At 41.5% G+C, this 72,089-nt stretch overlaps 6 protein-coding genes across 6 annotated transcripts; 2 read left to right on the top strand and 4 right to left on the bottom strand.

The window, feature by feature from the left end:
• Positions 1-8,310: 8,310 nt before the first annotated feature.
• On the top strand, positions 8,311-9,285 carry OR51D1 (olfactory receptor family 51 subfamily D member 1; the record flags this gene model as incomplete). The annotated part of the gene is made up of 1 exon (XM_080701982.1): positions 8,311-9,285. One exon carries the CDS (start codon positions 8,311-8,313, stop codon positions 9,283-9,285), a length of 975 nt encoding a protein of 324 aa, XP_080558108.1.
• Positions 9,286-26,835: 17,550 nt separating this feature from the next.
• Positions 26,836-27,865, top strand: LOC308258890 (olfactory receptor 51E1; the record flags this gene model as incomplete). Its single annotated transcript, XM_080689507.1, has 1 exon — positions 26,836-27,865. Exon 1 carries the CDS (start codon positions 26,912-26,914, stop codon positions 27,863-27,865), a length of 954 nt encoding a protein of 317 aa, XP_080545633.1. The 5' UTR covers positions 26,836-26,911.
• Positions 27,866-34,782: 6,917 nt separating this feature from the next.
• Positions 34,783-35,748, bottom strand: LOC308258900 (olfactory receptor 51I2-like; the record flags this gene model as incomplete). Its single annotated transcript, XM_080689518.1, has 1 exon — positions 34,783-35,748. One exon carries the CDS (start codon positions 35,746-35,748, stop codon positions 34,783-34,785), a length of 966 nt encoding a protein of 321 aa, XP_080545644.1.
• A 5,918-nt stretch (positions 35,749-41,666) lies between these two features.
• LOC308267371 (olfactory receptor 51I2-like) lies at positions 41,667-42,629 on the bottom strand (the record flags this gene model as incomplete). The annotated part of the gene is made up of 1 exon (XM_080702037.1): positions 41,667-42,629. The coding sequence occupies one exon, from the start codon at positions 42,627-42,629 to the stop codon at positions 41,667-41,669; it is 963 nt and encodes a 320-aa protein (XP_080558163.1).
• An 11,980-nt stretch (positions 42,630-54,609) lies between these two features.
• LOC308267364 (olfactory receptor 51E2) lies at positions 54,610-55,572 on the bottom strand (the record flags this gene model as incomplete). The annotated part of the gene is made up of 1 exon (XM_080702024.1): positions 54,610-55,572. One exon carries the CDS (start codon positions 55,570-55,572, stop codon positions 54,610-54,612), a length of 963 nt encoding a protein of 320 aa, XP_080558150.1.
• An 8,024-nt stretch (positions 55,573-63,596) lies between these two features.
• LOC308267653 (olfactory receptor OR51C1-like) lies at positions 63,597-64,541 on the bottom strand (the record flags this gene model as incomplete). The annotated part of the gene is made up of 1 exon (XM_080702502.1): positions 63,597-64,541. One exon carries the CDS (start codon positions 64,539-64,541, stop codon positions 63,597-63,599), a length of 945 nt encoding a protein of 314 aa, XP_080558628.1.
• Positions 64,542-72,089: the final 7,548 nt, after the last annotated feature.

Below are 72,089 nucleotides of genomic sequence, written 5' to 3' on the forward strand. Positions count from 1 at the left end.
GAGAGAAGGCAGAATGCATCTGAGGGCACGTGGCTCGGGCGACTCTCGAGTAGTGACCTGAAGGCCTCTGCTGGACATCATAGCTGGCCAGGCCCCTAGGGGTGACCTTTACCTCTTTTCTGGCAGATTGCGTGGACTCTGGGAGAAAGTAGTTTGCAACTGATGGCACTTCGCTTGGGCGACACTTGGGTAGTGACCCTGAAGGCAGCTACTGGACCCTGGAGTTCCGACCGCCCCTATGGGGTGTTCTGCCACTTCTCTATTCCCTTGTGGCAGATCGCATGGACTCCGGAAGAAAGCAGCCTGTATCTGAAGGCAATTCGGCTTGGGCTACTCTTAAGTATTGTCCTGAAGGCAGCTGCTGGACCCAGAGTTCCAGCCCCTTTGCGGGTGTTCAGCCCCATTCCCTGCTGCTTCCAATAAACCTTTGACTCCCCTTCCTGAGGTCTGCGGGTGTCATTCTTCACTCACCATAGACAAGAACTCACAGGGTTTTCTCATAAGAAACCCCCGTTTCATAACCACTTTGGAAAACAGTATAGAAGATCCACAGAATGGGAATGAACTTACTATATGATCCAGCAATACCACTTCTGGGTATCTATTCAAAAGAATGGAAACAAAACTACCAAACTAATGCATGCGTATTTATGTTCATAGCTGCACAATTCACAATTGCCAAACTATGGAACCAACCAAGATGTCTATCAACAGATGAATGGATTACAAAACTGTGGGACATGTACACAATGGAATTTTACTCAGGCATAATTAGACTATAGAGCACCAATCAAAGCACACACACAAAAAAAAGAAAAAAGAAAAAAAAAAGAGTAGCTATTTGTACTCGGCACCTTCTGCGTCCTTCCTTTGGTTCTGCCTTTCTATGCATTCTGGGCTGCTTTTTGCCACTCCAGGAGAGACCCACCTCTGTAGGGAGGTCTATGATGCTGCAACTCAAGACAGTGATTAGTTGGGTGGATTTAACCTGGGAATAAAAAATATGAAACAACGGGTCACATATTTATATCCCACCCATCAAACCAGCATCTTTTCTAGTAATAACAACTGCAGTTTGTTCTTTATTCAGCTGACTTCTGTCTTGGTTGGTTCTGAGCCAAGATAAGAAAGAGCTGGAATATTATCTTGAATTTTTAGAAATTTCAATGTGTAAAGTTCAAAAAGAAACTAAGTAGAAGCTGGTTAGAAGCAGAGTAGGTATTGTCTATCTGCATAATATTCTGGGAGAATTCTTCGAGGCGAGCCTCCATAGTTCTTTGTTTTTCAGCAAATATATAGACTTAGCAAAGAACAGATTAAAGACAAGGAGTATAAATATATGCATATGAGAAGGGAGGAAAGGAGACAAAGGGGCCACATGGAGTAAAGTTGACAGTCAACTGGGGGGAGGCACTAAAGACACCCATAAGCTAAAGACCCAAGTCAAAAGGTATAATGTATAACATGCTCACTTATTCACAGTCCCTCTACCTGGCATGCATCTAGAGAGACTATACCTATGGAAGAAACCTTACTCATGCCAGCATGTAAAGCTCCACAAAGCAGGGAACACTGTCTGTTCTGTTCACTGCTGTATTTCCATCACTTAGAGGAGTGTCTGTCACAGAGTAGGCACGCACTCAGGATTCATGGATGAATTCACTACGTTGAGAAGTGAATTTCTACCTCTAATCTGAGGTCACAAAAATATTCTTTTATATGACTGCAGAAATTTTACTTGCTTTTGCCATATATATATATATATATATATATATATATATACACACACATACATACTCATGCTTGGGACTGAACTGTCTCATATGTATATATCTCATACCACATACATGCTACAAAAATTGATACTTGGGCATGATAGGCGATTAGGCTTCAAATTCCATTTCTCTATGTGGATTTTCAGTTGTTCCAGTGCCATTTAATAGAAGCCTCCTTCTGTCTGCACTGCTTCACAGCCTTATTTTTGTCATATGACAGTTAATGTGAGTGTGCTTCCAGAATTCTAATTTCTATTATTGTCCCAGTTGTCTACTTCTGAAAAAATACTATAGCTTTAAAATAATTTTTTTTTTTTGGTAATGGGGATGGACCCAGGGACATTCTACCTACCAGCTATACCCCGCGTCTTATTATTTATTTTTTATTCTTTATTTGGAAACAGGGTCTCACTAAGTTGCAGAGGGCCTCACTAAGTAGCTGAAGCTGGCCAGGAACCTGCAATACTCCTGTCTTAGCCTCCCAATTACTGGGATTGTAAGTGTTCACCATCACAAAGGCTTAAAATAACTTTTGATGTTTGTTATATCAAGTCTGATCCCCTGAGTCCTAGTCTTTTTTGGTACTGAAGATTGAAGTCAGCGACATTCTACATCCAAGCTGCATCTCCAGCCCTTTTTATTTTTATTTTGAAATAATGTCTCACTAAATTGCTGAGGGTCTCTGTAAGTTGACAAATTTGGCCTCTAATCTATAATCCTGTCTCAGCCTCCCAATATACTGAGATTGCCATCATGCACCACTCCACCCAGCTTGTCCTAATACTTAATGTTGTGGCTATTTTTGGCATAGCTTTATAATCAACTTCTACAAAGTCAAGTATTGAAATATTAGAATTGAATCAAATTTGTAGAAAAATTGGAAGAAAATCTGTTGAATTTTCTGATGAAAATATATAGTTTTTTCTTCTATTTATTAAAAAAATTTGATATATAATGATTGTAGATACTTAGGGTATAGGATGGTGTTTCTTTTCTTCTTCTGTTTTATGTGTGTGTGTGGTACTGGAGATTGAACACAGGGGCATTCTACCTCTGAGCTACACCTCTGTCGCTGACTAATCTCAGTTGGGTCGTTATTGTCAGCTCCCGGTCAAATCCTCAGAAAGATGGGGCAAAAGGCAGGTGGAGTTCTGCAGAAACTTATCTGCAGCAATTCTTTCCCCTCTATGAATTCCCTAAGTTTTTAGGTACGGCACTTGGGAAAGAATCTGAGGTGGACAAAGGCTTCTTGAGCCAATGACACTTTATTACAAAAACTCCAAGAAATTTATACCTTTCACTTAAGGTATACTATTTATACCTTAATAGTAAGAGGAGAGGGAGGTGGGTGTAATCATTGTGAAATAATAATGAATGACATGTAAACAAAGGTAATAAAACTAGTCCTTCAGCTGGCTGTTGGCCTTCGAGAGATTGACTCCTGACTCCTGATTCTTTTCCAAGGTCTTTGCAGATAAGCAGTCCCAGGGGGCCACTTCCCAAAATAAACAAGCATGGCCAAGGCTTGGGGGTTTCTCGGGGAATCTTCTTTGGCTTTCTTGGAACTTTCCATCTTTTGGGCTCAGTCCATATAGCAAGTGTGGGGAGACGTGGTGATTCAAGTGGATGTGATAAAGTTTCTCCAGGTGTTGGCATTTTTATCTCCTAAATCTGAAAGCTTAAGCAAACTCACAACACAGTTTTGCAGACAAAATACCACAAACAACACCACAAAGTTCTTGGTTTTAATTGTCAGATGTATTTCCTTAACTGCTGAGCACTCTTCTTTAGACAATAAGCCTATTAAAAGTCTAACCATCTTTAATAATCCATTTCTCTGTCACAAACCCTCTGCAACCTGCTTCTAACTTTCTAATTCCTTTCTCTCCCAGTTGGGACTTTCTTATGATAAGCTCTTCTTCATGCAAAAATGCTTTTCTTACTCTTACACGGTATTTCCTTTCCTTCATATATATATATTTAGAACGTCTGTCCTTTATTTTGTCATATTCATTAACCATGCGGTCAGCCTCTCTGTCTTCAGGAATATTTACACTGGGCGTAAAAGTCACCAATCTTTCTCTTTGAGTCTATTGTATTTGGGCAACTAAGTTGTTTATCAACTAAATTGCTTTAAGGTCACACACAAGGTTTTTATCTTCTCTGTCTCTAGGCAGGATCTCAAGGGTAAACAAAGTTTCCTTAAACTGAACTACCTTACCGGAGTTAATAGCTTAACCTAAGTTAGGGATAGTGAGGGTCAGAGACCCTTTGTAATTGCTGCAGCTGGAATGCTTATCACAGCATCTGAATTCTGGCCAGTTTTTATTGTTATTGAGCAGAGCCAAGGACGTTTAGGCAAATTATTAGAGAGTTTATTTCCACGGACTCAGTTTCTATTTATAGTCCTAATTTCACATCACTGGAGCAATTCGTGTAGAAAGTTAAAAGGAATAATAGTGAAGGGTATCTAAAAGTGGGGGGTACTTTGGCCAGAGATGATACCTCTTTCTCGGGGCTTTTTGCCGATTAACTATGTGGAGTGGGGGGTCTCAACACATAGATGCCAAGGCAGCAGGATGTCTTGGCACACCTCCAGCTCTATTTTTTTTTTTATTTTGAAGCGGAGTCTAACTAATTTGCACATGGCCTCATTAAGTTTCTGAGGCTGGCCACAAACCCCTAATCTTCCTGTCCTAGCCTTCCAAGTAGTGGGATTACAATTGTGCATCACTACACCTGGCTTAGTGTGGTGTTTCAGTACATAAAAATAATGTGTAATGATCAAAACAGCGTAATTAGCATATCTATTACTTTTAACATTTAATTTCTTTGGTTTAGGAACATCCAAAGTCCTATCTTCTTGCTATTTTGAAAAATGCAACAAATTATTGTTAGCTATAGTCACCCTATTATGCTACAGAACACTAGCATCTATTTTTTCCATCTAAACATAATTCCCCCTCTCTCCTCCCTTTCTTAACCTCTGGTAATTAGACTCTCTAGCGCTATGAGACCAACTTTTTAGCTTCTGCATAGGAGTAAGGTAACCAGTGACCTTTTAAGACATTTTTATTTATTTAGGGATTGAACCCAATCCAAGTTACAGCTCCAGCCCTTCTCCTTTCTTTTCTTTTCTTCTGATTTAAATCTTCAACTTCATATCTCCCCATTTGCAATACAGACCAGGCACAGGGCCTGGGCTGAGGTGTATATGGGGTAGGCTCACTCTGCCTCCTCTTTCTGTATAGTCAGTGGAAGACCACAGCCTGTGGTAAACACCAGCAGCCAGCCTTCCTTCCTTCCTTCCTTCCTTCCTTCCTTCCTTCCTTCTTTCCTTTCCTTTCCTTCCTTCCTTGTATCCTTTCTTCCTTCCTTCCATTTTGAAATAGGGTCTCCTTGAACCTGGGATCCTCCAGTCTCAGCCTCCCAAGTACTGGGATTACAGGCCTGCACCACCACACCCAGTTAACCAGCAACCTTCCCTTCTCAGTTCTCCTTAACCTCTGCTCTGTGACACTCTCTCCTCTTCACTGGCTCTTCCAGCTGTTTCAACAAATAATGAGCACACGCAGTTTCTGCAGAATTCCTAGTATCTTAGGGCCATCCAGCCCAAGACTGTTTCCTGACAGGCACATAGATCATCACCGCTCTCTCCTTTCTGGAGGCACTGGAGAACTATGAAAGAAAAAGTTGGCTCCAGAGGAGGAAGCTCAGATTCCAGAGACTGTTAGGTCCTAGCTTCTCGGGCTTCCTCCTCAGGGCCCTTCATTGCCCCAGTCGGACACGAGGCTGCAACTCCCCACGGAGACCAGGAGAGGGCAGCATCAAGAAGCCAGAGACCTCCCCAGGAGCTCGGGTTGACCCTGCTAGATAGTGCCTGGTAAGCGCCCCAGCCCTCCATTCCAGTAGCGCCTCTTTTCCAGCCCGGTGATTCCTCTTACCCCTCCACTCCACAGCACCCCTCCCCTTAGTCTCCTAAACTAGCCTCAGAAGAATTGAGTAGGAGTCAGAACTCCGCATCCCTTGGGGGCCTGTGGGTCCCAGGTCTCTCCTCACACCCCCAGGACCCCCAGAGGAGCTGTATATGTGCGGGGCTGCGGGCAGGGGCATTGGTGTGCCAGGCTCAGACCACGGAGGGGAGGCGAGGACAGGTTTGTCTCGGCTTTGGGAAATGGGGGGAGTCTGGGCACAGCACGGGAGTGCCCTGCAGCACACACTCATTCTGTGGACTCCTTAAGGGAGCCTGGACCTTTGCTCAGACAGCACGGCTGCTTGATGGGGTTTGCTAGCGAGCAGCCTTTCATGATCACAGTAGCCGGGATGCCAGGCTGTTCAGGAAACACCCAAAGAGAAATTTCTTCAAAGCTCTGCGAAGCCTGTTCCAAGCTTTGGCTATCCTTCAGATAGGACTCCCCTGCTCCAGCCTCTTATCCTTCACTTAAGAAGCAGGGCCAAGAGAATATGTAAAGGTGTGTGTGTGTGTGTGTGTGTGTGTGTGTGTGTGTGTGTGTACGTGTGTGTGCACACACTGGTTAATACTGAGGAATGACACTGAGAAGCTGAAGCTGGGCTGACAAGCTAAGTTGGAGCCACCCTGTGAAGAGCTGTGTAGCTGTGAAGTTCTGACTTGGTCTTGAGGTTTACACATCCAGCTCTGCTATTAAGAGACAGTGGTACTTATTTATGCAAGGTGGGTTGTGAGGCTTCAACTTGAGTTGGAGGCAGAGGGGTGATTTGGGAGGCTCTTTTCAAAATAAAGCTAGAGAGATTGATAGAATGAGAATGGGAAGAGAAGGATATTTAAATGAGAGGAAAGATCCTAAAAGATTAATTACAAAGCAAAGTCCAGGTGAGAGGGCAGATAGTCAGGTGGGGCTAGCGGCCCCGGCTTTGGTGACCTGGGCGCTGGGTGGTACCAATCACTGAGTTCAGAAGCAGAGCTAAGGCACAGGTTCGGAAGGGCCTTATCTGGGTCAAGAGAAGCCTGAAGCCCACAGGCTCTCCGGGTAGAAGCATCAAGCAGGTGGCAGGTTATTGGCTGAATCTCTGGACAGAGGCTCAGAGCATAGTGGTCTGTGTTGAAAACGGAGTTGAGCCTGGAGTGATGGGAGATGACCAGGGGGAGCAGGGAGGAAGGGGCATTCCGGGGGCCACCAGGTAGCCCTGGCAGCAGCACTGACTCCTCCATTTCTCACTCCTTCTCATTTCAACATCACACCACAGCCTGTAATCCCAGTACTCGGGAGGCTGAGACAGGAGGATTGCAGGTTCAAGGACAGCCTCAGCAAGTAGTGAGACTCTTAGCAAGACCCTGTTTCAAAATAAAAAGTAAAAGAGGGGTGTGGTTGGGAGGTAGAATGCCCCTGTGTTCAATACCCAGTACCAGACACACAACACAGAAGTACCAGACACAGAACGCAGCGCATTCTGGGACTAAGTCTGACTCTTGAGAGATCCTGATGGTAGATTCTGTCCTCTTCTTTGTGTGTGTGTGGGGGGGTGGGGTGGGGTCTGGGAATGTAGTTTCTCTTCACTCTTTCTTCCCCATTCTCCAGAACATCAAAATCACTTTTCCTAATTTTCTCTGATTAAAAAATAATAACCTAGGGAAAAGGCACTTACTGTTTTATTTTTCTATCAGATTTCTGGTCACTTGACCTGGAAATTCTCTTTCTTTGGGCTTAAAACAGGTCCTGGGAGGTCCTGGGGGTGGTTGGAGGGAAGAGGTTCAATGACTTCACATAGTTCTATCAGGGAAGTTTGAGAAATACTATATAGATTTAAACAGAAACTTGCTTTAAAATTTAGTCCCAGATGGAGTCTCTGCTTCCTGCCCTTAATAGGATTATAGTGGGTCCTTAAGGGAACTGGAGAACCTCTGACTCTGGACCTAAACCCACCAGGCAAGAGCTGGGGTCAGAGTGGAAGATCTGGGCAAGCCAGGCTACTCCACTGGGGGATGGGTGGGAGCAGTGGCCCGGTCAGTGATATCAGCTTTGAAAGTGAAGGACTGTTTTACATGCTTTATGAGTGGGCATGCACATACTGAGACTAATAGGGCAGTATTAGAATTTGCGTATGCAGTTCTGGGCTTGGAGAAGCCGGAAATGATCCAGGGTGTTCAGGGAGGTGTGTATAAGGAGAGTAGGAGCTGAGAGAGGCTGGGGTTCACAATTATTAAAAATTCTTTTTTTTTTTTTTTGGTAGTACTAGGGTTCCTGGAAGCCCTTCTACCTCCGGGATACACTCCCACGGGCTACGCTCCCAGACATAATTTTTAACTTTTTTATTTGGAAACAGAGTCTCTTAAGCCAGCGAGGCTGGCTTTGAATCAGGGCGATCCTCCTGTCTCCGCCTCCCAAGCGCGGGGATTACAAGCGTGCGCCACCACGCCCGGCGTATTAAAAATTCTTAGTCCTGTTTGCTACTATCGCTGCTCTAGGGCTTTTCTTTTTTTTCTGATAAGCTATTTCCTCTGAGCCATGACTGAATAATGTGTTTGCTTTTCTCTTGCCTATGCTCTGGGTTCAGAATGCTGAAGCCACAGCTCTTGGTCCCTGTCATGGCCACTCTGAATGGAACTCTGGTCCACCCAGCCTATTTCCTACTGGTGGGCATTCCGGGTCTGGGGCCCAAGATACACTTTTGGCTGGCTTTCCCTCTGTGTTTCATGTATGTCTTGGCCACCCTGGGCAACCTGGCCATCGTCCTCATCATTCGCGTTGAGAGGCATCTGCATGAGCCTATGTACCTCTTCCTGGCCATGCTCTCCACCATTGACCTCGTCTTGTCCTCCGTCACGATGCCCAAGATGGCCAGTCTCTTCCTGATGGGCATCCAGGAGATCGAGTTCAATGTCTGCCTGGCCCAGATGTTCCTAATCCATGCTCTGTCCGCCATGGAGTCGGCTGTCCTGCTGGCCATGGCCTTTGACCGCTTTGTGGCCATCTGCCACCCACTGCGCCATGCTTCTGTGCTCACAGGACCTGCTGTGGCCAAGATCGGACTAGCTGCCCTGGCCAGGGGATTTGTGTTCTTCTTCCCACTGCCCTTCATCCTGAAGCGGTTGTCGTACTGCCGAACGCATACTGTCACACACTCCTTCTGTCTGCACCAGGATATCATGAAACTGTCCTGCACTGACACTACAGTCAACGTGGTTTATGGACTCTTCATCATCCTCTCAGTCATGGGCGTGGATTCCCTCTTCATCGGCTTCTCCTACATCCTCATCTTGCGGGCCGTGTTGGGTCTGTCCTCTCGAGGGGCAGCACTCAAGGCTTTCAACACCTGTATCTCCCATCTCTGTGCTGTCCTGGTCTTCTATGTGCCCCTCATCGGGCTCTCAGTCGTTCACAGGTTGGGTGGTCCCACCTCCCTGCTCCATGTGGTTATGGCTAATGTCTATCTACTGCTACCACCTGTAGTCAACCCCATTGTCTATGGAGCCAAGACCAAGGAGATCCGTTCAAAGGTCATCCATATGTTCTCACAAGGTGGTAGATGAGGATACCCACTCCAGTGTCCTGCATATGGAAGACAGAGGAGGAGGGTCTGTACAATGTTCTCCTATTGGATAATCCAAACCACCAGGCTGTCTGCTTCCAGTTACCGAAATAGACCTTGCATTTCTGTCCCCTAGAAGGTGTCAGTATAGAAAAACTGATGACCCAGTCTGGACAGGCCACCCTGGAAAATGATGGCTTTTAGTTTCTATTATGAAGGCATTGATTCCTCCCTCCTAGCTAGAAAACACACACAGTTTTGACACGGAAAGGCTATGAATGCCACATCTTGTGACTCATTCTGGTCTTGATATATTTTAACCATGCTTGTCCCCAGGTATCAATGTTGGTGAATCTGTGTTGCCTATAAAACATTGTTCATGTCCCAAAGTGATTGAACAGTTACAATTAAGGGTTCAAAAAGGCATTTGGGGGATAATAATTGGAGGAATACTGTAACAGGAGAGGAAGCAGTTGACACAAAGTGTTTATGATTTTTAATGTATATGTATGTATTTATGTGAAATCTGCCAGTGTCCATCTGGGTGGCTCTATGGAGATTATTAGTATACAAGGACACTGTATATTCTGGTTGTGGGTGTGAATGTGTGGGTATGTTTATATGGGCATGTGTAAATGTGTATATGTGTGCTCATGCATGTGAGAGAGAGAGAGAGGAGAGAAGAGGAGAGAGGAGAGGAGAAGAGGAGAGAAGGGGAGAGAGAGTGAAGTGAGGGGGAGGGAGAAAGAATGAGATATGTGCCATCTTTGTCCTGGTGAGTGTGGTAGCTGTATCTGGGAATGCATATGTTGATGAGTGATGTCTCTGATTGTACCTTTGCTGTGTTTATGTGGCACCTGTCAGTTCTTATGTGACAGGGATCTATGTGAGAATGCTGTATGTGCATCTGCATGGTGCGTGGCATCTTTATATTATCTGCTAAGAATGTCACCTCTATATTTTCTTCACATTTGTAACATGAAGAACATGGTGCACTTATGTGTAGTTTGGGGATGGCTGTACCTTTTAGCATGTGTGGTGTTTATCTTTGAATATATTTCTGTTGTGCATACTATTTTTGATATGAAATTATATTATGTGATACACACATATAATAAAACAAATATTGATTTATTACATTGACCAGGAATGCTAGGACATTGGAAATAGAAAGGGCAAATATGATCTTCCTGCATTTTTAATATTAAGAGGAAATGTCGCGGCCCGCTCGGCTAGACCGGGATGGGGCAGTGGCTCAAGATGGCGCCTAGGCATGTTGCCAAGTCACGAGGCTCACGAGGCTGGCGGTGCCCTGAGCCTGCGCAGTGAGCCCTATCAGGCACCCCACCGATGATTAGTGATGCAGCACCTCGTGCTACCACCAGCCTGCCTATGAGAGAGTCAGAAATGTGCATGCCCTAACTGTGGGAAGCTTGGGGTTGGTAGGGAATAGAGGGAGGGATTATGATGCTTATATATTTGCTTGCTGTATGCATTAGGAGAAGTGAAGAATTAAGGATCCATTAAAGAAGAATTCATATTTCAGCTGAAGAGGTGTCTGTGTTGTTCTCTAAGTTCCTGCCGGTCGGAGTCTTGGGGAACGATAAGGAAAAAATGTAATCTCTTGTCATTTTATATATATATTTATTTATTTATTTATTTATTTATTTATTTTTTAACCTAAATTTTTTTAAAATTTTTTATTGGTGCACTGTATTCATACATCATAGTGGGATACAAACTTTTGTAGACATACATGCACACATCGCCCAGTCAGCCCCCACCCGATCCCCACCCCATTCTCTCCCCATCCCTCCCTCCCATGCTTGGCTTAGTGGTTGACATCTAGTATTATAGCAATTTATCCAAAATTAAAAATGATAATCTCACATAACAGTTTCATTTGTCTGATACCAAGCTTTTGATGACTTAAAGATAACATTTCAATATTTCTTTTTACTTTCTTTCTTATCAGAGAATATATATTTTTTTTTGGTGAAACTATCATATATTTATATATTTATTTTTCAGAAAAAAAAATCTATCCTAATATGGAATATGGACTCTAGATACCCACAACGATCTTGAAAAAGAACAAAGCTAGAAGATATATATTTTGATTTCAAACCATATAAAGGTACAATAATTGAAACAGTGTAGTACTGTTCTAAAGGCAGATATATAAACCATTGGAGTTAAATACAAGCCTAGAGCTAAACTCTTCCCTATAATGTCAAGTTATTTTTGACAAGGTTTCCACGAAGATTTGGTGGTGGAAATAATAATCTTTTAACTAAATATTGTTGAAAAATAATAATTACATAAAAAAGAATAAAGTTGGACCCCTACCTAATCCCATATACAAATATTAACTCAAAATGATAAAAGACCTAAATATAAATCTTAAGACTATGAACTTTTAGGAGAAAATCTGGGTCATAAAACCTCACAACATTGAAATTGGCAGTGATTTCTTGGATATGATTTCAATGGCACAGGCAACAGAAGAGTATACAAACTCCCTAAAAAATAAAAAAAAATATATTGTATATCCAAAGACAATGTAAACAGAGTTAACAGTTACTAATAGAATGGGATAAAATATTTCCAAATGCTTTATCTGAAGGTATATTAATATTCCAACTAGAAATCCTAAAAATTAACAATAAAGGCAAACAATACAATTTAGAGATAGGTAAAAGACTAACATAAGTAATGAATCTCCACAGATAACCAATCTTAGTTGTCTGTTAGATGGAAAATCTTATTTCTCTGGTTCTGGTGTGTGTTACCTATTTCTTCTTTGTAGTTAATCTCTTTGAGTATTTTCTCTAGTGCTGGTTTTGAAGACATAAATTCCTTCAGTTTCTGTTTGTCATGGAAGCTTCTTATTTCTCCATCTAATTTGATAGAAAGTTTTGCTGGGTAGGAAATTTTTGGCTGGAAGTTGTTTTCTTTCAGAGTTTGGAATATGTTACTCCAAGCCCTTCTGGCTCTCATGACTTGGTTTGGGAAGTCTGGAGTGATTCTAATTGGTTTGCCTCTGAATGTCACTTGGCCCTTTGCTTTTGTTGCCTTTAAGATTCTCTGCTTGGCTTCCACAGTGGTCATTTTGACAATTATGTGTCGTGGGGATCCTCTTCTCCGATCCTGTCTAAAGGGAGTTCTATAAGTTTCCTGGACCTGTGTATCAACCTCTTGCTCTATGTCTGGAAAATTTTCTGCTATTACTTCCTTGAAGAGATTGTTGATCCCTTTGGTTTCACTTTCTTTTCCCTCCTCTATTCCAATTATTCTTAGGTTAGCTCTCTTAAAATGGGCCCATATTTCTTCAATATCAGATTCCTGCTGTTGGATATTTTTTTCTAGATTAGAAACTATGCGTTCATTTTTGGATTGCTCATCTTCTAAGAGCGAGATTCTGTTCTCCATGTGGTCTAATCGGTTGTTTGTGCTTTGAATTGAGGCCTTTACTTCATTAATTGCATCCTTTATCTCTTTTTGGCTCTCTCTGAGTTCTTTTCGAAGCACCTCTATTATTTCTACAGTTATTTTACTGATTTGATCTTCTAGAAATCTCTGATTTTCTGTTTTATCGGGTTCTGATGTTGTGGGGTTGTGGGCATTCATTGCTCTAGTATTATTCCTCTTTTCCATGATTTCGGAAGTTTGTGCCTTCTCTGGGTTCTTCCCTTGGGTCACTATGACTTCACTTAAGGTGTTCTGGATCTCGAGTCTGTAGTATCTCAGACCCCACTACTCCTTTACTGGGTTGTATCACAGAGTCTCCGACCCAGAGAGTCGATAGAGGCTGCTTTAGACTGTGGGGGGTGCCAGGTTGCACGTTCTCTTATGGTGTGATATCTCTGCCACCACCCCTCCCCCACTGGGTCAAGTCCCAGGGAGTACAGTACTGGGATTTCTCCTCTGTGGCCCGCAATTTGACTCACTGTTCTTGAGTACGCAGATGTAGCCGTACTGAACTTGGTGAATTCACTGCTGCTGCCGCCGGTGGCAATATGGCGCCGCTGCTACGCCCTCGGCTGTGAGGCTGGCGTATTTCTTCTTGGTTTTGATTTCCACTCTGAATCCCTGCAGCATGTGCTGAGCTCAGCCACCGGGAGCTTTAGATGTTCCTTCACCGGGAAATCCCGCCTGGCTATTCCACAGAAGCTCACCTCGGCTTGCTGTAGCCGTCCAGTGAATTCGCCGCTGCCGCCGGCAGTATGGCGCTGCTGCCGCGTCCTTGGGGGTGAGGCTGGTATATCTCCTCTGTGGCTCTGAGCTCTGTTCTCAGTTCGCTTTCTCTCTGGAGCCTGGTGATTTTTTTGTTTCTCTGGTGATGGTGTTTTCTGGCTATGAAAGGCGCTGATTTTGTGGTAATGGAGATTGGTTGTTAGCGGGGCTCTTAAGCCCTGCTTTTCTCAGTCGCCATCTTCCCGGAAGTCTTGTCATTTTATATGTTGTATGAATTCTTGAGAGGCATATTGAAATGTTTTGCTATAATTTTGAATTATCATCTTGTAATTATGTTACTTTACTTCTTTATTTGTGAAAATATTCTATGCTTTGTTATTCACATTGTCTAATAATAATAAAGCCACATTTCTGTTATAACCAGTGTAATCTTGATATTTTTTCTATTTATTTATTTATTTATTGTGTGGTTGTGTGGTGCTGGGGATTGTACTTGGGGGAATTCTACCTCCTCGCTACATTCCAAGGCCTATTTTATTTTTTATTTGGAAACAGGTTTTTGCTAGGTTGCTGACAGCCTCCTTAAGTTGCCTTTTAATCTATCTGTGTTTTTATGTTTAGAATACCTTTCTTTTAGACAGCATATTATGAGTCTTGCATTTTTATCTAAAGTGATGGTGTCTACTGTTTGTGTTCAAACTTTCTTTTATATCTCTTCTTAACTTTTTGAATCTATTTAACAAAGTTATAACATCATCCTTATCATCCTTTTTTTTTTTTTTTTGATGGTACTTGGGGTGGAACCCAGAGGCTTTCTACCTCCGGGCTATACTCCTAGACCTATTTTTTTTTTATATTTTATTTGGAAACAGGGTCTCACTAAGTTGCTGAGCCTCACTAAGTAGCTGAGGCTGGCTTTGTACCTGTGTGATCCTCCTGTCTCAGCCTCCCAAGCACTGGGATTACAAACGTGCACCACCACGCCCGGCATAACATCATCTTAATGTCTTCTTTTGGTGTATGTGTATGTGTGTGTGTGTGTGTGTGTGTGTGTGTGTGTGTGTGTGTGATACTGAGGATTAAACCCAGTGGCCTTCTACCTCCAGGCTATACCCCCAGCACTATATTTTGAAGCAGGATCTTGCTGAGTTGCTGAGGGCCTTACTAAGTTGCTGAAGCTGGCCTTGAACCTGCAATTCTCCCATCTCAGCCTCCTAAGTACTGGGATTACAGGCATGCTCCACCATACCTATCTAATTGTTTATGTCTTCTAGTTTGAACTGTTTCAATTCTGGATAGGTTTGCTCTCCATTATGGGTCATTTGTTTGTTTGTTTTACCTGATTGCCTGCTACACACTGTAAATTTTACTTTGGTGTTAGATGTTTTTGCATCCCTATAGATATGCTTTTTTCCAGGGAGACATTTAAGTAACTTGGAACTAGTTTGATCATTTTGAGTCTGGCTTTACAGATATGTTTATGAAACTCACCTGCACTGACCTTATCCTTATCCTTCTGTATTCTCAGTGGAGAAGTGTGCCCTGTGACTCTCGGGGGCATTCCATCTTTCTGGGTGGAAGTGTTTAACATTGGCCTTCTGTGAGCACTGGACAACATGACTTCTCTTTTTTTTGTGATACTGGGGATGGGACCCAGGGACATTCTACCTCTGAGCTATATACCCATCCCTATTTTTAAATTTTTATTAATTTTTTTTGCAGTACTGGGGGTGGAACCCAGGGACATTCTACCTCTGCGCTACACATCCAGCCCTAAGTTTTATTCTTTATTTTGAAACAGGGTCTCACTGAGTTGCAAAGGGCCTCACTAAGTAGCTGAGGCTGTCTTCAAATCGAGATTCTCCTGTCTCAGTCTCCCAAATGCTGGGATGATAAGCTAGTGCTGCCACGCCCAACTATGACTATCATTTTGTTAAGTAATTCTTCTCCCTTGCTTTAGGCAGCTTTCTTACATGCATGCACTGATCAGGTCTCAGCTTAATTGTTATTGTCATTATTATTGTACTGGTAGTGGGAAGAGGTTTTAAAATTTATTAATGTATCAGTATTGGGAAAGATTTCCAATTTTAAAATATATCTTCTTTACTAAGAAAGCCAGGGTTAGCTAACAGGAAGAAGAGACTTGTAATTTCTATTTGTAAAGGAAGGAAGGCTGGAGCCAGGAAAAAATGTGTCTTTACATTCCTAAGAACAATTTCACACATTTTGGGGGATAAGACAAAAGGTAAAAGCCTGTGTCTGGAGACAGAAATGCCTCTCCCTCCGCCAGGCTGGAGAGATAGCAGAAGCAGAGCCCTGACTGGAGATAAGGGGTAGCATTATCTCCAAAATCAATGGACCTGCCTAGGACTGGGGCAGGATAAAAACACTCAGTAAACTGGAGTTCTTTGGCATTTTCATTCGAATTGTCCCCCTGTGCCCGCTCTGGCACAGGGCTGTAACTATCTCTATATTTCTATCTTTTTAATAAACTTATTTAAATCTTCAGCAGCTGTCCAAGTGATGAATACTTATTCTTAGCTTAGGACAAGAATCCACGGTTTTTCTGTATGTCTGTCTGTGTGGTGGTGAAACGGGGGTTTCTTGCGAGAAAACCCCGGCGAGTTCTTGTCTACGGCGAGCGAAGAATGACACCCGCAGACCTCAGGAAGGGGAGTAAAAGGTTTATTGGAAGCAGTAGGGAATGGGACAAGGGTGGCTGAACACCCCCAAAGGGGCTGGAACTCTGGGTCCAGCAGCTGTCTTCAGGACAATACTTAAGAGTAGCCCAAGCCGAATTGCCTTCAGGTGCAGGCTGCTTTCTTCCGGAGTCCACACGATCTGCCAGAAGGGAAGAGAGAAAAGTGGCCGAACACCCCATAGGGGCTGTCGGAATACCCGAGTGTCGCCCGAGCCAAGTGCCCATCAGTTGCAAACTACTTTCTCCCAGAGTCCACGCGATCTGCCAGAAAAGAGGTACAGGTCACCCCTAGGGGCCTGGTCAGCCATGATGTCCAGCAGAGACCTTCAGGTCACTACTCGAGAGTCGCCCGAGCCACGTGCCCTCAGATGCACTCTGCCTTCTCTCAGTGCCAACACGACCTGCAAGAGAGAGAACAGCTCCCCAAAGGGGGAGGGGGTCCCGAGCGGGAAGTCCCCGCTTTTGCCATCTGACTGGCCGATGCCTGACAGCTTGCAAGTCCGTTTGTGGTTAGGGTGACTCCAAGGAGAATTTGCATAGGACATTTGCAAGTTCTTTGAAGGGTCTCCTTTCAGGAATGCCAGACTTGTTCGGTGGGTTTGTTGATTAGGAAACTCAGGATGGCCTTGTGAAGCTTTGACCTTCTTATCTCTGAACCTTTAGAGTTTCAGGTATCTGTTGTCTCTCAGGAAACTCAGGATGGCTTTCTGAAGCTCTGGTCTTCTTATCTCTGAGCCTTTGGAGTTTCAGGCATTTGTTGCCCCTCAGGGAACGCAGGAAATTAACTTTTTTCTACCAAGGCCTTTTCCCTATCTGCCTATTTCCTTTCTACCTCCTCAGTGGTGGTAGGGGAATTACTTCTCACGCACACACCACGCATATTTCACCCCACAACAATTATTTGTACTGGGGATTGAACCTGGGGTGTTCTACCTCTGAGCTACACTCCCAACCCTTTTTATTTTGAAACAGGATTTTGCTAAGTTACTGTGCTCTGGCCTTGACCCTGTAATTCTCTTGTTTCAGTCTTCCAAGTACTGGGATTATAGGTATGCATCACTGTGTCCGGCCTCAGCTGAATTTTTGAGGAAGACCCTCTACTTATCTCTGGTATTCTCCATCTATGCTGATTTCTCATCTCTGATACTCTACCTTCAAATTCTAATTAGCTTGGTCTTCCAGAACCCACAGCCCATCCCCTCAGTTCAGCGAGCTCTCTGGACTCTGCCTGGTTTTCCCTCCTCTGTTGCAGCATGGACACTACGGACCTAAGCTAGCAGAGGTCACCTCATCTGTCGACCTCTTCACGTCTCACTGTCCATCATCTGATGTCCCAGTATCTTGCAAACCTTTGTTTTATGTGTCTCATCTACTTTTTCATTCCTTCAGGTGGACATCATATTTTGTGTGTAGGGGGGCTACTAGGGCTTGAGCCCAGGGCCTTTCTACCCAGGAGCTATACTCCAAGCCCTTTTTATTTTTTATTTTGCTAGTTTGCTGAGGGCCTTCTAAGTGGCTGAGGCTGGCCTCAAACCTGTGATCCCTCTATCTCAACCACCCAAGTCCTGGGATTACTGGTGTGCACCACCACACCTCGCTTTCCAGCTACTTCTTACTACTCCATCTTGGATGGAAGTAGCAGTCCATTGTGTATTATTTTTTCTAATCTTTGTATCATCTAAGCCTGTGGGGCAATCAGGAGAGTGACAATGAGAGGAGTGTGAGGTCTGCAGGCACCCGGAGCTGTCATGAGCAGACCTTTGATGTGGTCTCAGCTAGATGGTCTGATTGCACGTTGTTTACTTGTGCCCTGTGTTGACATGCCCTCTGATGTGAATTAAAATGTTTAAATGTAATAACGATCAGTAAAACATAAACAGAAACCATATTAAGAATCTTGTTGCTTTATTTATAGGCATGTTTTTAACTCAATCCAAAATACGAGGCATTTTGATTCAATTTTAAATTATTCTCTAACTCTTTAAAATATTCTTTCAATGTTTTTTCCGTGAAGGTTGGTACTGGATGGTGTTGGTTTTATATGACTGGTGTTGTGGACATGGGAGGGTTAAAGAAACTATATCTTTCTTCCTTAGCCAGAAGTTCAGAAAACCAAGGCCAGAGAATGGAAGGCGGCGGCATTATCCTTGGGGAATCCTGTTATGAATGAGTTAGCCAGACACAGGAGCTGGAGCCTGGGAGCCAAAGAAGCCCCCAGGGCTCTGGGGAAGGGAGGTGAGTCCACCGGGTTCCAGGCTCAACAAGGACCTGATCAGAATCTGCAGGAGAAATGAAAGCAGGGGAGGAAGAAAGCTTCAGATGGAATTGGGCTGGCAATCATGGGGTTTTCCTGCAGATTTACTTTGCCATTCTTTGGGTGGGGTTTGATAAGTTTATGAAGAACTTGGAGACAGACCCTTGTAAAGCCTCTGGACACAAAATACAAGTTTCTTCTAGCCTTTTCTTACTCTAACTTCACATGGGGAGCTGACATAAACATCCCTGCTGGCAAAGGACTCTGGAGAGTCATTCTGCCCACCGCCCCTCCTTCTCCATGCTCCCTGGGCACATCCTTCTAGGACATAAGAGCTGAGAGAAAAACCCCAAACAAACTCTAACGTGGAGTACCTGCTGATGGATCCTCTGTATATAACCTTGCATCCCCAACAGGGAGGAACAGAAGGAGGAAGGAGGGAAGACAGAGAATAAATAACCCTGACCAGAGAGGTCCAGAGGAGGAGGTGGAGACAAGGAGAGCTGTGCTTCAGAGCAGCCTGCCAGATCTCTGCAGGGAGAGTGCTGGGGAGAAAGGGCCACGTTCTATTCTTTCAGGACAGCCACGGTGAGTGCAGCGGACAGGGTCGGGGTGTTGGGGTTACTTGTAGGTAGAGATTTCCTTTAGACCTGCTAAGAGAAGGGGAAGCCAGGCTGTGAAGACCAGAGAAATGGGGAAGTGTGGGCAGTGGACTGGAGGACTGGGAGAGAAACTCTCACTCAAAGGATGGACCACCGTATGCTTTCTGTCTGTGTGATAGAAGGAAGTGTGTGGGTGTTCAGTGTTGCCTAACAATAGTTTTCAGGCAATTTTTCTTAGTGGCCAGTTTGCTGGGGAACTCACCTAGAGGCTGACGGGGGCATGGATTTATATCAGTTTATATCAATGGGTTGGGGTTAGATAGAGGATGGACTGTGTTAGAATGGGTCCTGGGGTGAGGACCACCCCTGGTTGTTTGTGTGGCTGCTGCCCAGTCTCACTGGGGATCAGGCTGCAGTTGGGGTTGTGTCTAGGGCTCTGGGCAGGGTTGTGGCTCATTACGTGCCCTGCATTAGGAGTCAGGCAATGGCCGAAATTGGGATTTACTAATCTCCCCGGGGCTGTGATCCTAGCTCAGTCTGTGTGGAAGATTAGGGTTCAGTCTTCAGCGCATTTCAGAAGTGGCTCGGTGTCTTAACTGCATCTTTCCTGCCCAGTTCTCTTACCCCAGCCAGGCTTCAGCACTAGCAGCTTTCCAAACAAGGTCTGTTCTCTTTTGCTTCGGGTCTCTGCCTTTGCCAGAGTGCATGGTTCAAAAACAAATGAAACCCAGCCTGCTGCTCAAGTTCCCCCACGTTGCTCAGCCCTAAGCCCAGGTCCTTGCGTTGTCCTGAGAATCACAGTTCCGTAGCTTGGCCCCTGCCCACCTCTGACCACACCTGCACCTGAAACGCCCCTGCGCGTGGGTGCTGGCGTTCTGGCCACCTCGAGCCCCTTTCTCTTCAGTGAACTCCCAGAGGCATCTTACCTTAAGTCTGTCTCTTGTCCTCTCTGGTGCCTGGAATGAGCTTCCCTACAGCTCAGGATGGCTGGCGCTTTCTCAGCGCACAGCTCTCAGCTCCTAAGTCACCTCCTCAGAGAGACTTTCTCTGACTTGTCTTTCCCTCATCTTTCTGAATCTCCACTGTGGGGCTTCCAGTGTTTCAGCCAGGGGAGTTGGGGCTGGAAGAGGAGGAGAGGGGTGATTTTAAGGGACAAGTCTGACCTGAGTAAGTAGGTGAGGAGAGCTATACTTGCTTCTTGGAGTTAGAAGTTTCACTCTTCCATCTTTCCATTCTCATCTTGGCCATTTTAAAGAGGAGTGGTCAGCAGGGTATGGCGGTACACACTTGTAATCCCAATACTTGGGAGGCTGAGATGGGAGGATCGCAAGTTCAAGGCCAACCTCAGCAACTCAGTGAGACCCTCAGCAACTTAAGTGAGACTCTGTTTCAAAACAACAACAACAAGCCGGGCGTGGTGGCGCACGCTTGTAATCCCCGCGCTTGGGAGGCAGAGACAGGAGGATCGCGCAGGTTCGAAGCCAGCTGCGCGCGCTGGCTTAGGAGACCCTGTTTCCAAATAAAAATGTTAAAATAGGTCTGGGAGTATAGCCCGGAGGTAGAAGGGCTTCCAGGAACCCCAGTACCACCAAAACAACAACAACAACAACAACAACAACAACAACAACAACAACAACAAAAATAAATAAAAAGGGCTGGAGGTATAGCTCAGAGGTAGAATGCTCCTGGGTTCAGTTCCTAGTAGCAAAAATGAATTCAATGAATAAATGACTTAATAATAGATGAACAAGTAATTACTAAAAATAAAAAAGAGTGACCAACATCTTACCAGAGTTCATCTGCTTACTCAAATCCAAGCCAGGTACAGAGGTGCAGGTAATTTGGGTGGGTGTGATGCTCATGAGCATGGGGGTCCCTTTCAACAATCAAGTGACAAGCTCCTACAGGCTTAGCCGGCTACGGCACTGCCCCCAGGTCTGCTTTCCCTTCCCGGGCCTGGCAGTAGGAGCCAAAGGCTCCCAGGTATGTCTGGGACTCCTGTCAAGAACATTCTCTTCCAAATCTTCCCACAAAGGTTGGAAGTAGCACAGAGGCCCCACCCTGTTGCTCTGAGCATGGGAATTTCTGTGTGTTTAGCCCAAATAATAACAGACACCACAAGTCCCCTCTCCCATTCGTTCTTGCTTCTCTTTCACATGGAACCTAAGCAGGAAGAGCTGACCAGGTGTCTTGAGCCTTAGAGAGACTCCCAGACTCATGGGCCCTCAATTTCAGATTTCTTAGGAAGTTACATGGCAATAGTCCTAAGAAATTAATTTATTCTTAAGGATGCTGGGAGAGCAGCAGGGCAGAGGCCTGGCATGTTGGAAGTCTTGCATCTCGGTGATCTAACTAACCTTCAATGTGTTTATCTGTCGAATGAGATTACTAACCTAATGAGATGAGCAGGAGTTATGTGGTAGAGGGCAAGGCTTCTGAATTTCCACTGTGGGGCTTCCTATGTTACAGCCAGGGGAGCTGGGGCTGGAAGAGGAGAGGATGCTCCTGGGCTCCATCCAGGGGAATCCTCTTTATCATCCTCCCGGTTTTCCTTCTGAGGTTATACTTGGATTAGGTTGCCACTTGACAAGCCCTTCTTCAACCTTGCACCCTAGGCAGATTTTGTTGACTTCCAGAAGGTACAGCACAGTTAAAATCAGCCTAGACCAGGGAAAGTGTATGGGTCTTGGAGTTAGTCTAGATAAATTTCTACTTTTTCATTTGACCTTTAAATCCTGAGGATGTGCCAGGTGTGATGGCGCACGCTTGTAATCTCAGTACTTGGGAGGCTGAGACAGAGGATTGCAAAATCATGGCCAGCCTCAGCTACTTTGTGAGGCCCTCTGTAACTCAATGAAACACTGTTTCAAAATAAAAACTAAAAAAAAAAAAAGACTAAAAAATAGGGCTCAAGCCATAAGCTTGGATGTAGAATGCTCCTGGGTTCAATCCTCAGTACTGAAAAAAAAAATCCTGAGGATGCTATCTAACTTCTTGAAGCCTTAGTTTATTCATCTGCAAACTCCTATCATGCAGAGTTCTTGGGTTTAAAATAATATTTATACAGTTGATACTACATAGTGTCTGGCTTTTTGTAGGCACTCAAGGATTCCTGTGAATATCATAAAAACAACAAAATCAGGGTTGAGGTGAGCTCTCCCTGTCTGAGTTTCCATGGTCTGTAAGGAGGGAGGAAATTAGAGTCCTGGAGGTGAGCCTGGTGATGGACTGGTGAGGGGTCTGAGCTGGCATTAGAGGGCAGAGCTCTGAAGGCCAGGGCGGGGTGTCAGGAAGGAAGAGGATCCATTACTTCAAAATAGATTTTCATCTTGCATATCTGCTTCTCCTGCTCCTCCATCCCTAAAAAATGGCTATGATGTCCTTCATAGTTCTCCAAGAAACCTTCCTGGGACTTGCTGAGATAATGGGCTTTTTTTGAGAAAATTCCAAGCACAAGGCTACCCCTTGGGGATTAGGGCCATGTGTGAGCTTTCTAAAAAAGTAAGAAAAGAAAAATGCTTTATTAGTTTATTGTTCTTAATCCTGTCTTATTTTCAGAATAGAGTAATTTAGTTATAACTTCCTCCCGAGCTCTAGAACATCTCTTGAGTGCATGCAAATGGTTCTAATTACTAACACATGCTCAGGCTGGAAGGCAATCGGAAGTCCCATCTTCTATTTGCTGCCTCTTAGCGGGACTTTGATGTAGGAGATAGGGATGCTTCAGGCTGGCAGTATGAAGGGTGATACTTGGGCTCTCCCTTCATTTTTTCCCCTTAGTCTTCTGAGGTCCAGAATGTTATTTTACCTCCAGCAATAGCTGCCTTTTTTTTCTGTCCAGGTATCTCTGTTCTAGGCCAGCTGACTTTTCATTTTGATTTCTGGCATCTCTATATCAGTGCCCAGTCTTACTATTGTGAGACAACCGCCGTGATTGTGTGTGTGTGTGTGTGTGTGTGTGTGTGTGTGTGTAGAATGAGTGTGCTAGAGGCTGAGTAGTAATTAAGATAAAACATTGGGGGAAATTAATAAATGTTGTAGACTTTATGAAATTTCATAGATTTTGTTCCCCATTTTTGATAGAAAAAAATGTGCTGTGTGCACTGTGATTCGACCACCCTTGCACATGCCTTATCACAGGAGCACTATGAAGTCATAATTATTTCTTTGTGGTTCTAGAGATTGAACTCAGGGTGTCCTATCACTGAACTACACCCCCAGACCTTTTTATTTTGAAACAGAATCTTGCTAAGTTACTGCATGTTAGCCTTGAACCTTCACTCCTCCTGTCTCAGCCTCTCCAGTACTGGGATTACAGGCATATGGCACTACACAGACTTGAGATCATTATTGTTCCCACATTTTTTAGAGCCAGGACTTGCATCCTAGCTTCAGGATTCTACTTACCACATCACTCTACCCTCAGGGGCAATAGGGTTGCATGCACCAATTCATGTTTCTTTCTCAGTATGTTTCTTTTTTTTTAATTTATTTTATTTTATTTTTATTTTTATTTTATTTTTATTTTTTTAATTTTTTTATTGGTGCATTATATTCATACAACTTATTGGGGTAAAAAACTTGTGTGTACAAACATGTACTCATCGCTGATTTAACCCCTACCCAAATCCCACCCCATTCCCTCCCCGTCCCTCCCTCCCTTGCTTGGCTTAGTGATTGACTTCGATATGTTTAAGTACATTGTGAGCTTTAGAAATTTTCCTCTTCCCCCCTCATTTCTCCTCCTTTAGGTTGTCTTGTTTGCTCCTCTTTTCTCCCTAACTCTCACATATAAGGGAAAGCATCTGATTTCTTATTTTTTGTGCCTGACTAATCTCACTTAGCATAATGTCCTCCAGTTCCATCCATTTCCCTGAAAATGATGTAATTGAGTTTTTTTTTTGATGGCTAAGTAAAATTCCATTGTGTACATATCCCACAGTTTTGTAATCCATTCATCAGTTGATGGACATCTTGGCTGGTTCCATAGTTTGGCTATGGTGAATTGTGCAGCTATGAACATAGATACACATGCATTAGTTTGGTAGTTTGGTTTCTTTTTTGTTGGGTAGATACCCAACAGTGGTATTGCTGGATCAAATGGTAGATTTGTTCCCATTCTTCTGAGGATTCTCCATACTGTTTTCCAAAGTGGTTGCACTAATCTGCAATCCCACCAACAATGTCTTAGAGTTCCCACTTCTCCACATCCTCGCCAGCATCTGTTGTTGTTTGTGTTTTGAATGATGGCCATTCTAGTTGGAGTTAGGTGAAATCTCAGGGTAGTTTTGATTTGCATCTCTCTGATTGCCAGTGATGTTGAGCATTTTTTCATGCATTTATTGGCCATTTGAATTCCTTCTTTTGTGAAGTGTCTATTTAGTTCATTTGCCCATTTTGTTATTAGATGCTCAGTATGTTTCTTAATGCATCATAATTTTACCCTGGGATCTGTCTCTTCTCTCTTTTCTGTTCATGTGAAATTGCTGGCTGGCATACATATCTAGCCCTCTGGAACACCAGAGCCTTGTCACCAGCGTCCCCAGGTGAGGGATCCTAGGTCTTTCCTGCTGTCAGGCACAAACTGTGGTGCATGTCCTATTTGCATTTATTAGAGTCAAGATGTTGCATCTTCTCTGTTTTCTGCATGTCCGCTCACGCCCTCTGTCTCTGTGGGTAAGAAAAAGAGCTCCTTTGTTTGACCCTAAGGATTCTTGTTCTAAACTTAAGACCAACCTGCACTTATCCTGCCAACATTCTTTCCTCCCTCTCAAAAATCTCTTAAAGTTTAGGCATCTGGAAATCCTATTCACCTCTTGCCTGTGTTATTGTCATTAGATGCTCATTGGAGGATTATTTTATTAAATGTTAATTTTCAATAAACTTGAACTTAATGCTAATTAATAAATAGAATAGGAGCCAGTAGCGGTGGCTCACATTTTTTATTCCAGTAATTGGGAACCTGAGACAGGAGGTTCATAGGTTTGAGACCAGCCACAGAAACTTAGTGAGATCTTGTTTCAAAATAAAAAAAGGGGGGGAGGACTCAGGGTGTAACTCAGAGATAGAATCCTCAGTACCACAAAAGTTAACTAGCCAACTAAATATAGTAGGATCTCTGGAATTCAGGAGTCCATAATTCAGGGGAAAATAAAAATAGTTGTAACTATATTTATTATTATCAGGAGGGTAAATGCATAAAAAGAGACCTAAGTAAAGGTTTTTGGAAGAACAGAGCAGAGAACATTTAATTATAGCCAGGGAGAAGGAAGCATAGGGAGCTTAGGATGGGAAAGAGAATGTCGGCCAGGTCTTGAAAAGCGAATGTGGGAAGTGCGGGAGGAAGGTCTGTGAGGAACAGTTTTTCTTGACAAAGGGATGAGAATTAAAAAGACAAAGTGAGGCATAGTCCTGAGAATAAATTTTGCATTTATAAAAGGCACACATGCCAATGAAGCTGGCACCTAGGGCCATGGTGGAGAGCAGGGAGGAGAAACCCAGTGCCAGATGCTGAAAGACAGACCTCTAGCCATGTCCTCAGAAGGCCGGTCTTTATTCTAGAAGCCCTTTGGAATTTTCAAGGGTATTTTTAAAACAATAGGCAATGACCTGATTTCATCTGACTTGGTTACTGGAATTGTGCTGATAAGGAGAGCTATGCTAGAGGTGTGGCAGCCAGGGTCAGACTGTGGGGCCACCATGACAGAAGAAGAAATCTTGGAGGAAAATAGCAACAATAGTTACACTTTCTTATGCTTATGGTGTGGGATATTGTGTTAACTGCTTTTCCCTCATTATCTTATTTAATTTTTGCCTTGACCCCATCATATTTATTTACTTATTTATTTATTTTAATAAAACTGGAAGTTGCAGCCAAGAGTACTCTACCATGAAGCTATGCCTTTAGTCTATTTATTTACTTATTTATTTATTTAGTCCTGGGATGAAATTAGTGTTGGGTGTTTATTAGAGTAGGATTTATAATAAAATAGATTTATAATAAAATAGATAATAAAATAAAATAAAATTTATATAATAAAATAGATTAAGATTGAAATAGCTATTAAGTATTGGGTTAATGTTAATACTAGGTTTAAGGCTAGAATTGGAGAGATGATGATGATGATGATGATGATGATGATGATGATGATGATGATTATTTTCAGGTCTGGGGATGGAACCCAGGCATTCGACCTCCAAGCTACACCCCCAGCCCTATTTTTTATTCTTTATTTTGAGACCAGGTCTCACTGAGTTGCAGAGGCCCTCACTAAGTAGCTGAGGCTGTCTGTGAACCGCAATCCTCTGTTCTCAGCCTCCTGAATGCTGAGATTACAAGTGTGCACCACTACTCCTGGCTGGAAAGATTATTAAATTAGTGATGATATTAGACTTCGATGTTAATCTGTTGCTACAATATTGCCATATTTAAACTGGAATTCATCTAAAGATAGTCTAGTGATGTGACTAGAATTATAGTCAGTGTTAAGAAAAGAGGAATATAGGATATGATAGAGAAAGTGATGGTAATTTTTTAATCATCTAAGAATATATACTCAGTCATTATCCCTTGAGAATCAAAAAATGTAAAATATGATTAGAACTTTGTCATAGTTCCCTTGTTATCAAGATTGACTATACAGCTAGGATTAGTAAACAGGACTGGATGAATTTGCATCTGGTACTTGATTTGTGGTTAGAATGAGTTTAGAATAGGATCAGAGTTTGCATAGGCAATGAAATTTGAGCCTGAGTTAGAGAATAGGGATGAGATTCTGGCATGGCACTGAGATTCTGGAGGATCTGACCATGGCTTATCTTTGCTTTCCAGCCTCTACCTGCCTGGCTCTGACCATAGCTCAGCTCCTTCACCATGGTGGGCCCCAATGGCAGCGAATCCAGTACCACATATTTCATCTTAATTGGGCTCCCCGGCTTGGAAGAGGCTCAGTTCTGGCTGGCTTTTCCCTTGTGCACCCTTTACCTCATTGCCGTGCTGGGTAACTTGACGATCATCTACATTGTGCGGACGGAGCACAGCCTACACGAGCCCATGTACATCTTTCTTTGCATGCTTTCTGGCCTCGACATCCTTATCTCCACCTCATCCATGCCCAAAATGATGGCCATATTCTGGTTCAATTCCACCACCATCCAATTTGATGCTTGTCTGGTACAGATGTTTGCCATCCACTCCTTATCTGGCATGGAGTCTACAGTGCTGCTGGCCATGGCCTTTGATCGCTATGTGGCTATCTGCCACCCACTACATCATGCCACTGTGCTCACGTTGCCTCGTGTTGCCAAGATTGGCATGGCAGCCGTGGTACGGGGTGCCGCCCTCATGGCACCCCTGCCTGTCTTTATCAAACGGCTGCCCTTCTGCCGCTCCAATATCCTCTCCCATTCCTATTGCCTTCACCAAGATGTCATGAAGCTGGCCTGTGCTGACATCAGTGTCAATATCATTTATGGCCTCATTGTCATCATCTCTGCCATCGGCCTGGACTCACTTCTCATCTCCTTCTCGTATCTGCTTATCCTTAAGACTGTGCTGGGTCTGACACGTGAAGCCCAGGCAAAGGCGTTTGGCACATGTGTCTCTCATGTGTGTGCTGTTTTCATATTTTATGTGCCTTTCATTGGATTGTCCATGGTGCACCGTTTCAGCAAGAGGCGGGACTCTCTCCTGCCCATCATCATGGCCAACATCTATCTGCTGGTCCCACCAGTGCTCAACCCCATTGTGTATGGAGTGAAGACAAAGCAGATCCGGCAGCGCATCCTTCGTCTTTTACACATAACCACACATACTTCAGATGCCTAGGAGTTGGCGATCAAACTTCTTTTCCATTCAAAGTCCTCTAATTCAGATCTTAGCATCATTACTTTGGAAGACAGTGTTAAAAAAAACTTATTCTTATTAAGAATCCAACTTTAAAGATGGAATAGGTTGGGGAGTCTCCATGTGGAAAGAGATGGCAGGACCATACACTTCCAGTTTTCACTTTTCAATATCATTCTTCTCTTTTTAATATAATTATTAAGACCCTGACATAGCTGTGATTGGAAGGTTATTATTTCCCATTTTACAAATCTATGTTGCTTCCATTGATGGTCCACAGCAGTCTGAGACAAGGGTAGTACATTTAAACAACACTTACTAGCCAGGTACATGCCTGTAATCCCAGTACTTAGGAGGCTGAGAGAGAAAGATCACAGGTTCAGGGTCACCCTAAGCAGCTTAGGCCATCAACAACTTAGTGAGACTCTATATAAAAATGAAAAAAATAGAGCTGGGGAATGTAGCTCAAAGGTAGAGCACCCATGGGTTCAACCCTTAGTATCACCACCAGCAACAAATATTTAAAAAAAAAAAAAGCAATAACAAGACCAAAAACAAAAACAAGGAAAAAAATAAAAGCATTTGCTAAACCCTTAAGCATGACAAAAGAAAGCAAACACAAGATTACAGTAAAACTAGATAATCTAGCTCAAAGATTTCCTCTTCAGAATTTCTAACTTTTGGATTTCAGGAAATAAGACATTTCCGGATTTCTTTCTTCAAAACAACTTCCAGAGAAGAGAAATAATTGCTTAATTGCTTTTTTTCTGGACAGTAGGCCCTGAGGGGAAGATTGGAGGCAAAATCTTGAAAAGACTGCATTTGCCTACTTTAAAGGAAGACGATACACTTTGTTCTCAGGGTCTTCATGGCCTATTGACATTTTTCTTATTTAATTTTTTGTTAATCTTTTGATTCAAGCAGGGATACTATTAGTATCCTCATTGTACCAATGGAAAAACTAATGTTTCATGGGGACCAAAAGGTTGTATAGGATCACATAAAATCACAAATAAAAAGATTAAGATTTTTCATACCCATCTCTGGTTTTTTTTTTTTTTTTGTGGTGCTGAAGATTGAACCCAGAGGCACTGGACCTCTGAGCTACATCTTCAGCTATATTTTATTTTTTTATTTGGAGACAGGGTCTCACTAAGTTGCTGAGAACCTCATTAAGTTGCCAAGGCTGGCCTCAAATCTGTGATCCTCCTGTCTCAGTGTCTCAAGTCCTGGGATTACAGGCATGTACCACCATGCCAGCTAATTATATGCCCAATACTACATTACCTGGAAGGATGATTAGAGATACCTGTAGCATAATGAGTTATGTATGTCTGGAGTCTTGCATTTTCCTAGAAAAAGTGTTTAATCCTGTCTGTTACTACCCCAACATTGTGTGGATAATCTCCATCAATGGAGCACATGGCTTTAATTCCAATAGCTCTTATTCAATGTCCTGGCCCAGTAGCCATTGAACCTGTACAATGGAAGCTGATGTATGTTTGGGGAGCTCCCAATAATAGTTTGTTTGGAAAATCATTTGATTAGCCATGAAGTCACTGGGATATTTGAGAGACACTTTTAGGAAGAGAAGAAGCTGAGAGCTTCTAGCAGCCTATGGCATGGACTTGTTATCCTTATCAGAGAGTTAAGAGCAAGAGGCACGTGAGATTGAGTTAGGTCAGTAGCCCATGTGGCTTCCAGGAAGCAAGGCTAAGGGAAGAACAGGTCCACAGAAAGTGAGGAGAGCATCATAGTGGGTGCCACACATCCTTAGGGTTTTGTACTGTTCTACAGGGAAACTCTGGATATTGATGATTGTGTAACAATGCCATGGAAGACAGCAATAAAGACTGCATCCCTGCCAGTGGTACTGAGTATGCACATGGTTCTGGATACCACTCAGGAGCCAGCTCCTCACGCCAGGCATGATACTTCCAGGAGTGGGTTCGGCACCACAGGCATGCAGTAGGAATGGACTGGGTAGGAACTGACCCACAGGGAGAGTCCTGGTCAGACCCGGAGAAGACAGATGAGACAGCAGGCAGGCAGCACATATAAAGAGCACATGACAAGACAGAATTTTATGGTCAGACCTAGTAGCACAGAGGCCCACCTGGTCCAGAGAACATAGAGGTAGCACATCCAGCTTCTTGGACCTCAGAAGGACAAGGCTCATTGGCAGTAGAAAATCAGTGAGGCGCAGGAAGAGTAGTGGCACAATAAGCAGTGCAAGCTAGGGTCAGTGTAGGCTTTGGTCACTTTGAGCTGTATGGAGGATCAGCCTGCTGCCCAGAAGTGCCCTTGTGTTGGAACTGAAAGAGAATGAAAGACAAAAAAGACAGAATTTTTTTTTCTTAATAGGAAGTGGATATATGATTGCAGTAAGCAAAAATCTTATATGTCCTGAAAATATAAGGTAAATAAAAATGTAATAAAATTATTACGTTAAAAGAGTTTTTAAAAAGCATCATCAGCATTTTGGTGTTTATTCTCCCATATATTTAATATATGTTTGTGTACATGAATTTGCATGGACATGTGTTAAACATGTGTGGCTACTTTATATTTGGGATCCTTTTGGAGGCAAACATAGGTGGATAATAAATAGATGAATCTAACAAAACATTTTAAATATTTTTGAGGGTATAGTAGTTATCTTAGATTTTAGAAATGATTTTAAGTCTATAGAAGTGAATATGCCCAAGAAAGATTCATGGCTTTGATTCTGAATGACTTCATAACAACCATGGATGGTGACCACCACTCTCACCCCTTTGTCATGTGTCTCCACAAGTACCAAATACCAGAAAGAGTGGCAAAACAATAGCAGGAATATCCTAATCTCTAGACATATTTCTGCTGATATACTTTATGAATATTCACTAGGATTTCCTGGAAGGGAAAGGAGTACATATTAGGATGGAAGGTAAACACTGCTTTCTTTCAGGGGATCTGGTTGTAAAGTTGGGATGTGTTTATGATATGCTTTTCATGTGGATATCTCTTTGGCCTTCCCCATTTCTTTTGTTTAGATCCTCCTGTCCCTGGCCCTACTATCTAGGCCAGTTGGGCCCCCTTTTTTTTTTGGTCCTGGAGAAATAGTAATGATATTAAATCTCAGTCTCTAAGTTTCTTGCTTATTTTTTTAGGTTTTATTTAGAAATGTTTTATAAGCATGTCTGTGCTCTTCATTCTGAACACCAATGCTTTGGTCCAGATACTCACCTCCTTCAGGGATAACTGCTTCAAAATCCACACTAGTATCCTTATTTTGAACATTTTTTGATATAGCCCTAAATTCCACATAGCTTTCAAGAATTTTTACAAACACAATTTTAATTATTTTATTGCATCTTAAATAGAGTCCAAATTTCTTACACTAATAATAGGTTAGCCTTTTTCCTCTTATACTTTTATATTTGTTCTCATCCTATTTCCAGCATATTTCTAATTTTTCAAACTAACATCTTATTCTGCTACTGTATAATACTCTCTCTCTTAAAAATTTTACATATTTTTTCACACTGAGGTTTAAACTCAGAGGCATTCTAACTGTAAACTACACCCCTAGTTGTTCTTATTTGGTACTAGGAATTGAACCCAGGGGCATTATATCTCTGAACTATACCCCCAGGCCCATTTTTATTTTTCATTTTAAAACAAGATCTTTTTAAGATGATGAAGTCCTTGCTATGTTGCTGAGGATGACTTCAGACCTCTGATCCTCCTGTCTCAGACTCCAAATACTGAGATTACAGGTGTGTGCCACCAACTCTGGCTCATGTACTTTAAAAAAATATACTTTTATTGGTTCATTGTAATCATACATTATAAAGTTCAGAGTAACAGGGACATACATGCACACAGCTCTTGAGGAGTTCAGCTCATGTACTTTTAAGCCTCTGTTTCAGTTTCTTTTGTCTGAATTGCTGATACCATTTTTTTTAAAGTAACACATAAGAAAATGAAGCTTTCTGTGAATCACGAGGCCCAAAAGAACATATACTCTTGAGTGGTCCCAGACCTCTCTGCACAACTTTACAATTAGACCATTTCTAGTTCACAACAGTTTGAGTGAGACTGCTGAGACATTGAGCCATATCTGTTCATGCTAATAAACTGTCTTATACCACTTCTTAGATTAAATTGTAATAAGGCTTCCTTGGATGCAATGAACACATAGGAGGAGGGCTGACCCTTCCACTATGTCTGGGTTTCTGGAGACAGGCATATCTGAATTTGGGGGGAAAAAAAACTATATTATACTATTGTTTTTGGATTTCAGTGTTCATTTTTATCTCTTGGACAGGAAAACCTCAAAGATGTTCTTGTCTGAAATTTTTTTTGGTGGTAGTTGGGATTGAACCTAGGTGTGTTCTACCTCCGAGCTACACCTCTAGCCCTATTTTATTTTTTATTTTGAGACAGGGTCTTGCAAAATTACAGTGTGCTGGCCTCAAACCTGCAATCCTCCTGTCTCAGCCTTCCATGTACTTGGATTATAGGCGAATGTCACACTGTGACCAGCCTTGCCTGTTATCTTAGAGTTTTTATTTCAGACGTTATTCAAAGGAAGTGGAGATAACACCAAATCAAATTGCGGTGTTTCCTCTTCTACTCCTGGGGAAGCCAAAGGGTTTGCATGGGCTTTTAACTCTAAGCAAGTTAAATTAGGGTTGCAGATGGAGAGTCTAGATATCTGAAATGGGAACAGAGTAGAGAGGACAATTATCAGTGTTAGACTTCACCGTGGAAATCACCAGGTAAGGTAGTCTTGTAAGGAACGGGCATTCCTGAAAGAGGTGATGGGAAGAATTGGTGGTGCCAAGGCATGTGGCACCATGCCACCTGATGCACATTTATTTATTTACTTATTAAATAAACATTTATGGAAGAAAAATCTAATATGTAGAGGCTAGGGAGAAAATGAGACTTGGGGGACTCCAGATGAAGGAGGAGGAAGCTTAGATAAGAGAAGGTGACCTGACTGAGGGAGATAGGAGGAAGGAAGAGGAAAACACATTAATAGACATGATGTACATAAAGAAATTTATCAAAGTGAATCACTCTACGTGGCACAGAGGGGATGGTAAAGGAATAGACTGGACATGGGGGTTCAATGACTGCTGTGGGCATGTATGCCTCAGTCACCTTGAACTTCATCAAGATGTATAATTACAATGCACCAATAAATTTAAAAAAGAAATAAAAAGCTAATAAGGCAAGGCAATGTGTCAGTGAGGCTAGGGCTAAGGAGAAGAATAAGAAAGAGAACAAAATGATGTTAGAGTTTTAGTTACTCTATGTTCTCATAGCAATAACCACATGAGCTAGCACCCTGCCAAGGCACATCTTCCTCTCTCTGTCTCTGCCTCTGTCTCTCTTTCTCGCTTATTGGTGCATTTGATTTGCATAATAGTTGGTTTCATTGTGGCATATTCATATGTGCACATAACATAGTTTAATTAATCTAACTCCCTGGCACCTCCCGCTTTCCTCATCTCCTTCCCCAGATCCGCTTCCTCTATCTAATAGTCCCATTTTATTTTCATGAGATCCTTCTAAACAATTTTTCTCTCTAGATTCCACATGTCAGAGGAAACGTAGGACACCTGTCTCTCTGTATCAGACTTATTTTGATTAACGTAATGCTCTTCAGTTTCATCTTTTTTTCTTGCAAATAGCAATTTCATTCCTCTTTATGGCTGAATGAAACTTCTCCATATATACCACATTTTCCTTATCCATTCATCTCTTGACTGACACCTAGGTTGGTTCCGTAACTTGGATATTGTGCATTGTGCTGTTATAAAAATGGGAACACAAGTATTTCTAATGTATACTGGCTTTAGTTCTTTTGGATAAACACCAAGAAGTGGTATAGCTGGATCACACAGCACTTCTAGTTTTAGTGTTCTTGAGGACATCCTATACTGATTGATTTCTACCTTCCCACCAACAGTGTATAAGTATCCTCCCCTACACCAGTTTATGCCAGCATTTATCACTGATTTTCATGACGATTGTACGTGTTTAACCAGAGGGAAATGAAATCTTAGTGTAATTTTGATTTGCATTTCCTTGTTGTTGAACAAATAGACATTCAACATTTTTTTCCTACAGTTGTTGGCTGTACTGGGGATGGAAACCTGGGGCATTCTACCTCCAAGCGACACCCCCAGCCCTATTTGTTATTCTTTATTTTTGAAACAGTGTCTCACTGAGTTGGAAAGGGCATCTCTAAGTAGCTGAGGCTGTCTGCAAACTGTGATCCTCCTGTTGCAGCCTCCCAAATGCTGAGATTACAAGTGTGTGCCACCACATCTGGCCTGTTTTTATTTATTATTTGTAGATGTGTTTATTTAGTTCATTTGCTGATTTATTGAATGGGTTGGGGTTTTTTGGTATTGTTTTCTTTTATTTTTACATAATCTGGATATTAATAATCTCTCAGAAGTGTAGCTGGCAAAGATTTTCTCCCATTCTGTAGTCTTTCTCTTCACCCTGTTAATTGTTTTTTTTTATATAGCAGCCTCTTTTATTTTACCCAGATTCTATTTAAATTAAAAGTTTTGATAGTGTTTCAGTCATCATTCTCATCGCTGTGTTCTAAACAACTGATACACAAAACATAAAGGAAGAAATATTTATTTGGGCTCATAATGGTTTTAGAGGTTCAGTCCATAGGACTGGATCTGAAGCATATATGGCAGTGGTGGCTGTATGTGTAGAGAAGGACTCTGCTGTCACACCATGGAGGATGGAAGAGAGATCAAGGGGAGAAGGTGAGGGGAACATACAGTCCCAAAGGCCAACCCTCGGGGACGCACCTATGAGTGTGGGAGCATGGCTGTTTCCAGAAAATGGAAGGACATTATATTTTTAAACCTTAACAGTCAGCCTTGGCCTTTCTTCCTCAGTACCCTGAGCATGGCTCCCCGGATGGGCTTGGACTTGACACTGTAGATGACAGGGTTGAGCACGGGAGGCACCACCAGGTATACATAGGCAACAAGAGCATGCACAATGTGGGGCAGGTGCTTTCCAAAGCGGTGGATCATGGACACACCTATGACCGGGATGTAGAACACCAGGACAGCTAAGATATGAGAAACACAGGTGTTGAGGGCCCGGGTGCGCTCCCGGGGAGAGGCCAGCCCCATCACGGTATGCAGAATGAGGGTGTAGGACAGGACAATGAGCAAGGAGTCCACGCCCACTGTGGACAGAACCACATACAGCCCATACAGGATGTTGACAGTAATGTCCGCACAGGCCCGCTTCATGACGTCTGCGTGGAAGCAGAAGGAGTGGGACAGGAGGATCTTGCCAGGGCAATAGTTCAGTCGTTTTAGCAAGAAGGGCAATGGGAAGAGGGACAGAGTGGCTCGAGCTATAATGGCCACTCCGATCTTGATGATGACATTATTTGTGAGGACAGCTGCGTAGCGCAGGGGGTTAGAGATGGCCACAACACGGTCAAATGACATGGCCAGGAGCACTGAGGACTCCACTACAGAGAAGAAGTGCAGGAAGAACATCTGGGCCAGGCAGGCATTGAAACCGATGAGCCGATAGTCAAACCAGAGCACAGCCAGGGTCGTGGGCAGTGTGGACAGGGTGAGGCCCACGTCGCTGAGAGCCAGCATGGACAGGAAGTAGTACATGGGCTGGTGCAGGCTGGGTGTCCTCCTGATGGCCAGGAGGATGAGGCAGTTTCCAGTGAGTGCCACAGTGTACATGGAGGAGAAGGGGATGGAGATCCAGCTGTGAGCGGCCTCCATCCCTGGGATGCCAATCATGAGGAAGGCGGGTGGTTGGAAGAAAGAGATGTTGCTGATGGACTGGAAAGGGAATGTCATTAGGAAGCAGTGGAGGGCTCCAGGGAGGTTTGACCTCTTCAATCTGCACTACAAGAGGATCTAGGATGGTAGCAAAGAACATGCTAGTGTTGAATCAAAAGTCTAGAAGTCAAATAGAATTTACTGATAGTAATTATAATGATTAAAATTTCACAGATTCTAGAATAGGTTAGATTTAAGTTAGTATGCCAGTGCATATGTTTAAATTTTCTCATTTATCCTGAAAATCAAGTCTTTTTTCTTTAAGATCTGGACACTTTCAGACCCAAGATTAGTCCCTTAGAGATATGTGGATACTATTTACATAATCTTATCTTGCAAAAGTTTATTATCTCTAAGGCTGACAACTGGTTTGAGCCAGTAGGTGAGATTCTGTTTGTCAGGAAGTAGTAACTGCAGTTCAGAGAGCCCAGTTAGTGAGTCAGTCAGTCAGTCTTTCTTTCTTTCCTTTTTTATTTTATTTTATTTTATTTTTTTGCTCAAATTCAAGATATGTTATTTCCATGTGAACAGAGGGCAATGAAGATCCTGTTTAGAAATAAACAAGGACAGTTGAATCAGGTAGAGAAGTAAGGAAGAGAGCTTTGTTCCCATAAATTTGCACTTTCTGAAGTCATTTATTCCTGAAGTCATTGGTTTATCTTTCCCTTGACTTTTCTCTGATGCACTTTGATGAATAATAAATTCCATGATTTATGCATAAGCATTGGGGCTTAATTTCTCCCAACTCAGAATCAATAGAGACTTTGGATAAGGCCAAATTTTTCCTCCCATTGAACAGGTGAGTGGCATGCACTGATCTCTGGGGAGTGGCTCACGCATTGTCATCCTGGGGTTTGGATCCATGTTTGTTTGAATCCAAATTCAAGACTCTTTCCTATGGCCTCTTCTGATTTGACAAAGTGTCTGAAGTGCAAAGCACCACAACCATTATTTTAAATTATTGTGTATTTCTTTATATCTGATTTGTTTAATCCTCATAGTCTTTCTGAAATGCAGACCCTGAAGGATTGCAATTCAGGGAAGTACATGTCCATGTTGTTCTTCTGCTTAGAACCCTTCAGTGGTTCCCGTGTGCACCCTAATAAAGTGATAAGAGCTGCAATCTAGTGACTGTGTCACTTTCTATTCTTCCTGCATGCTACACTACCTCTTGATCAGGATTCTTTAGCCATGCTGATCTTGTGTCAGTTTTTAAAAATAGATCAACTTACTTCTTTAGCTTGGGGACTTAATGCTCTGTCTGTACTCTTCTTTTGCTTTTCACCTGGCTGGGTCCTGATCCTTTGAGATTTTACACATCATTTCAGAGAACCATTCACATGATCCTCCCCAAAGAGATTCTTTAGGCCAGGCACCCCATGCATTATCTTCACACCATGCATTCCTAGTTTCCTTTATACCACTCAATTAATCTTTAAGTTTTATGATTACTTATTTCCTTCACTTTTTCTCTTTCTCACATTTTATTGTAAGAGCCCTAAGCACAACAGCCATATGGCTTTGTTTGTTAATACATAACTTTCAAATAGTGCAGTGCCTGGGACCACAAGAAATTCTGTCAACATTTGCTTATTTGAATGAATAAATAACAGAATGAATAACCATAAACAAATCCATTTCATTAGGCTTCAGATACTAGATCCAGTGGCTGGTTTGGATGAGGAGGGGAAATGAGAAATCAAATGTTCATCTAGGAAAATCAGTTGAATATGATTTCTGTTGTTCTGATTTCGAATCTGTTGAATTGGTAGAACAATTCAGTCCTGGCTCTGTTTTGTACCAACTACCTTTTTTTTTTTCCCTTAAAATAAACTCCACTATTTGTCACTGTACTAGGTATCAGACTTACTTTCTCCTCATGGTCTTGAATTTCCTTATCTATGAAATTATGGACTTGAACTAGATTATCTATTTTGAACTATGGCATTCAGAGATTGTGAGATCCAGTGTTCCTAAAATGCAGTTATCTTTTTACTTTCCACCTCTTCACTTTCCTATGATTTTATCCCTATGACTGACTCTTCTTCTCCTAAGGTTTGCTTGCTCTCAAGTCTTCCTTCCTTTCTTTCTTTCCTTCCTTTCCTCCCTCCCTACACAAACACCCATGCTTTTTTCTGTCTTTCTATTTATCAATTTATGTCTGTTATATATCCTGCAAACAGGTTTGAGATCAGCCTCAGCAATTTGGTAAGACTCTCAGCAACCTACAGAGACCTTGTTTCAAAACAAAAAATAAAACAGGCTGGGAGTACAGCTTGAAAGAATGCCCCTGGGTTCACTCATCAGTACCTCAAACAAGCAAACAAAACCCAGCCAAGCAACAACAACAAAAACAAAAGCCTTCACATTCACATTTACACAGTGATTTCTAATTTATTTTTCTTCTTGGCTAGTTTGAATTTTCCAAAAATAGTAATCTAATTCATATTGACAAAGCTTTATCCAATAGTCTGTGATATGTATAATGGTTAATTTTATGTATTAACTTATTAAATCAGTAGACTGTAAATAAAGGTGATACCCTCTGTAAGGTTAGTGGACCTTCTCTAATCAATTGAGAGAAAAAACTTAACTTGGCTAAATGACAGTACCCAGCTTTTGTCAAACACTGGTCTAGATGTTGCTGTGAAGGTATTTTTTAATAATTTGTGTGTAGTAGGGTACTGAGGATTGAACCCAGGGGCATTCTTCCTCTAAATTATACATGTAGCTCTTTTTATTATTATTTTATGAAACAGAATCTCACTAAGTTGCTGAGGCTGACCTCAAGCCTGTGATCCTTTTTTTTCCCCTCAGTGTCCAGAATACTAGGATTACAGGCATATGTCACCATGCCTGAACTTATTATTTTGAAACAAGGTCTTGCTAACTTGCCAAGGCTGGCCTTGAACTTGCAATCCTCCTGAATCAGCCTCCCAAGTACTGAATATAGGTATTTTAAAAATGTGATTAACAAATCAGTAGACTGTAAATAAAGGTGATACCCTCTGTAAGGTTAGTGGACCTTCTCTAATCAATTGAGAGAAAAAACTGTGGTCTTCTGAGGGAAAACAATATCTGTTCCAAATTGCCTTTAGACTCCAAATGGTAACATTCACCCTTCCCTCAGCCTCCTGCCCTCCATAATTCAGACATTGCAGCCCACGAAATTCCACAGGCCTGTTCCCTAAAGCTTGCCCCCTCACACCTGCTTACTGATTCTATGTCTTTGAAAAACCTTCTCTAAAACACACGACATACAAAAAAATCCAACAATTTGAATGCATGATTGACAATTCATTGGAGATGTCTGTGGACCATGCTTGTTTGTTGCCAAGCATAAACATTTATATTTTATTTTTTCTAGAATGCCAGTTCAGAAGGGATTTTAAGTGGCCTCCTTCACTATAACGAACTTGGGTCACCAATATAGGTATCTTTTTTTGAAACAGAGTCAGGGCTTCTGAGCTCTTGCCTGAGCTACTTGATCTATGGGCCATAAGAGGGAGCCCCTACTGGTCTTCTTTCTTTTATACAGAATATGAAAGATAGTGCCAGCCGAGCGTACCCAACACCTAGGTCTCTTTATTTCCCTGCGACTTCTTCCTTCTGTCCTTTCTTTCCCTTTGAATCTTCAGAGAAGGACGAGCCCTCCAGCATCCTGGAAACAGAGAAAGACCTAAGTGTGGGCCCTGATTACTTACCCTGGCTGCTGTCCTAGGCTGATCTGTTGTACCACATGCTAGAGCAAACAGAAATTCCTACAGCGACGGTACTGTTTTATTCTGTTGCAGGAAAATGCAGCCAGTCTCCAGAGACACAAGTTAGAGGTCACAGAGAAATTGCTCTCTATTTGGCGTTACTCTTGGGATGGAGGTATTTGATGTGAGGGTGGGTGGCTGGAGGTAGCAGTGAGGAGAAGGGAAGGCTCAGAGATATTAGTCATATGAGTGACGAGAGCTCTCTAGCCAAGCCTTCTCTAAGACATGCTTCTCACAGGTCTTGTTGCCTCAGTGGCCCATCTACACAGAATCATGACCCCAGTTTTGGGAAGCGTAATCTTTTTATTTACTGGAAGGGGGAAGAGTTAGCTAACCCTGGAGTCAGGAAAGAGACTACTTGGGAGACGGGTTAAAGATTATGTTAAGTCTGAGGAAAAAAGTAATGAATGTGTCACTGAAGAAAAAACATTATGCACCGAAAGAGCTTCAAAATGGGAGAAATAGCTGGGTGTGGCGGCCCACGCTTGTAATCCCAGCATTTGGGAGGCCGAGACAGGAAGATCTGGGTTTGCAGACAGCCTCGGCTACTACTTAATGAGGCCCTTTGCAACTCTGGGAGACTGTTTCAAAATAAAGACTAAAAATAGGGCTGGGGTGTAGCTTGGAGGTAGAATTCTTCTGGGTTACAACCCCAGTACTGCAAAAAAAAGAAAGAAAGAAAGAAAGAAAGAAAAGAAAGAAAGAAAGAAAGAAAGAAAGAAAGAATAAAGAAAAAAACCCCAAGAGAAACACAGTGTCTGAGTATGGACATTGAAGACAGTTTTGATTAATTCCTCAAAAATAGCAGCCTGCCACTTTAGTGAAGTGATTACAGGTTCAGTGATTTTTGTCCTGTCAGCACACTGTCCTAATTTTTCCAAAGGAAGGACAGATCACTGCACTTTTTACTTCCAATCATCAAGAAAGATGATCAAGGGCCAGGCACAATGTTGAACCCTTTTGATTTGGGAGACTGATGCAGGAGGATTGTAAATTGATTCTAGCCTGGCAATTTCATGAGATCTTGTCTCAAAATGAAAAATAGGAAGGGCTGAGGATGTGTCTCAGTGGTAGATCAGCCCTGGATTCAATCTCTGGTACTACAAAACAAAAACAAAAACAAAACAAGACAAAATACCCCCACCCCCAAAGGAAGCAAAATAAAGATGAAAACTAAGTCAAAACAAAAACAAAGTGGTTTAGCACTTGATAATCGTCTTTGGATTGCAGAGACAGCACATAGATGCTTAGAAATAATTATCTGATCCATTTATCAGGTAACTTAGCAGGCTGCCAGCTTTGGGAGGGCCTGGAGCAAGGGAGGGCTGGGCAGCAGGTCCACAGTGCTAAGGGCAGTTCTGGTGTTTGTGTCAGGGAATCTGGTAAAGTTGTGGTGCCATTTGTATCTGTGGTAGAAAAAGACATCGAGTAGTTTCTGTTAAGAGTCAATGGATAACTACAGGGTTTATAGAAACGTTTATTAAAAAATAAAAAATAAAAGAAACCTTCTTGATGTGGAAGTGGTTGCAAGTTTGTCACCATTGCAATACAGAGCAGATGATAGAAAGGCCATAGAAAAGGATGGGCGTTCCTTTAGGATTCTATTTGCCCTTCAGATTGCATCATCACAGCTCATGCTCAAGAACAGATCCAACTGTCTCAGACTGAAAAAGTCCTACTTGTGTGAGCCCTGCCTTCCTCTTCTGCTGCTACCTCACTCTCTTCTCCAGGGATACATAACCATCTGTTCTCCCATGCAAGAGCTAAAAAAAAAAAAAAGAGTCATTAACAATCTACATGTGAAATAAATGAGAATATAAAATAATTAAAAATAATTAAAAATCAAAATTACATAAAATATTTTTTCAGGGCTGAGGGTTTAATTCAATGTTAGAGTACTAGCCTAGGATGTGGGAAGTCATGTGTTTGTTCCCCAGCACCATATGGCTTATTGAAGTCATGGTGCCAATTTTATACAGTAGACAAAGATACTGTACCACAAAACACAGTAGTAGTAATAATAAATTTTTGCTACAATCTGGTACTTCTCTTTTCAGATACCCATAACAAAACTATGGTAAAAGATATTACGTCTCCTTTGTCTTCGTCTTTTATTGTTGTTGTTTTGGCTTACCAACCTGTTTGCAGGGCTCCAAGTCCTGTGAGCATCCTGTATCAGCTCTGGCCTTTCTTCCTCAGTACCCTGAGCATGGCTCCCCGGATGGGCTTGGACTTGACACTGTAGATGACAGGGTTGAGCACGGGAGGCACCACCAGGTACACATAGGCAACAAGAGCATGCACAATGTGGGGCAGGTGCTTTCCAAAGCGGTGGATCATGGACACACCTATGACCGGGATGTAGAACACCAGGACAGCTAAGATATGAGAAACACAGGTGTTGAGGGCCCGGGTGCGCTCTCGGGGAGAGGCCAGCCCCATCACGGTATGCAGAATGAGGGTGTAGGACAGGACAATGAGCAAGGAGTCCACGCCCACTGTGGACAGAACCACATACAGCCCATACAGGATGTTGACAGTAATGTCCGCACAGGCCCGCTTCATGACATCTGCGTGGAAGCAGAAGGAGTGGGACAGGAGGATCTTGCCAGGGCAATAGTTCAGTCGTTTTAGCAAGAAGGGAACTGGGAAGAGGGACAGAGTGGCTCGAGCTATAATGGCCACTCCGATCTTGATGATGACATTATTTGTGAGGACAGCTGCGTAGCGCAGGGGGTTAGAGATGGCCACAACACGGTCAAATGACATGGCCAGGAGCACTGAGGACTCCACTACAGAAAAAGAGTGCAGGAAGAACATCTGGGCCAGGCAGGCATTGAAACCGATGAGCCGATAGTCAAACCAGAGCACAGCCAGGGTCGTGGGCAGTGTGGACAGGGTGAGGCCCACGTCGCTGAGAGCCAGCATGGACAGGAAGTAGTACATGGGCTGGTGCAGGCTGGGTGTCCTCCTGATGGCCAGGAGGATGAGGCAGTTTCCAGTGAGTGCCACAGTGTACATGGAGGAGAAGGGAATGGAGATCCAGCTGTGAGCGGCCTCCATCCCTGGGATGCCAATCATGAGGAAGGCGGGTGGTTGGAAGAAAGAGATGTTGCTGATGGACTGGAAAGGAAGCATTCTTGGAAACTAGCCAAGGACTCCTGGGAGGGGTCACTTCTTAAATCTGTGGAGAAATCTAAGGAAAAAAGACCAAGTTACAAAATATAACTATAACTCTGATGTCTGGTGACATGAGTTCAAGCATAGTAACAGATACAATGGATATGAAAACAGAATGGAAGACACACTTTCATCCTAAAGAACAATGGGGAAATCACTGTGACACAATCTCAGGGAGCACAAAAGTGTCACAGCCTGGTGTGAAACACTGTTGTCTCTACAATCAAACAAAGCAACACCTTGTTTAAAAATGTGTGAATTTGTCCTGAAGAGCTTGATGAGTATTTCTCTATTTTGAATAATACGTTGTTACCTCATGTAAATAAATCACAAACATACTGTGGATGCCTGAGTGCAGGGAGCATAGACTCATTTTTTCTTGTATTCAACCTTTCAATCCCAAAGCAAACAATAAACAAGCTTATATGAGAATAAACAAGTATTGCAAATTTAGTTTACTTAAAAACATCAGGGAAATAGCCACTCAAGCAGAGATTTAAAATAGGCCTGTGAACTAAAGTATATATACCAGGATCACTGTGGTCCATAGTTATCACAAATCTAGGCAAGGTAATCATCTCACTTTGAAGAAGTGGTAAGATGACAAAATTTGGGGGAAATGAGGCATGCATATGGGGGATGTTGACAAGTATTGTGCCTACAGGACAGAGACTATATATTTTAGTAGATTTTTAAAGACTATGTGGTAAATTTAAGTTGCTGGTGGTATTTCTTTAGCCCGCTTCATTATTTCTCTTTCATTCACTTTTTTCCCTTGGTGGTAGTAGGGGTTAAACCTAGGTTTAATCTACTTATGAGCGATGCCACCACCATCTGTTTTATTTTTTATTTGTAAACAGGTTCTCAATAAGTTGCTGAAAGCCTTACTAATTTTCTGAGGCTGGCTTTGAACCTGTGATACTCCTGTCTCAGTCTCCCAGTACTGGGATTACAGTTGCATGCCATGACACCCACTCATCTACTACTTTTGGGAAAATAACAAGTCTTGGTGGAATATATCACAAGGAAGAACAAAAAATAAAAAAGTTACAATACAGAATTTGTATGAACACACACACACACACACACACACACACACACACACACACAAACGAGAACTGAAGGAGACAAAACAATATGTCAAAATGAGTCTTTTTTGTGTGTATGTGGTAGTGGAGATTGAACCAGGGGCATTCTACCTCTGAGCTACACCCCCAGCCATATTTATTTATTTTTTATTTTGAAATAGAGTTTCACTAAGTTGTAGAGATGCTCACTAAATTGCTGAGGCTGACTCTGAACCAGTGATTCTCCTGTGTCAACCTCCCAAGTACTGGAATTAAAAGCATGCATCACCATGCCCAGTTTCCAGATGAGTCTTTGAAGTAAAGAATTATTATAGGAAAGGAGAAGATTCTATCTTAATTTTTTCTAAATACTTTTAAAATTCAAGAATGCATAAGCCAAATTAAAATTTATGATATTAAAAGGCACAAGTGAATGGACAATAGAAAAAACAAAAAGCAAAATGGTTCACAAAAGGAAATAATGATGTGACTGTAACAAAAACCAGTATAAAACTGAAAATTTTGTTTCAAAAAGGCATGTTGCTTAACACACTCAGAAATATGGACACTGGGGTTGAGAATGAACAAAACTTAAATCTAAACAATAAAAATAATTACAAAGAATAGAAGACACTGAGTAAATAGTAGAGTTGTAGATGTAATAGTTATTTCTGTAAAGTGTTAAAGTTAAAAATACAAACCAAAACATTTCAGTGTTTATTATAACATTTTTCTGGAAATCTTAAAAAAGAATGTTTATATTAATGTAATTATCATAAACCAGGAAATAAATAATACTAATAAGTAGGTAAATATTGATAAATTTAGGTATAGTTACTGTATCAAAAGGATAAACAAAAATCCTACAAGTAAAAAAAAATTCGTACAAGTACCATATTAGTGGCAAAAATTTTTTGAAATGGAAAAATAATAGTTTTATTTTGTAAATCTATTAATGTTACAAAAAGAAAACCCAATAAAACAGATGACTATGTATAGATTCTTATTGAAAAATATGTGTAATTTTATTTTTTGTGGGTCTGGGAATGGAACCCAGGGGGATTTGACCTCCGAGCTACACCCCCTACCCTATTTTTTTATTCTTTAATTTGAAACAGGGTCTCACTAAGTTATGAGGGCCTCACTATGTCCTCAGGTCTCAGTCTCTAGAATGCTGGGATTACAAGTAGGCGCCACCACACCCGGTTTACAGGATAAATATTTTGAGTAATTATGTTAGGGTCTTTGGAAATCAGGACTTTCAGGGTAAGAGAAGAAAGGTATATGTCTAAAGTCAAACAAGGTACTTAACATGCTATCTTCATAAACCTGAGTTGGGAATCTGAGAACAAGCTCAGGGACAAAAAAATAAAGGTCACAAGAGCAGCCCAGTCAGTCACAGAGGGTACCCGGTGGTTAGATGTGGTCTCTAAATATCTATCGTTATCAACTACACTGTGATATGAGACTACAATGTACTAGTAAAAGTATATTAGAAAATAAAAAATTAATAATGAAAAACTATAAATACCATTTCCCTGAAATGAGTTATCCTTTGGTAAATGGCTCATTCCACACATCCTACTAGAAATTTACTAGTAGAAGTTATTGGATAACTTTTAATACTAGAAAGCAGAAACTAATAAAAAGAAACTGGGGTCACTTACAAATACAACAAGGTCGTTTTATAGAGGCTCCCACTTACCAAATATGGGTAATTGGCTGATTTCAAACGTTCTACTAGAAATAAACTAATAGAAGCTATTGAATAACTTTCAACACTAGAAAGCAGGAAATAATAATAATAATAATAATAATAATAATAATAATAATAAAACTGGGGTCATTTAAAAAAGACAACAAGGTCAATTTGAAGAGGCTTCCACTTGCCAAATACGGATCAATTGAACATCAGTGAGAATAATAACTGCCACGAATCGAAGAAACACATTAAATGTGTGCTACATTTAATGTGTGTTCATCAGTCATTTCTCGCTTTTAAGGAACTGAGGTATTCTCAGCAAAGGAGAACTGGTAAATGACCTGCTCTTATTCTACAACCTGTTGCAGGACAAAAGAACAATTGACGAGGGAGATTTTCTCTTTATAATATCATACATATGTGTAGATATAGTTATTATACATAGCTAAATATATATTACTTTATTCATTATGGCTAATAAAATAATAAAATAGAGTATCTTTTTAAATCAACCTAGTCAATAATGTGGAAAATATCTCACTGTGATATATAATTATAATGCACCAAGAAAAGGCTAAAAAAGAAAAAAAATCATTGAAGCTCAATAGCATCATCAAATGAGAGAAAACTGGATGTTTTAGCAAAATAATAGGTCTGACTCATAATTAGCTATCAGTTTATAGGAATAGAGAAAAAAACAGGAGGATCACAGGCTGGAGGACAGCCTCAACAAGAAGTGAGACTTTTCAACCTAGAGAGACCCTGTTTCAAAATAAAATAGGGCTGGGGCATAGCTCAGAGGTAGAATCCCCCAGGTGCAATCCCCAATACCACAAAAAAGAGAGAAAATAGCAGCCAAATAGGCAGGTTAAAAGACACCACCAGCTGGGTGTGGTGGCTCATGCTTGTAAATCCCCGCGCTTGGGAGGCAGAGACGGGAGGATTGCGCAGGTTTGAAGCCAGCTGCGCTGGCTTAAGAGACCCTGTTTCCAAATAAAATATAAAATAGGTCTGGGAGTGTAGCCTGGAGGTAGAAGGGTTCCATCCCCAGTACCACCACCAAAAAAAAAAAAAAAAAAAAAAAAGACACCAAAAGCAGGGCATAGTGGCACCCACCTGTAATGTACTTGAGAGGAGGACCAAAGGTTCAAGACCAGCCTCAGCAATTTAACAAGACTTGCAGCAACCTAGGGAGATAAGCTCTTGTTTCAAAACCAAAAATAAAAAGGGATGGAGGTATAGTTCAAAGGTAGAATGCCTCTGGGTTCATACTCTAGTGCCAAACAAACAAATAAACAAACAAATAAACAACAACAAAATGATACCAGCAGATAGAGTCAGAAAAATTCAAATTAAAAACACACAGTCGGGTATGGTGGTGCATGCTTGTAATCCCCGCGCTTGGGAAGCAGAGACAGGAGGATTGTGCAGGTTCGAAGCCAGCCGCATGCGCTGGCTTAGAAGACCCTGTTTCCAAATATAAAATAGGTCTGGGAGTGTAGCCTGGAGGTAGAAGGGTTTCCAAGAACCCCAGTACCACCAAAACAAAACAAAACAAACAAACCCCAAACACACACACACACACACACACACACACACACACACACACACACAATGGAGTTTTATTTAGCCATAAAGAACAAAATTATATCATTTACAGGAAAATGAATAGAACTGGAGACCATAATTTTGAATTAAATAAGCCAGATTCAGAGAAAAAAGTGATATATTTTCTCTTATATGTGAAAGCTGGAGAGGGAAACAGGAAAAATGAAAAAGAAAGGATGCCATGAATGTAGAAGGGAGACCATTAGAGGAGACTAGGGGAGGGAGAAAGGAAGGGAGAGATATTGTAGATTAAAATTGATTAGATTAAATTTTAAGTATATAAAAATATACTATAATGAAACCTGCCATTCTTTATAAGTACTATGGAACAATAAGACATACAACTCCTTCCAACAAAATGTCATTTCTTTCCCAAACAGATTATAAGAAAATAAAAAAGGATCTGGACGTGGTGTCTCATGCTTATAATCCCAGTGCTTGGGAGGCTGAGACAAGAGGATTGCACAGGTTCAAAGCCAACCTCAGCTACTTAGTGAGGCCCTCAGCAACTTAGTGAGACCCTGTTTCCAAATAAAGTATTAAATCTCATTTAAGGAGTAGTAAGAAACAAAAAGTCATTAAATCTCAGAAAAGAGGATGAGATACAATGGATGTGAATAATAGTATCGTTTATGGACAGAAATAGAGTGTAAGAAGCTGGTGAAGGAAGTTTAAACAACTGGTGGGTTTGAGTTGATAAAAGAAAGAGTGAGGAGAGTGAGTAGTAGAATTGAAAACAGAATGGTTTTCTAAGGAGTATCTATAAGATCTCCTACCCTGGCTGTACCTTCTATTCTTTCAGAAGACAAAATACTTCCTGGAAAAACTTCGCCAGCAAGGAAGGCTCTGGACCCAGAGATACCAGACAAAAAGGAAAGATGGACAATACTGAAAATAAGAGATTTGTGGAAAGGTGAAACTGCCGAGCTCTATTTCCCTCACTTGTATGACTGAGTCCTGGCAATCAGGTTTATCCTACAGCATCTGATGGGCATCTTGGTGCCTTCACAGCTGAAAGAGTGTGGCCAGGAATGCCTATGGAGGGGCACAAGTCCAGACGCAGACAGCGGGGACGCTGAACCAGCACTAAGATGACTTCCAGGATGCCAGGTAGGAAGAGAACTTGACACATCCTCTCACCTACTTAAACAGAGAAAATCTGAGGGGCATCCTCTCCCTGGAAATAGGGTCTGGGATTCCATTTGCTTTCTAAGAGGTAAGCTCCAGGATTCAGGAAAGCAGATCTTGGAATAGAACTATTGTCTCTTTTGTACCAGACTGAGTGTATTTCCCCCCTTCCTCCCTCCTTCTTCCTCCTCCTCTTCCTCCTCCTTTTTTTTTTTTTTGTATCCAAGTCCTTCTCACTGATATTGCCCTCTGAGGCTGAGTTGCTGACAGCCACCCTCTTGAAAAGTGGAGGTGTGTGTTGGGCCCTAGCTACTTACCCGGACGATTGCTCCAGGCCTCCCTGCCATTCACATCCTGAGGGAGCCTTGGGTGTCTGCAGAAGGACTCCGGTTTTATTTCCCTGCACAGAGCACCTTGGCAGAAGCACCTGTCTCAGGGGAAGGCCAAGCTTGAGTCACAGGGGAGTCAGTCCACTCAAGTCTATGTGCAGTGAGAGATCTGGGACTGGCTTTGAAATCAGGGGCAGAGTTCAGAGAAACTAAACCGTAAGAGCGAGGGTAAGTTCAGAATCATGGGCTCTACAATAGCCTGTCAAATTTAAGTGTGTCTTCAGAGACTGTGGGCTTCAATGGCCCATCTGAATTTGACATCCTTCAAGGTCAATAAGCCTTAAGGCTCCTCCAAGACAGAGCACAGAGGAAGTCCTGTGAGCGCTCATAGTCTTTGCAGAGAGGGATATGGAGGGATGTGGTTGAGAGTTTATTGTGGCCTAACTCAGCCTAAGAGACTCTCAGCTAGGTTTAGAGGACGGGGAGAGGGAACAGGCCTCTGAAAGGCCTGATAGCCCTAAGCTTTTGCTCTCATTCTGGGACAGATGCCAGGGATGAGGGCTGGAATCTCCAGACTAGGGCCAGCACAGATTCTGTACACACTCCTGGCCCGAGCCTGACTTGACAAACAGAGCTGGTTCAAAAAAAAAAAAAAAAAGAATGTGGCCCAAGGAAAGAACTTGAATTACAAACCACTCAGACCTGGATTAAAATTCTTTACTCTATTTCTTACCACATAGGAGCTCCTTCTCCATCCTGCCTCACTTCTATGTAGACTCTAAAAAAGTTAAATTCAAAGAACCAGATGAGCCGGGCGTGGTGGCGCATGCTTGTAATCCCCCCGCTTGGGAGGCGGAGACAGGAGGATCACGCAGGTTCGAAGCCAGCCATGCTGGCTTCAGAGACCCTGTTTCCAAAAATAAAAAAGTATAAAATAGGTCTGGGAGTGTAGCCCAGAGGTAGAAGGGCTTCCAGGAACCCCAGTACCACCAAAAAAAAAAAAAAAAAAAAAAAAAACCAGATGAAACTGAGCCATAAAATGGCAACTTTCCTCTTTCTAAAATCTGCCTGGGCTGTTTCAGCATGGAGGTACAGTACAGAACTCTAGGCCCTGACCTAAAATTGTGTTGAGACTGGCAAAACCAGAGGAACAAGAACAGAGCATTAGAAGTGAGGGGAGGCTGAGACAGGGGGATCGTGGTTCACGGCCAGCCTCAGCTATTTAGCGAGTTCCTTTGTAACTCAGTGGAACTCTGTTTCAAAATAAAGAATAAAAAATAGAACTGGGGGTGCAGTTCTGAGGCAGAATGCCTCTGGGTTCCATCTCCAGTATCACAAAAAAAAAGGAATAGAAAATAGCTCTATTTTTATTTCCTTCATGTTTCAGGCATGGACCCTTGTAAATAGTTCATTAATACTCTGCACTGGAGTTTCTTTTCCTTTATCTAAAGTTCCTTTTATATCCCTCAATTAATCCCTAGCTTCTACATAAGAGAGAAAACAGATGACTCTTCACTTTCTTCAACTGAGTAATCTCACTTAACACAATGTTCTCTAGGTCTCTCCATTTTTCTGCAAATGACATGACTTTGTTCTTTATTGCTGAGTTATTGAATGTATCATGGAATGATATTAAGAAATGAACGTAGGTTAGGGAGGTGGCTCAGTGATATAGCGCATTCCTAGCATGCATGATGCCCTGGGCTCAATCCCCAGCACTGTAAATACATATATACATACATACATACATACTTATATACATACATTCTGGGCATAAACTTTGGCATTAGCTGGGAAAATTAGTGGTGTTTATTGTTGGAAAGAATCCCAAATATGTGATGCTGGAAAGATTTAGTTATAAACATATATTGGGTATAAATCTTTTCCTCCAATAATATTAATTAAAAAAAAGCCTAATGAAATATCTATTTACAGAAAAAGCACATTTACAGTTCTTCTCTTATTTCTTATCAAGATAGTCTGGGATAAACGATGTCCTGCTCAGAGATGACGTTCCCGGGAGATTGGAGCTGTCCTGTTCATTGGGCAACCTTAGACTGTGGCCCTTAGGGGAATTGGCTACCTAAATTGGTGCCCTCTACTTACCAGGCCAACATAAACATGGCTGGGAAAACGGCAGTGTTTTTATGGTCCTCAGTCCCTAGAGATCCTGTTTCACTGGGAAAGATACTCATTAGTGTGACCACTTGCCTGGGACTCCCTATTTCAGAGGCCTCTCACAGCAGGGTTCGCCTGGGACCACCTCTGAGAGCTGACTCAGATTCCCAAGCAACCACAGGGCCTTCTTTAGGAAAGCCTTCCAGATAATGGGAAAAGAAGTGCACTCTTCCAGGACCCAGGTCTGTGTAAAAGAGGAAAAAGTAATGGTCATTGCTCCCCTCCACCCACTCTCCTCCATCCCCATTAATTTACAACCTTTTGAAATGAGATTATATTTTCCTGGGTTAATTTTGGAAACTGGTCTTTCTATTAGCCTTTTTCTTCCAATGCGTAGATCAGTTATATAAATCTCATTTTAATCTCATTTGGGCCCCATCTCCATGACCTAACATGCACCCTTCTTTTTTTCTAATCTTTCCAAATTAGTGCTGGTGCTGAAGAGATTTATAAAGAGAGAATACAGTTATTAAATTTCAAGCTCTCAGGCTAAAGTCATCAAGTGAGTCCTTTTTTTAAAAAAATATTGGTACATTGCAATTATACATCATGGTAAGGTTCAATGGGTTAAAAACATTCATGCACACAGTTCTTGGTGCGTTTCCCTCCACATCCCACCCCGCCCCTCGCTCCTCAGTCTCCACATGTGTTAGTGAGATTGATGGTAATGCCTTCACATGCTGCCACAGTATATTTGAACTGTTTCCTTCTTCAGTCCTTCCATTTCTCCCTAACTCCCTCCCCTAACCTTCTTCAGCTCCTCTACTGGTCTCTACTGGCCTCTATCTGCATTTAAAGTTCTTTATATTTCATATTTTCTCTCTAGCTTCCAAAACTGAGGGAAAACACACCATTCTGGATTTTCTGAAACTTATCTCACACAGTAGGATATTCTTCAGTTGGGATCCATTTTCCTGAAAATGGCATAATTTTGTTCTTCCGTGTATCTGAGTCATTGTGTGTGCATACCGCATTTTCTTTATTCATCTCACAAGGGGATGCATTAGGAAACTCTTCACGTCTTTCTCATCACCGCTCCAATGCATGTTTCTATACTGTTAGCATCCCTGTAAGGGTGAGATTATTACCTGCTCCCCTTCCTTTATGATAATAGTGTTTGTTGGGTTCACAGTATGTACAACATACTGTGCTACATACTGACATACTACATATAGTCCATACATAAGTTGCCCATAATTCTCTCTAAATCACGGATATCCTCATGCCTAGAAAACAGATACAGGGAAAGTGTTGCACAGAAAGTGAATTAATTTGATAAGTCATAAAACATTTGCTGTTTCTACTGAGTGGGGCTTCCTTTTAGAGAGCCTGTGAATACCTTCTTGGGGTAGAAAATCGCCAGTCTTTGGGAATAGTTGATTTTTGAAAAAAAAAAAAGACATAAATAGCAGAACCTGGGAGTAGATTAAGTTGAGAAATGCCATGTTTGGGCAAATATCAGGTGTGGCTTCAGGGGAGGGGGCTGGCTTTCTCATGTGGGCCAGAGGGAAGTTCCCAAGGAGGCCCCAGGGGTGTCAGCCTTTCAGGCCCTTTGAAATTGTCTGTGACTTAACAGTATTTGGAGTTTGGGGTACTGAGGATGGAACCCAGGGGCATTCTGCCTCCAAGCTACACCCCTAGGCCTATATTTTATTCTTTATTTTGAAACAGGGTCTCACTGAGTTGCTAAGGGCCTCACTAAGTAGCTGAGGCTGTCTTTGAACTACGACCCTCCTGTCTCAGCCTCCTGAATGCTGCTATTGCAAGCTGATGGAGGACATGGACGAAGCCTGAAGAATGAAAGATTCCAAAAGAGTTAAGGTGGTTTGGTGAAAGGCCAAATTCTCCAAGACTCTGGATGACTCCTGGTCTTTCCGGAATTCGTGCCCCTGGCCCACCAATGAGAGTGGGAAATGACCTTAATCATATTTTTAATAATCTTTAACCAGGTCGCTTTGTTCCTCCCTGTTTCTGCAATTTCCCTTCGATAATTGTATATTGTAAGCATCTGACATACATTCTATATCAATCATTCTCTATTGTACTTCGATGTTTTCTTTCTCTTGAAGTCATGATTTTTAGCATAGTTGTAAAAAGAGTATAAGAACTTAATCCTAGAGAATAAAGTTGTCAGTTGCACAAGAGGCAATTGTCCGTGTCTTCATTTCAGGTCTCTCCCTCCCAAGTCCCGGAGAGGAATCTCCGACACAAGCTTGTGCCACCATGCCCAGCCATAATGGGATTTGAATGTTGAAAATATTGCCACCAAAATCATGAGGCTGTTACAACCCTAGTAGTTCTGTTACTAAAACTACTATTATTACTTTGGACTATCAGCCTTTATGAGCTACTTAAAAAAAACTTTAATAATTTATTTGTCTTAGCCCAATAAACCCAAAATAAAGTAATTTAAATATGTTCTTGGTATAAAACTGATAATAAAATATTTTATATATTATTTGTGGTGATTTTTATTGAAAACACACATAACATAAAATTTGCCATTTTAAACATTAAATGTACAATTCAGTGGCATTGTATACTTTCACACTGTTCTGCTCTCATCACCACTATCCATTTACAGAACTTTTTAACCACCCCAAATGGAAACTCTGCTTACTTGAGCTCACAGAGCCCCAGGAGTTGTATTTAGTGACTTCTTGGAGCTGCTCAACAATACCATGGGAATATCCTGCCTTGAAATGAAATGCACTTAGCATCATTGCATCTATGCAAACATATCTGTCAGGACTCCTGACTTATGGGAAAGAAAATTGGAGAATCTCTCGCATAGTCAAATATTAGGTTATAGGATTCTATAAACACAAAATCAATAGGCACTAAACTTTGCAAAATTTTAAATAAATTTTATTTAATGTGTAGTTAAAACCCAGACAGTATCATGTACTGTACATTCAAAATATTTGACAGGTACAGTCAAATATTAAAAGGAGGACATGATCCTAGAGCTGTAAGAAAAATAGACAAGAACATTTTTTTGTAATCTAGAAAGTTGTAAACTTTCAGACCATGAAAGGTAGCTGCAGAACATGAAGAGGGAACTGGCCTGGATCTGCTGCCCTCAACTCAGGCAGGGCCATGACCTCTCAGCACAAATACAAAGTCATCCACCTTTGTACACAGTGGAGAGACAACAGGATGTGTACAGGCAAAGAAAATAAATGGCAGACACTGAACAGGAAGCAATAAGACTGGAGGCTAAATAACTATTCAGTCATCAAATTTAATTTAAAATATTGGTTTAGCACACATGAGCTGTGTGACTTAAATCACCTTGCTAGTATAAGCTTCATTTCAATTATTTGTAATGAAGGGACAAAAATGCTACCTATTTGATACAGCTGTGAAGATTAGAAAAAAGATATAAGGCACTTAACATAATTCTTGGAACATTGGAAGCACCTGGAATATATGTACAAGGATTCTTAATAAGTGTTTGCATAAATTTCTAGGTAATGCATAATAAACCAACAGAGAGAACCATGGCAAGACCCGGCTTCCATAATTGCCATTTTCATTTGCCCCATTTTAAAGTTGTACAGATCAGCTAACCAATACTTCCATAACAAAGAATTTAGAAAGTAGAAACATAAACAAATCATTAGTCATTCAAATACATTTCCTCTAAGACATAGGGTGTTTTCAACTTAGTTTCAATCATATATCCTTTGTGCTGTACTTAAGAGTACCAGAATGTTTTATTTTATATCAAAGCCTTTACATCATATAATGTCCCATTAATATGGATTATTCTACATACTATTCCATGAAGGAGTGGCTAGATCATACTTTACTATTCCAACCAGAGAAAAGCATGGATGTGCTGATGGGCGACTGGAATGAAGCTAGCATTATGATATAATTAATCAAACCTGTTAAGATAAGGGGAGGTGGAATGGAAAGTGTCACCTGTGTTCCACAGCCGGAATGTCCTTGTCACAGCTGATCTTGAACATAGCCAGCACCCGTGTCCTGATCTGTTTGGTCTTGGCACCATAGATGATGGGGTTGATCACAGGAGGCAGCAGCAGGTAGACATCCCCCATGAGAACATGCACAATGGGATCGAGGTTGTTTCCAAAGCGATGCACCACGGAGAGGCCAATGAGTGGCACGTAGAAGGCCAGGACCACACTGATGTGTGACACACAGGTTCCAAAGGCCTTGGCCCGCTCAGACTTGGAAGGCAGTTGCAGAACAGTTCGTATGATCAGAACATAGGACAAGGAGATGAACAAGACATCCAAGCCCATGACCAGCAGAATGGCAGTAAGACCATAGATGACATTGGGCAATGTGTCTGTGTAGGCCAACTTCATCATGTCCTGATGCACACAATAGGAGTGAGAAAGCACGTTGGAATGGCAGAAGGCCAGCCTCTTGATGAGCAGTGGCAGTGGGAAAAAGAAGAGGGATCCTCGGACCACAGCCACTATGCCTATCTGGGCTGTTACTGTGTTGTTGAGCACCGCAGCATGGCGCAGTGGGTGGCAGATGGCCACATAACGGTCAAAAGCCATGGCCAGGAGTATAGTGGACTCGATAGCTGAGAGAGTGTGGATAAAGAACATCTGGGCAAGGCAGGCTTCAAAAGAAATCTCTCGGGAATCAAACCAGAAGAGGGCTAGGATCTTGGGCATGGTGGACGTGGACAAAGCCAGGTCAATGGCTGCCAGCATGCAGAGAAAGAGGTACATGGGTGCGTGCAGGCTGCGCTCTGTCCTTACAATGAAGACGACGACACAGTTTCCAAGCAATGCCACAGTATACATTGAGAGCAGGGGGAAGCCGAACCAGAAATGGGCTTCCTCTAATCCTGGGATACCAATAAGCACAAAGGTGGCATGTGTGAAGTTGCAGGAGCTCATAGCTGGCACCGAGGAGGGGGAGCTGGAGAGGGAGAGTTCACATGGGGCACAATCAGAGAGTTTCCTGGAAACCCAGGGACTGAGTGCATCTTAGCTGTCCCTCCCCTCGCTCTCCCCTACTGCCATTCAAACTTTTCCAAAATCTCCAAGGCACTCTCACATAAGGAAGAGAATGTGGCAGCTCAAATTTATTTATCAATCACTACTCTGAAGTTTTGTTTAAATTGTTACAAGGGAAACTGTAAGGAGAAATGCTTATTCTAAAATATATCTTTTCAATTATTTTCATACTTTTTCTCCTAACCCATACTTTCATTATTTGTAAACTAGTTGGCTCTTTTTTTTTTTAAAAAAAAAACTGTATATTACTGAAAACTATTTGAGTTAAAGGTCTCTTTACTTTCTCCCTCCACTCATCTTCCTATCCTTTTACCTCTCTCCCTCTTTATTTTATTTCTTCCTTTTCTTCTTTTATTTTCTTTCTCATATTTATTCATACTTCATAATAATTTACTTGTATGATGCATTAGTCAGCTTTCTGTCATTGTGATAGCATATCTGAAAAAATCAATTTAAAGGAGGAAAGATTTATTTGGATTGAATTTCAGAGATTGAAATCTGTTTGGTTGATTACAAGAGCCTATGATATAGAAAGCATGGTGAACAGAGCTCTTCACATCATGGTTACAGGAAAATGAGAGAGAGAGAGAGAGAGAGAGAGAGAGAGAGAGAGAGAGAGAGAGAGAGAAGAAGAAGAAGAAGAAGAAGAAGAAGAAGAAGAAGAAGAAGAAGAAGAAGAAGAAGAAGAACTCTCCCAGGACATGACATGCCCCCGGTGACCTACTTTCTTTAACTGGGCCCCATATTTTATAGTTCTCATCACCTTCCAAGAGTCCATTCAATCAAGAACCCATCAATGAATTGATCCATTGATGAAATATGAGCTCTTATGAGCCAGTCACTTTCTAAAAGTCTCTCCTCTGGACATTGTTTGCATTGAAGGTCAAGCCTTTAACACATGAGCCTTTGGGGACACTCAAGATCCAAAGCATCACAAATGAGCTCCTGTGTCCAAGGCTATTTATTAGACATTGCTGGTCTAAAGAGGAGAGCCATCTTTCTTGCCTCTACCTGGTTTGCTTAGGGTGGAAGATAGTCAAGCAGCCAACTCATTGTAGTATTGTGATGAGTGGTAGTATAAAGTACACCCTCAGTGCTTGGAATGGGGAGAGACATGATCAGAGTAACCTTCCTGAAAAAAATACGATCCTTTTGTTGAGTCTTGAAATATGCATAGCAATTAGACAAAGGAGAAAGTAAAATCAAGGCAGTGGGGATAGGAAGAGTTTTGCAGAATTTCAGCATTTGAAGTCCTTAGTTCTAAGGCCAGCAAGTGAGAACAAAAATCCAACAGCAATTAAAAAAAATTAATGAAAACTAACAAATACTTAAAAAAGGCCCAAAGGCAATTTCTTAAGAAAAAATAAAACTCATCTGGGATTACAAAATAAAAAAGGCAGTAGGTTCCCCTAATAACTTTATCAGAGAGGAAGATTCTGGCAGGATGTAGGGCCTTGGCAGATCCTGCCTGCCTAGAATGTTTACCATGAATCCACCCCCCTCTGCTTCTGGCTGGTGGGTACCACCACACCTGAAAGTGCTCCCAACACTATTCCTACCTACCCCAGAAGAGCTTGGGTTGAGTCCAGACTTTGGGAGAGGTTATTGATTTTACAGTGATATTCCAAGAGTCTTTTCTTTCTTGGGACTTGTGCTAACAAATCATTCCTATGAAGAGAGATAATTCTGTTTTGGAAGTACTATGTTGCTTTGCCCCAGTCTCCTACCCTACCCAAACACCTGGACTCTGACCTCATCTTATCAAACCTCTCATATGTTAGGTTCTCTAAGCGCCCTGGTTTTTAGAGCTAATTGTTTCTAAAGGGTTAGGGGTTTGGTTGTGAGAAGCAGAGTCTCTGACTCTTGGAAATAAACTCTGCAGATATCTTTCTTGATAGTATTCAGATTTTACCTCCCAAGATTCTTCTTTGCTTCTAACCTGGTTCCTTGCTGCAATAGCAAGATGTCCTTCAACTTGGCCTTAATGGAGAGGGCTTAGAAATCAGTGGCATTAAAATATAATATGATAAAATGAGTACTAAGAGATCTGATAGTTCTGAATGTGGTGGCACATGCCTGTAATCCTAAACTTGGGAGTCTGAAACAGGAGGGTCACAGGTTTAAGACCAGCCTATGTAATTTAGTGAGACTTTGTTTCAAAATTATAAAAAGTAAAAGAGAAAAAGGAGAATGCCCTTGGGTCCAATTTTCATGAGAGAGGGAGGGAGGCAGGAAGGGAGAGAAAGAGGGGAGGAAGGGAGGGAGAGATGGAGGGAGGGAGAGACATTTGAATTTTCTCCATCTTAGGGAAAACTGTGTGTAGCAAAGTGGCTCATGAGGAGACACAATAATCCTGTGTCTAGTTTCCATGATTCAGGGTTCAAACGTTACCAAGGTAATGTCTCTAACTTCTATTTTCTCTTCATCATCCTTGGAACTTGTGCAGAGTCATAAGAGCTTCTCTTCCTGAAAATGTCAAATCCTAAACTTGTCCCACAGCTGCTATTGGAACGGAAGAAGCCCTTTTCAGAGACAAATAATTACATTCTTCAGTGAGATATGAGAACTTGTATTTTGAATCCATCCATCCATCCATCCATGTATCCATCATAAATATCTTATGGATAGGGATGCAGAAATAAAAAAAAATCATGTTTAATTGTATAGGATACAGCTGAGGAATCATTTCTGGAGAGATCAGTTTCCCAGACTACTGTGTCTGAGAGAAATGGGGCCCAAGGGCAGAAATGTCAGGTATGGGTTACAGCAAGGGGAGGCAAAGATGTCTTCCACCTTTTCATGACTTTCTAACCATGCTTCTGCAGGCACTGCTGACAGACCAAGGGCCTCTGCCAGCCACAGAATCCAGTATTTTCTTACCCCTCTTTCTGCAGAGTGCCTTTTCTGCTTTGTACCTGACCTTCCTTCCTGCAGTCCAAGACCATCATTTCATCTTCCAGTATCCCAGTGTCTCATGTCTCCCTGTTACATTGTCTGACTTCCTGCCTAAAGTGACTCCTTGCTTGAAACTGACAAGAGAGTTGCAGCTTATTTTTGGATCTGAATGTGGTCTCTACGTTCATTCTCATCTTTCCAGATGAGAAAATGTTCATCTGTAACATTTTTTCTAAGCCCATGAACAAGCTGGTAGGACACAAGGGCTTGTCCTGTCCTATTGTGAAGCAGACTGTGGGGTCTGCCAAGGACCCTTGGGCTGACAGGGGCCACAGGCTGCCTCCCTCCAGGAGAGAAGATACTCACCTGAGAACATTGCAGCCCTGCTGACAGCAAGAAGCTGGAGCTGGCTTTCCTTTCCTGGAATAGGCCTTTTTATAATGCTGCATAGCAGCCCTGTGGGAACAGGCTGCGGGAGCATGAGCTGAGGCTCCAGGGACTTGGCAGACAAAGGCATAACATCTCTACATCCACTTGTGTGGCATTGCCACAGGCACCCACTGTTCCTCTCTAGGGGAGCAATCTTGAAGGGTCATGGTCTCTGCCATCACTCCCACAATGACAAATACTGGCCTCTTGACAATAGATGCTGACTCTTCCAAGCTAACCCAGTTCTCTCAGTCAATGAGTCACACAGCATTAGCCTGACTCCTCATGAGACCCTGTGCTAGACACAACGTGCAGAGTGGGTGGACAGATATGGTCTTTGGGCTCCAGGAACTCATATCCTCTTTGAAAACCAAGCTGAGTCCACAAAAATGTAGCCCCATAATTCAAAATAGGGACATGTACTTCTCCATATACTTGACCAGCTTCTCTTTCAGTTATAAAACAACAAACAAAAAACAAAACATCCTTTGAAGTAGTATTGCACCTGTATCACAGTAAAATGACAGATGAGATGAGGGCTCTTCACCTGAGTTTACAAAGGGGCAATGCTGGTTGGAGAACCAAGCACGCTGACTCTATTAACATTCAACAAATATTTGTTAAGTACCTATAATATCAGAAGCCAAAACAGACAAAAGAAAATTCCTATCATTATGAAGCATACTTTCTGATGAGGGGCAGATAATGTGAAAAAAATTAGTATATAAGCTAGAGAAGATGTTAGGGAGGCATAAGGTAAAAAATAGAAATAAGACCAGAACGGTTAAATATCAGGGACAGAGAGCTGAAACTGCAGATGCAGTTACCTGGAGAATGGAGGGGTTTAAGGAGAGGCCCAAGGAGATGAGAGATATATCCACAGAGATATCTGGTAAAGACTATTCCAGGAGGAAGGAACAGAAATGACAAGTAAAGGTCCTGAGGAGGCAGTGTGTTTAGTAGTCTAGAAGAGCAAGAGAGCCAGTGTGCTTATGCACAGACAGAGAATGAGGTGTGGGGGAGAATGGTAGGAAGGACATAAATTTGAGGATTATGGGAAGTGGACTATCTAGGGCCTTATTAGACTTAGAGGTCATTTAAGGACTTTCACTTAGACTCTAAGTGAGGGTCTATTGGAGAGGTTTGAAAAGAGGAGGGGAATGATCTGATGTAGAGTTAGACTCTAAATGCTACCAGATTGGTCTTTAACTTTCCCATAGGCTTGTTCTGCACTGATGTGTTGTTGCTCATTTTGGTCTTTCTTTTATTGTTTCTATACGATGACTTCATGCTTTAAGCCTTTATAAATGAGTTTAATCATTCCCAGTACATCTGCCCCTCTTACCTCCAGCAAGCATCCCCAGTACCTTTGACCTTCTTATCTTTCTCCTCCAGTGACATCCATCAGACTGACTTCAGATTTTATTCAGTGCTTTATCTCTAAGTGTGCCCCCGATCCTCTCTAAGTGTGTCTCACACATTAGTCCTACCTCGTCATTGTCACTATAATCTCTGAAAATAGGAACAGAATTACTTTCTTATCAGACACCAAGTTTTTCTTATTATTCCTACATAAGCCAATGGAATGCATTTGTTCATTGTATTAACAAACATATCCTCACTGGTAGTTTTATGTGGTACCATGCTGAACTCAGAGGTAAATAAGATTGAATCTATCTGGGTGTTAATCCCAGTACTTTGGGAAGCTGAGATGTGAGGATTACAGTTTCCAGGCCAGCCTCAGCAACTTAGTGAGGCTTTCAGAAATTTAGTGAGGGTTTCAGCAACTTAAAGAGACCCTGTTTCATTCAAAATGAAACTATAGGGCTGAGGGTGTAGCTCAGATATAGAACGACCCTGGGTTTAATCCTCAGTACCACACACCCACAAATAAAGGCCTTGCCTGTAAAATAATCACAGACACTTATGTAATCTCAAATAGAAAATTATGGAGAAAATAAGCTGGGCGTGGTGGCGCACACTTGTAGTCACAGCACTTGGGAGGCTGAGACAGGAGGATCGCAGTTCGTGGACAGCCTCAGCTACTTAGTGAGGTCCTTTGCAACTCAGTGAGAACCTGTTTCAAAATAGGTGTTGCTGGTAGGTAGAATGCTTCTGGGTTCCATCCCCAGTATTGCCGCCCCCCCCTCCCCAAAAAAAAAGAAAATTATGGAGAAAATAAAAAGAATTCAGTGTGGTATGGTATGACTAGAGCATAAAGAAATACAAAAGGGAGAGAAATCAGAGAGGCAAATGGGTAATGTGCCAGGTAAAATGCTGGCTGGCTGCAGGGTGGTAGCAGTAGAGGTGGTATAAGTAGTTGGTTTCAGGATTTGATGATAGGTTGGATGTACATTAGGAGTGACAGAAAGGTGTGAGTGGTAATCCCCGGTGTTCTGTCTCAGCAACTTGAAAAGAAGAGCCAATAGGCTAGGGAAAACTGAGGGTGAGCATGTTTTCTGTGATGGAAACAGTAATATCTGATTTGGGACATGTTGAGTTGAAGATGATCACAGGCCATTTGAGTATAGATGTTGATATATGTAGCAATATATTAGGTGAATGTGGACTATAAATATTCACTTGGGATTTGTCAGAATATAGGCGGTATCCAGAGTCTTGATATTAGATGAAATGGTAGTATGACCAAGAAAAAAGGTTTGAGAACAAAATTCCAACACGTTCCAACACATAACAATAACTGAGACTGAAAATATTCTTCTCAAACATGCTGAGAATTTTTACATCATCTTTATTGGTAAGTAGCCAGGAGTTCAGTTACTGAAAAAGTTTTATATAGATAGAATGACTACTTTTGTTTTCTTTCTGGAAATGCTACCAGTTATAATATCTCACTTAACTAAGAGATAGCAATATGTCATTGACCTATGTGTTCCAAAGACTTGAGAATTAACGTAAATACACACAGTGAAGATGATTAACTTTCTGGATTAAGCTGTTACATGATACATATGCCGAGAATTTGAAAATGTCTAGGTAAATGACACAAATTGTGATTAATTTGGTGTTCAAAGTTTAACTTTCTTCAGGGCATGGTGGCACGCATGTGGAATACCAGTGCTTGGGAGTCTGAGACAGGAGGATTTCAAGTATAAGGCCAGCCTCAGCAATTTAGCAAGGATCTTAGCAACTTAGTGAGACCCTGATTTACAATAATTTTTTTAAAAAAATTGGGCTTGGGATGTAGCTTAAAGGTAGAATACTCCTAGGTTCAATCTTAGTACCACAAGAAAAAAGGAAGGAAGAAAGGGAGAAGGAAAGAAAGAAAGGAAGGAAGAAAGCTGAGAGGAATAATTCTAGAATATGCTTGAGTGAGGAAAGATAACCAGGTACAATAACTTTGTGAGGTTTGGAAAAATTTGAGTTTTTTTCTCCTTAATTTGGGCACAAACTTTTAGAGAACAGAGGGTGTTTTTTAAAAATATTATTATAATAATATTTTTACTTTTAAATGTTCCCTACTACAAATTATATGGACTGACTTTTATGTATATATGTAATCATAGATCAATAAGTATATTAGATAATACTATTGGCAGCAATGTAGTATTAAAATTCAGAGGGCAGGGATTCTCAGCTTGCCTGAGAAGTGGCTCTGCCATTTACTAGCTATTTAAGCAAGCTATTTAACATTTCAAGCCTCGACTTTCTCATTGGTAATAGAAGTGACCACTTTATAATATTGTTTTGGATATAATATATGTTAATTCATGTAGAAAACACCTAGAACCATAATCTGTCAAAGGAAATAATGATAAAAACCAGTTAAAATTCTTATTACAGTTAGAAAATATTACATATTTTTCATAAAAAAGTGACTTTTTCAAATGTGTTATTCTAACTGCTATGAAGTGGATGAGGAAAAGATAAACAGGAAAATAGGATATTGACAGGGATTGAAGGCAACTGCACTTTGGAACTAGCAGTGTTAAAGAACAGAAATTCTAGTCAAGGTGTTAGACTCTTTGTCTTTCCCTTTTGTTTTTTGTCTTTTTTTTTTTTGTACTGGGGATGGAACCCAGGTCATTCTACCTCCTGGCTACATCCCCAGCAATATTTTGATTTTTTGAAACAATCTTGCTAGGTTGGTAAGAGTCTCACTACTTGCTCAGGCTGTCCTCGAACCTGTAATCCTCCTCTCTCAGTCTTCAAGTACTGGAGTTTCAGGTGTGCACTACCACGCTCAGCTCATCTTTCCCACTTGTATGTCTCTGCCTCCTCATCTCTAAAATGGGAGGGTAAGAGAAGCTGATGTTTTAGATATATTCCAGCTTTAACATTTTTTTGTAGCATTGAGGATTGAACCCAGAGGCTGAATGGAGCTACATCCTCAGCCCGATTTTATTTCTCATTTGAAAATAGGGCCTTGATAAGTTGATGAGAGTCTCACTACTGGCTGAGGCTGTCCAAACATGTATCACCATGCCCGACACGGCTTTACCTTTAATGATTATATACTTGGCCTCAATAGGCACCAGGTTTTGTCTTGTTTTTCATTGATAGCACGACCAGATGTAGATTAGTTTGAAGAGACCATCTAGCACTAAAGTTTTATAATTTTATGTTTCTTTAGAATGAATAATTTTTATCACGGCTTTCCGTATCTGCTTGGTCTTCACACTGTAGATGATGGGGTTCATCACAGGAGGGATCAGCAGGTAGGTGTTAGCAATCATGGTATGTACATAGGGTGGGGCTCTTTTCCCAAATCTGTGCACAAAGGATAGACTTATCAATGGAATATAGAATATAGCCACAGCCCCAATATGGGAGACACACGTGCTGAAGGCTTTCTTCCTCTCGTCAGGGGAAGCAATGCTGAGGACAGTCCTAATGATCAAGACATAGGAAAGGAGGATGAGGATGGAGTCCACCCCAACAGTGGACACCATGGCAGTGAGCCCCACTGCGCTGTTGACCCTGGTGTCAGAGCAGGAGAGCTTCATCACATCAGGGTGGTAGCAGTAGGAGTGGTGAAGCTCGTGGTTGCCACAGAAGGACAGTCTTTTGAGAAGTGCCACCATTGGAGTCAACATTAGGGTCCCCCTGATGACAATTGCCACTCCGATTTTAGCTATTCTTTGGTCAGTTAAAATGGTGGCATACCTAAGGGGATTAGAGATGGCCACAAGCCGATCAAAAGCCATAGCCAGCAGCACTGAGGATTCTGTGACAGTGAAGAATTTAATGAAGAACATCTGTGACAAGCAGGCATTGAAGCTGATCTCCCTGGCATTGAACCAGAATATGCCCAGCATGGTGACCACGGTGGAGATGGACAGCCCGAGGTCAGTGGTGGACAGCATGGAGAGGAAGTAATACATGGGTTCATGGAGGCTGGGCTGCGTGATAATGACGAAGAGAATCAGGCTGTTCCCCGAGAGGGCCGTTGCATAGAGGAAGCAGAAGGGGATGGAGATCCAGGCGTGGAAGGCTTCCAGCCCGGGAACACCAGTTAGCAGGAAAATGATGGAAGAGGATGTGAGATTCTGGAAACTCGACATGCTGGATTTAAAGTACAGAACAAGTCTGAAATAAAAAAGCTCCATTTGCATGTGTGTATTTCAAGTACAAATCATTTTGGTCAGCAGAGTACTGAGCAAAGACGAACATCTATATATGAAAATACAAGTGTATTACTTAAGTTTATGTAAAACCTCTATGATTTCAAGTTCTATGGTAGATACCTTAAAAAAAAGCCTCAGCCCACAATTTTTTTTTAATCTGGGACCCTTTGCCATCAGCTATATTTATGCCTTGTGACCCTTTTTTTCCACTCCTCTAGCTGAGGACGACTGGACTAAGAATAGACACTATCCTGGGGCAATCATATTTCATCCTCCTTGAATTTTTTAATAAAGAGGTGACAGAATGATTTTTTTTGTGTAGTTGCAGAAGAAAAAATTTGGGAATGTGGAGTTGCAATATTGTATTGTCCACAAGTACAGAAAACAGAGAAGCTGAGAGATGACTTTGGAACCTAGAAAATATTGAGAAAGGGATTGTTATGATGCAGATGAACACATTTGAAGTGACAAGTAAATGAATTAGGAACCAGGGCTGTTGTGCAGGTGCCTGTGGTACCTGACCATCAACGGCACCTTTTATAGTGAGTGCAGCACCTGGTGTCACATTGTGGAGAAATGGAGAGTTAGAACACAAAGCTTCCACTATGCTTAGACACAGAGGATGCTGCCCTTAACTTGATATAATGTGCTGCCACGTTTATTCCCATCTTCAATCTGCCTACAGACCAGTTGTTATATTAAGACATAATTTTTAGGAGATACCTCATTGAAAGTTACCATTTGGGTTTTGAGGGAAAGATATCTTTATTGAAAGCATTATATTTCTTTTCTCATTGAGTAGAGAATTGCAGACTAGGCAAATGAATATGTATGAGTTGAGAAGGGTGGTCGTGGAATAACAGAGATTAGGGATGTGATGGACTAGCTCAATCAGTGAGAGATAACTACTACAGGAGAGGTTCTTCAGTGGAAAAGAAAGGTACTGAATGGCTGACAAAAGTGCAGGATAAAAATGGGGATGGGGACGGGCGTGGTGGCACAAGCTTGTAATCCCTGCACTTGGGAGGCAGAGACAGGAGGATCATGCTGGCTTAAGAGACCCTGTTTCCAAATAAAAATATAAAATAGGTCTGGGAGTGTATCCTGATCGTAGAAGGGTTTCCAGGAACTCCAGTACCACCACCCCCCAAAAAAAAATGGGGATGGAGGTGAACCTAAGTGTTTTCAGACCAAATGCATTCACCCAAGTAAAGTTCCAACTCAAGGGTCACCTAAAGAAATCATAGGCTGGGCGTGGTGGTGCATGCCTGTAATTCTAGTACTTGGGAGCCTGAGACAGGAGAATCACAAGTTCAAGGCCAGCCTCAGCAACTTAGCGAGGATCTCAGCAACCTAAGGTGATCCTGTTTCCAAATAAGAAATGAAGAAAGAAACACTTTAATGGACATGATGTACATACACAAACTTATCAAAGCTAATCACCGTGTTAATCACAGAACGGTGGGGAGGAAGAGAGAGTAGGGTGGGAACTGGGGGAGGGCTCAAAAGTACTGTGTATATGTATGCCTCTATCACTCTGAACTTCATCAAGATGTATGATTACAATGCATCAATTAAAAAAGATCGGTCCACTTGTGTAGCTCAAAGGTAAAATGCCCCTGGGTTCAGTCCCCAGTACTACACACAAGAAAAGGAACCTTACTAAAAAAAAAAAAATCGGGAAAAATTTAATTTAAATTATCAGAAAATTAGAGGAAAAAGCCAAAGAAATAAATTACATAAATTGACCAAATAAGTACATTATAACTTTAGATTCTGATGTTTACAGTAATGAGTGCCTTCAGGGAAGTGATAAAATTAATTTAAAAATGTACAACAAAACCTCATAATAGAAATAAGAATTAATCCTGGCATGGTGGCACATGCTTGTAATCCTAGTAGTTGGAGTCTGAGACAGGAGGATCACACAGGTTCAAAGCCAGCCTCAGCTACTTAGTGAGGCTCTCAGCAACTTAGTGATACCCTGTTTCCAAACAGAATATAAAATAGGTCTGGGAGTATAGCCCGGAAGTAGAAGTCCCCTGGGTTCCATCCCCAGTACAAAAAAAAAAAAAAAAAAAGAATTAATAGTTAGTGCCTTCCTCCCTCTTTCCTTCCTCTTTCCCTACATTTCTTTTTCTGAGATTGAACCACAGTGATTTAACCCAGGGATATTCTACCTCTAAGCTACACCCCAGATGTTTTTATTTTTATTTGGTTTTATTTTACTTTCTGAAACAAGGTCTCATTAGATTGCTCAGAGTCTTGCTACTTTGCTGATGCTGTCCTCAAACTTGTGATCCTCCTGACTCAGCTTCCCACTCCCTGCCCTTTTTATTTTGAAACAGTGACTTACTAAGTTGCAGAAAGTCTTCCTAACTTGCTGAGGTTTGATTCCAATTTATGCTTCTTCTATTTCATCCTTCCAAGTACTGGGATTACAAGTGTGCACCACTGCACCAGAGCACTATATATTTTTAAACAGCTAGAAGATAAGATTTTAATTGTTTTCATCACAAAGAAGTGACAAATATTTGAGGTTTTGGGTATGCTAATTCACTTAATTTGATTATTCCAGAATGTAAACATATATGGGAATAACACATTATAATTTGCATAATTATACACATGTATAATTTGTCAAGTAGAAGTAAAATAGTAACAGCCAAAAGGATGAAAAAAAAAAACAATGTGGACATGTGATAGGTCTGTCAGAATTTGAAGAAGACTTTTTGGAAAAGCAATGCTGGAAATGCTTCTGTGTATTGTTTAAGTTGAGATGAAGAATTCTGAGGCTTTTAGAATGCCTTATGTAAAGCTGTCCATCGAGAATGGTCTGGTGGCATTTCTTCCCTTGGTCTTGCCTTTTGCTCTCAGGGACATATATTATATACTTGCTTTTAGCACAGTGTTTTGTTAGAAGCTGAGGGATAACACAAATAAAACCCCCTTACAGAGTCTATACTCAAGTGAGGGAGAAAGATCAGTACTATTTTTCAATGCCTTCAATATCTAATGTATAATAATAAATAATAAAAATGGTGATGGAAGTTTAGAGGTCCTCTATATATGGTGATTAATTCTGGATATCATGACTTTTATTTCATATACAATGATTGAGTTGTAATTTTTGTCATTAAATTTTAGGAAATTTTGAAATTACATAAAACATTAAACTACTATCTGAGTAATTTCTTTTCAATGGTTTTCTTCATATTATTTTAATAACTCAGTTTGTTCATCTCATTTTCATTCTTTCTACTTTCCTTTTTTGCTGAGAGGTCAAAAACTAAACCTGGTACCAAACCAGACTATGAAGTACAATTTGTCCTGATCTCTGCTCAGCGTAGCAAAAGACACACAACTCGGATTCATCGCTCTACAGCGATATATCCTTGAAGCTCTCTTTGTTTGCACTGGGTCCAGAGATAGGCCATTTCACATTCCTTTGCAGAGTAACTCTACTTAGGCTCTCAATAATCTCTGATTATCACTTAGCTCACCTTAATAGCCAACGTGTACTGGGAGCTGACTGTGCCTTGTGTCAGTTACTATGAATATAAATCAAATAAAATATTAGTGGCTTGGTTCTCAAGGAAACCACGGGAGTTGTCAAAGCCTGAGAAACCCAGGCTTATAAGACTGAAAATTTTATCTTAATAAGTGTCTGTTGGTGACTCAGATGAAAAATGAAAACTGACTGATTTTGAACACCGACTGCATGCCAGACAGTGTATTAGACACAGCATGTATCAGAAGAGTAAGATGAAGAAAGAAATGCCACTATGTGCAGACTGCAAAAAGATAAGGTATATCTAGGAGGCAAGACAGAGCAGTGCAGCGGGACAGATTCTAAATGCCACTGAAATTGAATGTGACAGTCAAGAGGAATTAGTTCCAAGAAATCTGAACAGAGTAGATAAATTATGACTGTGTGAAGTTTTTTTTATGAGGAAACATGATAAAAAATAGAAGAAAGGTGCTCTTGACATAGAGACATGAACATAAATAATATGAGATGTGAAGGAAAGAGTAATTTGTTGCCAGTCAGTTTATTGGATAACTACAAGACAATTAGACGATAGAACCTTCAAAGTGAGGCTGGGCGCTATGGGAAATGAAGCGAGAATTTAGCAAGGGTCAAGTCTTAAAACTTGAATTCCATGGCAAGGATCATGATAAGAGCCAGGCATTTCCAAACGTTTTATGAAGAAGTAAACAAGTCACTCTCCTCTTCTCATTTAACTCCAGTAAAATTATTTTCCTTCTTTAGTATCTTGTTTGGTACCATTGCTTTCTTGTCTGTAGTTTATGACACTTAACCTTTTCTCCAACTCAATAATGTCAATAATAAAAGCTTTCCATGCTAATTTTTTTGTGGTACTGGGAATTGAAGCCAGGGGCATTTTAACTCTGAGCTACATCTTCCTTCCTTCCTTCCTTCCTTCCTTCCTTCCTTCCTTCCTTCCTTCCTTCCTTCCTCCCTCCCTCCCTCCCTCCCTCCCTCCCTCCCTTCCTCCCTCCCTCCCCTCCTCTTCCTCCTCTTTCTTTCTTTCTTTCTTTCTTTCTTTCTTTCTTTCTTTCTTTCTTTCCTTTTGAAACAGTCTCACTAAGTATCTGACACTGGTCTTGAACCTGTGATCCTCTTGTCTCAACTTCCCAAGTACTGGGATTATAGGTGTGTACCACCATGTTTGGCTACTTCCTATACTTTAATGTAGATATTTTCACCACATATTGAACAACTCTCATTACTAGTTTTGGTGCTTAGGTGCTTAGATAGCAAGACATAAAACTTGTTTCTCCCTCAATTTCTTACTTTATCTTTTATAATGATAAAAAGTTAAAAAGATAATATTTTTCTCTTAAGAGAAGCATACTACTGTTTATTATTCATTTACCTTCAGTAACAATCAGGATTTTTTTCTCTAACAACTTTCACAAAACCTCTAGCTGATATCACTAAGACTTTTCTAAAATACCAAGTGTAAAAGTTTAATTTCAGGTTTCCCCCCTCACCTCAAATTTTGTCAATGTGTAATACCTCCTCCTTTAAAATCTTTTCTTATAGCTTTTTTTCTTAACACTTTTTTCTTATAGCTTTCCACAAATTATACCAGTGAGGTTTCCCCCCACTGTTTATCAATGTTTTTGTTTTCTGCATTACAAATTGTGACATTGAGCTGGGCGTGATGACACATGCTTGTAATCCAGCATTTGTGAGGCTGAGACCTTTGGATCATGGTTCATGGACAGCCTCAGCTACTTAGTGAGGCCCTCTGCAACTTAGTGAGACCCTGTTTCAAAATAAAGAGTAAAAAGATAGGGCAGAGGGTGTAGCTCAGAGGTCAAACGCCCCTGGGTTCTATCCCCAAACCCCCCACCCCCCACCCACAAAAATAGTGACACTGTAGAAGGATCTGCTTTTTCTAAGCAGTCCTTCCCCTGCCCCCTTGCTATACACTTATCCTAGTAATCCTGTTTTTTTTTTTTTTCAGTTCTGGGGATTGAACCTGGTGCATTCTACTTCCAAGATACACCCCAAGCCCTATTTATCCCTAGCCCTAGTTCTTTATTTTGAAACAGGGTCTCTTGAAGTTGTAGAGAAGCTCACTAAGTAGCTGAAGTTGGCCAGGAACTTATGACTCTCCTGTCTTAGCCTCCTAAGTACCTCCTAAGTACTGGGAATACAACTGTGCACCACCATGCCTGATTCCTTTGGTTTTAAATAGCACTTATATCCAGATAACTCACCAGTCTGCAATCTATGGCATCTTAGTTATGGCATCTTCTGAGTTCTTCAAAACTCAGAAATTCACAGAACTTCAAAAGTTTGCAGAATCTTTAAAGTTATGGCAACATTTTTGGGCTTAAAATTGAAGCCAGCAATGATATATAGAGGTGATTAAATTCACAAAATGCTTATTTCCCCATTATTTGGGAGACTGAGACAGGAGGATCACAGGCTCGAGAACATTCTCAGCAATATAGTGGGACTCTTAGCCACCTAGCAAAATTATATTTCGGAACAAAAATAAAAATAAAAATAAAAGACTGGGGATATAGCTCAGAGGTAGAATTCCCCTGGATTTAGTCTCCAGTAGACACACACACACACACACACACACACACACACACACACACGCGCAGTGCATTTCACTGAAGCCTACAAGTAATATAAACTTCCTCTGATCTAGTTTCCTCCCCTGTAAAATAGGAGATGTTCTGTGCCTACTACAGGTCCTGACATGCAGAAGGTGTTCAAAATTTGTCTTTGAAAACTTTTAGTAAGAATCACTGGTCTTAGAAATGTACTTCACCAACCATGACAAATATATTAAAGCAATAATTGAGCTATTGGACTAAAGGACAGGTTGTGCTACCCTCCCAGACAGAATAAAATGCCCACTCTCAGCAGATTTCCTGGGAATAAGGAATTCTACAAATTATACCATTCTCTTCTGCTTGCCATCCCCTACCTAATTGAATTCTGCGTATTGTGATAAATTTTTCCCCCTGTGGATAAGAAAGGAAAGCTCCTCTAGAGTCAGGCATTTTCACTAAACAATCGGTTTACTTACAGAGCCCATGCAGCAGCTTTTCTGTACCTCTTAGGCTGAATAGGAAGGGGCAGGAAGCTTCAGATTTCAGGAGGCACTGCGCTTGTAGTAAGACCATTCAGCTTGGCTGGAGACAGACTCAGCTCTGGGAGCCAATTCCCAGTAGCTGTGCTAGCTAATCACTGTGTCTCCAGGGCGTGGAGGTCCCCAGAGGAATTCTTTTGCTCAATATAGTCTTTTTATTTTTGTTCAACTATGCAATTATTGTGTCTACATGCTTTATGGACTGATGCAACTTTTTGTCCTTGTGCCATTTTTCGGGGAGGAGGGAATACTGACCCTTGAACCCAGGGACATTTTATCTCCAAGCTACATCCACAGCCCTTTGGTTTTTTAATTTTGAAACAGGCTCTTGTTAGGTTGCCGTGAGTCTTGTTAAGTTACTGAGACTGGCTTTGAACCTGCAATACTCCTGTCTCAGCCTGAGGTTCAATCTCCAGTACATAATAATAATAATAATAATAATAATAATAATAATAATATAAAAACATTTATCAAATTGCTTTAAGGCACCTTCTATTAAGTGTGAATCATGCTCTACCCTATAACTCCTTACCATCTCTTATTATTCCAGCAGTACTGTTTCATCCGCCCACCTGTGATTCTTTGCAGGAGCCTCTAACTTTTGCAAATAGGAAAAAGAATTAATTAATCAATACATATATTCAGTATTTCATAAGAGTGTCCTATATTCCAAACATCCTGGTAAGTACTGAGGATTAAAAGAAAAGAATATAACATGACTCTTGCTATCCAAGGTGTTAGTGTAGAAAACAGGTTAATCGCCGGGCGTGGTGGCGCACACTTGTAATCCCCGCGCTTGGGAGGCAGAGACAGGAGGATCGCGCAGGTTCGAAGCCAGCTG

Source organism: Muscardinus avellanarius (assembly GCF_963383645.1).
Source record: "Muscardinus avellanarius genome assembly, chromosome: 1".
NCBI classification, from domain to species: domain Eukaryota; kingdom Metazoa; phylum Chordata; class Mammalia; order Rodentia; family Gliridae; genus Muscardinus; species Muscardinus avellanarius.